A 65326-nucleotide genomic window follows, 5' to 3' on the forward strand; every position below is an offset into this window, starting at 1 on the left:
AGTAAAGGCATGTGGGCAAAGGGGAATAATAGGGGGCACGCTGTGGCACCCCGCAGCTTCCATGATGAGATCGTTGTTGTTGTTTTTGTAGGGGCGGTTTTGTTTTTATGTATATGAATATTTGCCTGCTTGTCTGTATGTGCACCACGTGTGTAGTGTCCATGGAGGCCAGAAGGGGGCGCTGCATCCCCTGGATCTGGAGTGACAGTAGACAGCTATGAGCTGTCATGTGGGTGATCCTCTGCAGGAGCAATGAGCAGTCTTATCTGCTGGGCCATCCCTCCAGCACTTCCTCAAAGATTTCTTTTGTAGATGGAATTGCCAGGTGTGTTATTTAGAGTTAGGGGTACCGAAGGGAGGGTGAAAACAGCTAAACTCAAGGCATGGACCTTCTGGCCCTAAGTAAGGAGAATTCTTGGTTGTTTTGAGCATCCTGTTTGAGATGACTAAAAGAAAACCAGCACCTCCTCTGTAGGCAGTCTGGGCTTTATTATTTGTCTCGATGTTTCTTGACTCTCGGCCAGCCAGGCGTGCCGACTAGATCCCATGGGGAGTGGCTTCTGTCCTCTGCTCTGCTCCTTAATGTCCTCTCTCTTTCTAGCCTGCCTCATTGAGAGTCCCAGAGGAAGGAGGCAGGCCCAATAGAGGAATGGAAGGCTTGTGTGGGGCTGTGGTGGCCTGCAGCCAGCTAGCAGGAGGGCAGGATTGCCACTTGGAGGTCAGACTCACCATGGTGCAAATGATGCCGGGCACTGAGGCCAGGGTGGGTGGGGACTGGATGCACTTTGTGGCTCTGGATTTGTGTGCTCGTACGCTTCTCAGATAGGGAAACTGTGGGAGACTGAGCTGCCAGAGGGGTCAGCTGTGGAGGGCCCAGGGCTGGGGTCATGAGGGATACAGCAAGCACCCCTAAATCAGATGAGGCAGGAATACTGGAAGCTGCAGCTGTTGTCGGAGGGGTTGGAGAGGAACCCCAGCTTGGGGTTGCTCTGGGTGGTCAGGGCTCTGTGACCAGGCAGATCTGGGCTCTTGTGCTTTGGACCTAACTCCTGTCTCTGCTGTCAACTCTCAGAGGACTAGGCCTTGCCTAACCCCTGTGGACTTTATCCCAGCTCCATTCAGATTTGGGAAGGACTTAATACTACCACAAGTGTCTCTACATTTTTTAAAAGATTGATTTATTTTACACATAGGCGTGCACCGTAGCTGCCTTCAGACATACCAGAAGAGGGTATTAGATCCCATTACAGATGGGTGTGAGCTACCATGTGGTTGCTGGGAATTGAACTCAGGACCTCTGAAAGAGCAATCAGTGTTCTTGACGGTGGGCAGTGTGGGGCAAGGGGAGGTTCATGCTTGGCTGGTGTGTGGGGCTATGAGGCAGGAAAGTGTGAGAGAAGGCTGGAAGCTAGGCAGGCGGGCGGGCAGGCAGGCACTTCCAAGGCCCCCAGAAGCATCTCCTTCATCCCGCCAGCAGGGAGGAGCTACTTACAGATGTCACTCAGGAGAGCGATGCAATCTTAAGTAGTTCTTAAAATGGCCCTCCTGATGCCCCACCAGGGAGAGACTGAAGCCGGCAATTCCAGTGACTATTAACTATTTATTTTCAGATTGAGTCTTACTATCACAGGCTGACTTCAAATTGACCATCCTCCTGCCTCCGTTTCACAAATGCTGGTATTGTAGGTGTGAGCAGCTGCACTACCCAAAGAATCACTTGTCTTGAGGTCAGCCCAGAGGCTACTGTGGAGGCCCAGGGACAGGTGCTGGGCAGCAGCCTGGACCAGGACAGGGCAGGAGCAGAAAGTGACTTGTGAGTGATTCAGTGTCAGGATTAGTGGGATTTGGTACTGTGTCTCTGGAGTGTAGGTCTCCACAGCTCCATGTTCTGTCCCACAGTGGTATTGGCATAGGCTGACCCACACAACAAGGCAAGACCCCTACCCATGCAGAGCCCTGCCCTCCCTCACCTACAGGCCCATCTGCTACCCCAAGCTTTCCTGGCCGCTTCCTTCACCTCCTTGTTCCTCAGGCTGTAGATAATGGGGTTCAGCATGGGAGTCACCACAGCGTAGAGGACTGTAAAGACCTGGTCTGAGATCCGGGCCTCCTTGCTCTTGGGTTTCATGTACATGAAGATGATAGTGCTATAGAAAAGCAGGACAACAGCCAGGTGTGCCGAGCAGGTGGAGAAGGCTTTGCTGCGCCCGGTGGCTGAGGGCACCCTCAGGATGGTGGCCAGGATCAGCATGTAGGACAGGCAGATGAGGGTCAGGGGTATAGGCAACAGGAGGATGGCCCCCACCAGCAGGAAGGCATCGCTGACTGCTGTGTCGCCACAGGTCAGCTTCAGCACAGCCAGGATCTCACAGGTGAAGTGTCTGATCACGTGGTGGCCGCAGAAGGGCAGCCTCATGGCGATGACCGTCTCTGCCACTGACTTGAAGAGACAGAGCATCCAGGAGGCTCCTGCCAGCATCAGACAGAGCCTGTGGCTCATGAGCACAGGGTACCTGAGTGGCTGGCAAATGGCCAAGTAGCGGTCATAGGCCATAACGGCTAACAGCAGGCACTCGGTGGAGCCCGTGGAGAGGCTCAGACACATCTGGACGGCACAGCCCGTAAAGGAGATGGTCTTCCGGGACGACAGGAGGTGGACCAGCATCAGGGGTACAAAAGTAGATGTGTAGCAGATGTCCAAAATGGAAAGGTTACCCAGGAAAAAGTACATGGGCGTGTGCAGACGGGCATCCAATATGCTCACCACCACGATGGCTGTGTTCCCCAGCAGAGTCACCAGGTACATGACTGAGCACAGAGGAAAGAGTAGCCGCTCAAGGGCCGGGTAGCCAGAAAATCCCTTCAAGATGAACTCAGAGACTGTGGTTCTGTTGCTGGGCTCCATACTGCGGGGTTCTGGCTGGATACGCAGATGGGGCAGAAGGACGGAGGATGCAGGTCGTGAGTGGGACCACAGAGATGGTTAAGGTCTTTTCCAGCTTGGCCACACTTTCTGTGGCCTTGGGACAGACTCCTCACCCTCTGTAGGCTTCAGTTCATCCGTGTGAGGAAGGTGGATGGTTCAGGGCAGTGTTTTCCTAAACGACTGTACTTGGAAGTCTGAGCAGACAGTCTGAAGGATCACTGTGAGCCAACACTGAGTGAGAGATAGAGGACTTGTCACGGCCTTTAAAAGACTAATGTTTATTGGTAGCTCTCCAAAAGCAATGTAGATCATGCGCTCCCAAACTCATTTGACCCCAGGTCCCCTTCCCTCACTTAACCATCACAGACAAGACATTGGGAGCTGAGGAGTTGGATCAGAGATCCACACACAGGACTCACTTGGAAGGCTGTCAAAACACACCTTGTTCTCCCCGAGGCGTTTCTGGCTCAGTGGGTCTGTGTGCGACTGCAGCTCTCATGGCCCAGGCACCACACTGAAAGCTAGAATGTCTCTGAAGGTCCTCCTGTCTTTTGGGCCATCTCTGAGCTATTACTTATGCTGTCCTCACTGTCTGACATGCCCTGCTCATTTCTCCCTCAGTGGTAGGGGTCTCTTTAGGCCAGCTCTGGTCTCCACACGCCCTGTGCTTTGTGTCTCAGGGAGCTGCTGATGGTCTCTAAGCTCATGAGTGGGACCCCCCTCTCCCCACAACGGAGATGCTCAGTCAGGCGCTTTGTGCGGGCTGGAGCTTTAGAAGTTGCTCCCTCTGTGAGCGCTCCTAGTGACAGGCAAGTCAAACGGACCCTGAGACACAGTCTCCGGTCCTGTTTTCTCCCAGTCAGAACAAAGGATGCTTTGGCTTCCAAACCTCCAAGGTTATGAACACAGGAGCTTCCCTGACAGACACGTTCACTGGCGAGCTCTCTTGTGGCAGATGGGGGCGGGGTTAAGTCTCCAGCAGGGGTCTTCCCAGCATTGTAGCATCTAACCACATGGAGCTGACCTTTGCCTCTAACAAGTCTCATACCTGCTGCCCTGGATGGACACCCTCCTGCTCCCTTCTCACAATCCTCTCACCAGCAAAAAACAAACACGCAAACCAATAAAATAAAATAAAATAAACCCAACAAAACAAACAAACAAAAATGTCAGGTTTAAACCCGTCTTCAGTGTCAGAGAGTACCTGAGACGATGCTGCCGTAGCATGAAGCATAGTGCCCAAACCCAGCTCCCCACTGTCTCACCAGCTGGACACAGTCTCCGCCTTTTACTTGCTCCTTGTTTAATCTTTCCAAAGACCAAGAAGTGACTTAGGGCCACCAAACCCTGTGCTAGGCATCAGGGGAACAACTGAGCAGATGGCTGCTTCCAGGCACTGACTCCAAAGCCTTCCCAGGGAGACTTAGCCACTCTTCCATGCCTGACCTCCCCCCCTCTGTCTGTATGCCCTACGAGGCACACAAACTTCTTCTTGGTGAGGGAGCACTTGAAGGGTCTCTCAAATACCTCAAGTGTCAAGGCTAGGTGGTCCTGCCGGATGTTCCTTTTTCTTACACAGTAGTAACATAATCTATAATGTCCTGAGCTTAGTCCTACACTGAGCCTCACCTCAGGAAATCAATGGTCCCGACTGCAGCAAGGAGGGCTCTGATCCAGTCCCAGGGCCTCAGGCAGAAGCTCAGGCCTCAACATGACTGTCTACGTCACCATGGGGTCAGGAGGAGTATAAGCTTCGAGTTCCCCACCAAGGCTCACTAGGGATTCTCTGAGGTTAGGCGTTTGGTGGGGTTGTCTCCTCTAGCAGAGCTTCACCAGAGACAAGCACTGTGTCAGGATTGGGACAAGGCACAGAGATGGCCCTGTCTTCTCTTGAAGCTCCAATGGCTGGAGTCAGTCTTGACCTCCCCTTTGAATGGTTGCACACACTGCAGTTCATCCCGTCAGTCTCTAGGCAACATTGGCAGCTGGGGCCCTGGGCTATGTGCTGGAACACGCACACACACAAACATGGGGTCACCTGCAGTGCATACATGCAACTGAGTGCACAACACCTGTCTAACACACCAGTCCATATGCACCTGTGAGTGTCTATCCTATGCATAGGCTCATGTGTGCATGTGTGGCCATTCACAAACTCACATGAGTGTATGTAAATAGAATTCTCTCTCTCTTTCTCTCTCTCTCACACACAATTACTACTCTCTCCATCTCAAAATTACACTCTCTTTTCTCTCTCTGTCTCTCTCTGTCTCTCTCTCTGTCTCTCTGTCTCTGTCTCTGTCTCTCTCTGTCTCTCTCTGTCTCTGTCTCTGTCTCTGTCTCTCTCTTTCTCTCTCTCTCTCTCTCTCTCTCTCTCTCTCTCTCACACACACACACACACACACACACACACACACATACAAACACCACCACCACCACCACCACCACCAGGACTGGCAGACTTTTGGACCTATGGCCAAAGTGCTTTACTGAGCCAGGCAGAATGACCTAATTTCTAGAGGAGGTAGGTACATAAAGACCACAGCCTGTCAAGGGGTGCAGGGGAGTCATTAGGAAGGAACATACCTGAGGGTGGGGGTTACAGAGAAGCCAAGGACAAGCTGATAAAACCACCGCATGTTCTGTCTGCTTCCCAGCCTTCGAGCCAAAGAAGTCTCTGTAGTGCTCTGCCTTTTCTCCTACAACTGGGGAAAAAGGGAGGGAGACACAGGCCAGGGAGCTCTGTCTGTAGGCCCACAGTGTCCTTCCTGTCTTCTCTCTCCTGACCCACTGCTCCCTAAAACCCAGTTCACAGAGTAAACCTTTCCTCCCCTCTTAAGCCAGTCTGCTTCCTCCCTTGGAGTTCCACAGCCTTATGTTGTAGCTTTGGGGTGACACCCATCTCTCATTTCTTCCCTGCTGCCAGCCCTACCAGGCCACAGGGATGTCACCTCCTTTCCTCTCCTCCCTTGGGCTCTGAAGGCCAAGTCGTGGCCCTAGGTAGCATCTTGCTGTCTTCCTGCAGCAAATAGGACTAACATAAATGGAAGGGCCAACTTGGCCAATCCTAGACGGCTTGCAGCCTAGGGAGGTGCTCTTGCAGAGCTTGCATATCAGCTGGATCCTTACATTTGGGGAAACTGAGGCCCAGTGAATGAGAGTGGGAAGCCAAGGCCCCGGTGGTTCCTCAGGGCTCTCCACCCTTCACTTCCTCTGTGCAAACCCGTGTCTTACCTCCGGGCTCCTCAGGATCTGTGCACTGCATCCCTGGAAGAATTTTCACTCCAGCCTGATTTTCCAAACCGTGGAAACATGCCTAGGTTTTTTAATTGAGGAATTCATGAAGAGTTTGCAAGTTGATAAAATTAAGTGTACCATTTAGAATTTGGCAGACTTATTTTAAGGGCTGAGCACCCCGCAGGAGTCTCTGAAGTAGGTGGAATTCTGGTGAGATCAAGGCTGGATGGCTCTCAGTGGCTGACTGCAGGCAGGAGGGGCTCTCCATTCTGGGCAGATCTCAGTGCTCTGCTGGCCAGCACCCTCCTAGGGAGCAAGTGGGCCAAATGAAGGTGGCACCGTTCGAAGTGCCCTGTGTGCCGAGGGATTGCATAATCCCCAAGGCGACTTAAAGAGAGGAGAGGAACTGTGCCCAGCTAACAAACTTTGGGGTGCTTCAGGGAGGATGTCCCAAAGACCCAATTACACTAGCAAGTCTCCAGTCTAGTTAGGGAGCTTAATTAGTGTAAAAAAAATTGGAGAAAGTGACTCGGGGATCAGGAATCCATGCTTGCAGGTCAGTCCCCAGCCAGAATTGACCTAGGAATGCTCACAAGTAAATCCATGAGTGGATAGGAGCTTAATGAATGACTTCATAATTAATGACTACATAAGCAGTTTGAATAAGTTCACAAATTAAACTGAAGGACAACGAGCAAAAAAAAAAAATGAACACTACGACCCACCCAGGTGGCGTGAGGGGTCTTGGGTCAGCACTCATCAAGTGTTTAAAAAATTATAAAATCTGGGGGTGGGGTAACAAGGGAGGTACTGGATAGAGAGACAAGCAAAACTGTCTTGTTTTGGCTATCTGAACGAGCCAGTGCTTGAAGACTGTCTTGACTGAGACCCACTGTATGGACAAGAGATTGCTGTAGAGAGGTCCAGCAGCAGCCCAGTGTCATTTAGTGAGGCAGAGGATGGCCATGATTCACCGTGTCACTTGCCCTTGGTCAGTGCAGAGCAGGTGGCCAGTGACCACTATCCTCTGCTTCCACCTGGTCCCTTTTCCCTGTACTCACGGCATCAGTGTGACCCCTCTTTACTGAAGCTCCTAGCTTCCAGGATCCATGCCTCTGATGGCTTAGGGGGTCTCTTTAAACAGCGTTCTAAGGTGTGTGGGGTGCGGCTTAAAGCACACCCTTCTCTCCTAGACACAGGGCTTGATTCCCTGCCTCAGACAAACCCCACGGCATCGTTTCATTTTAGAACTGGGCTTTGTGTTGTTGTTGTTGTTGTTGTATTTTAAAAAAGATTTGTTTCCTTTTTATTTTATGTGTGTTGGTGTTTTGCTTGCATGCACATGTCTGTGTTCTTAATCTCTTCACCCCATTTAAAAAAAAAACTTTTACTGCTATATTTTGTTCCATCGATATTCAATTATTTGGAGCACACAGCTTTCTCTAGTTTTTTTTTTTGTGTGTGTGTGTTCATGTTCCCAAGTTATAAATACATTTTAAAAGTATTTTTTTCCTGATAAATTTTCTATTGTGGCTCTCTTGAGACAGGCTCTCACTCTGTAGCTGGCACAGGCTAGCCTGGAACTCATGGTGATCTTTGTTCCACAAACTTTTCAACTTGTTTTCTACTTTGGCTCTTTTTCAGACCGTATCTTCTCCGCACTGGGTAAAGTCTGCACTCTTATATACTTATGGAAGAATTTAGTATAGACTGTCTTATCACAGACCTTTAAAGTTGTCTTTGTCATAACTAATTTCACAGGTCCATGTGTGCCTATTTTTGGACTCACTGGCCCATTCTAAAGGAATGCCTCTTCTTGCCCTCACACTGCAATGTTTTAACTGCCGTGGTGGTCACCTCACAGGAAACGAACAGCTTTAAAAGCTGCTGTAAGCCAGCCCTCGGCCCTGTCAGCCCCTTTCAACAATTCTTTGGCTATTCTTGCACATTTCTTTCCCACACGAATTTTGCAATCAGCTTGTCATATTTCATGAAAGGTCTTCTGGTGATTGACCGCCTGGTTTGGGATGGGATTGATATCTTTACAAAAATCAGGTTTACTCATGCATGAACATTGTCCCTTCGTTAATATATGTCTTTGGCTTTGCTCTGATCACATGACTCTTCTTATATGTCAACAGCGTGATTTACAGCAGTATCTGTGTGTGTGAATGAATTCTGTGTTTTCTCCTGCTGTTTACTCTTATTCTGCAGCTCATTCCGAGAGCAGGGAGGTGAGTTGACCAGCTCCCAGGCTCCCCCTGGTGGCCATCGAGCCAACGCTGATTTCTTTGAAAATGGAGTTGGAATCCCAGTAAAATCCTGGACTGGGGCGCTCAGGCCCTGACAGATTAATTGCTATGGCAGAAAGAATTTTGAATCTAGGAACAAAATAGACATAAAAGCTGGGTATCCTTGGGTGACTGTCCATATAGCCTCTGGGGCTCTACTAGTCTCTCAATACTAGGAAACCTCGAAGAAAGATATATCTGCGATCTGCATCCAAAGAACCCAGCCTTCCAGGAAGAGCTAAAAGGATGTAAAATAGTGTCTTCTAGAAATGTCATGGCTGCTGTACTCATGAACTTGCTGTGGTCGTTACCTGCTCAAGACCTGTGCAAGATCAAGCCAACTAGATCAGTCAGCATTCCAGTGGAGAGAGGGGGAGGGAGGGAGAGGGGTGGGAGGAGGGGAGAGAGAGAGAGCTTCCACAGATGGGTGTGAAGGCGATGTGATCAAGACGAATTGTATGCATAAATATAAGATAAAAATATCTAGGTTTCTCAAACCCTCACCGACAGATCCTGTTCTCTAAACTTTATGATGATTTCACACCATTTTCTCTTTTCCCATTCCTTTGCAGTGCTGATGCTTGAGCCAGGCAAGTGCCCTACCTCTGAGCTAAACAGCCAGCTGCTCCAGATGTCATTTTCAATAAAGCAAACCCTCAAATGTCATTTCACTTTATGAACCAGGATGACTTTTCCTATTAATCAACTCACCAATTAGAAAACTACGTCCCGACTTCTGGTTCAGAGAATAGGCTCTTGTGTCTGCTCCCCCCAGACTGTTTGGAAACCTTTCTGAAGCGCTGCTGTAGAAGGTAGAATTTGTCCATAGTTAAACAAAGAGATTCCCCAAGAGTCTGAAAAACAAGAGACAATGCTACCAGCTGGCCAGAGACACTGAGGAATACCTGGGAAATGGTAACCAGAGGAGTTGGGAGAAACCACAGCCAAAGAAGGAGGGAGCTGCGATGTGGGTCATGGCAGAGACAGGGAGGGCCTCAGGAGGCCATTGTCATCTGAGACCAAAGGGTCTCTGGAGGAAGGGAGAGCTCAGGTGGTGGCCCCGCACCCAGGACAGGGAGACAATTTGTGTGTGAGAATCACAGTTCCAAAGAGGCACTAGATGAGAAAACACCCGACCAATAAGAAGCAGAGCGCACTCAAGAACATCAGCACTGGAGGAGGAAAACTGGACCCGACAAAGAATTAACACGGAAGAAGACAACACAAGCAGAAGACTCGAAGCCGCGTGATTGACACGTCACAGGGACAAGAATAGATACTTTTTTTTTCCATCCACAGAACAGTAATAAATCAACATGAAAGAAACACCGGCTAAAGAATGTGAGTTGGGCCATGGTGGCACACTCCTTTAGTCTCAGCGCTCGGGAGGCAGAGGCAGGTGGATCTCTCGAGGCCAGCCTGGTCTACACAGTGAGTTCCAGGGCTTATGTTAAAAGCAGGTTATGGCCGGGCGTGGTGGCGCACGCCTTTAATCCCAGCACTTGGGAGGCAGAGGCAGGAGGATTTCTGAGTTCAAGGCCAGCCTGGTCTACAGAGCGAGTTCCAGGACAGCCAGGACTACACAGAGAAACCCTGTCTCAAAAAACCAAAAAAAAAAAACCAAAAAAAAAAAAAAATGCAGGTTACCAAGAAGGCGCAATTAAGGAATATTCCGTTAACAGCCAGGTCTGTAATCTCTTCATGTGGCAGGAGGATTGCCAGGTGTTCTAGGCCAACCCTAGCAATATAAAATAAAGAGGAAGGGTCGGTGAGAGGGAAAGAGGGAGGGTTGAGGGAGGGAGGCGGGAAGACCGGAAGTGGGGCGATTGCCCCTCAGCTAAGGTGCTGGCTGCAGGCGGACTTCCATTGCTGGGACACCGCAGTTGTCCTTTGACCTCACACACGTGCTTCCAGGGGCTTGCTTGGCTAAACTACAGATGTGCCATTTGACTGGTTATTCATTAGTTTGGACTGTGCCCATCTTCTGACCGTTATAAACAATACTGCTATGAACATTGTGGGGAGGCAGTGCTTCTTTTCCTTCTAGGAGCAGAGTGGCAGTCATATGGAAATTCTCTCTTTCGCGTGTTGAGGAACGACTGGGCTCTTTTCCAAGGCAGCTGCCTCATTTTGTACCCCTGCAGCTGTGCACGACGCTTCTGGCTCCTTGGAATTCTTACTAATATCTGACTCACTCTTTCTTTCTCTCTTTCCTTCCTTCCTTCCTCCCTTCCTTCCTCCCTTCCTCCCTTCCTTCCTTCCTTCCTTCCTTCCTTCCTTCCTTCCTTCCTTCCTTCCTTCCTCCCTCCCTCCCTCCCTCCCTCCCTCCCTCCCTCTCTCTCTCTCTCTCTCTCTCTCTTTCTTTCTTTCTTTCTCTCTCTCTCTCCCTTCCTTCCTCCCTCCTTTCTTTCTTTCTTTCTTTCTTTCTTTCTTTCTTTCTTTCTTTCTTTCTTTCTTTCTTTCTTTCTTTCTCTCTCTCTCTCTCTCTCTCCCTTCCTCCCTCCCTCCCTCCTTTCTTTCTTTCTTTCTTTCTTTCTTTCTTTCTTTCTTTCTTTCTTTCTTTCTTTCTTCTTCTTCCTCCTCTTTCTTCTAGCTGTGTGATAGAGGATGAAGTGGTCTCTCCTGGATTTTATTTTCCTTCCCATATGTAATGACATGGGCATCTTTTCTGTGCTTATTGATGATTTTTCTCTTTGAGAAAATAGTTCTTCAAACTTCATCTTAAAGCCGTGGTGTTGCTCTTTCTGTGAGTTCTTCTCGTGTCCCAAGGGTGAGTCCCTTGTCGGATAGCTTCTATGCAGCCCTTCATGCATCCTGTGAGTTGGCTGTAAATGTCCCTGCCCCTCATATTTTGAGTAGGTTATGAGGAGTTGCTATTGTTTCTTTAAATGTTTGGTAACTTGGCCAGAAAAGCTACTGGCCTTGCACTTTTTCTTTTTACCAATTCAGCCTCTCGGTTGAGTACACGCTGTTCCAGTCTGCTTTCTACTGCAGTGGTAAGACGTCATGACCAAACACCACCCGGGGAAGAGGGCTTCTTTCGCCTTACAGCTTATGATGAGAAGTCAGGGCAGGAGCCTGAGGCAGGAGCTGGTGCAGAGGCAGTGCAGGGTGCTGCTGACTGGCTCGCTCCCCATGACTTCCTCAGTCTGCTTTCCTATAGAACCAGGGACCCCCAGCCCAGAGTTGGTCCCACCCACAATGGGCTGGGCCCTCCCATGTGAATCGTTAATCAAGCAAATGCCATGCAGACATTGTCTACAATCAATTGATGGAGGTATTTTCTCAATTGATGCTTCTCTTCCAGCTCGTGTCAAATTGACAATAAGGATAAAAGTCTACTCTGATTTTCTATTTTGGGGGTGAGGGTGAGATTGGGTATGTGCAACACGCACGCACATACATCCATGAGCTTTCTCATTTGTGTGTGTGTGAATGCTGATGCGTGTGCACCACGAGTGTGCACCATGACATGAGTGTGGAGGTCAAAGGATAACCTCAGATGTCTTCACCTTCCACCTTGTTTGAGACAGGGCTTCTAGGTTGTTCTTCTGCTCCGAGTGCCAGGCCAGCTGGCTGACAAGCCTTCGGAGAATCCTCCTGTGTCCATCCCTATGTCCCCCTAGCAATGCTGGGATTGGCACACCTTCTCCCTGGTGTTCTGGGAAGAGACTCAGGACCCTTCTTCCACAGGCTGGCGTCCACCCTGTGCTCCACAGGGCTCACACCCTGCCCCGTGCTTCAGCCAAGGCTTTCTAAGATCTGATGAGTTTGGGGACCTCCAAGTATATCATACTCCCCAGCTCCCACAGCACCAGCCCCTGAGGTTCAGCCAAAAGGATGTGTCATTTCCCCTGGGTGCTGTCCCTGAAAGTGCTCAGCTGTGGCATCCCATGCTGGACTCCAGGGACAACCTCCCAGAAGGTCAATTAGACTGAAGGTCAATTAGACTGGGCTAATTGAACATTTGATGATCTTCATGATCACATGGACAGACAGCCTGCCTGATGGTATTCTGACTGTCCTGAGTGTTCCTCCTCCCCCAAGGGAGACTTAACGTGCGTCGGATCCCTGGGAGGTCTCTCTTCTTACTATAAACAAACAAAGGCTGGTTGCTCAGTAGAATTGACTTCAGGGCCCCCAAGTAGGAGGTGGAAACAAATACATACGTAGGCCTTCCCCTCCTTCAGGATTCTCAACAGGTGCACCAGTGGTACTTTGGAGAGGGACCAGACCTGCTCCCTTCTGCTGCCCCATCACACCATTGGAGGATACTGAACCATCTCAGGCTCTTGGGCACTAAGTGTGGACTCCATCCTCCTGACATGCCTAGGAAAGTGGCTATGCCCAGGCCAGATCCAAAGGCGTCAAATGATGTCCTGAGAGTGGCAGTCACTGAGAGTCCCCGTGATAAAGATCACCGGCTGTTATAAGGTCCACTTGGCTTGGTCCTGAATTGTCAGCTCTCTGACGTCAGTGACTGCTCTGGACTTATCTTTGTTTCCCTCTGAATAGGACACGGCTTGGAGCACCAGGTACGAGTTGTGGTTCCCTTCAGTGGTGTGCCATTTCACTTTTTGTCTGTGTGACACAAGTTAGAGTCATCTGGGAAGGAAGAGTGACCCTCAACTGGGAAAATGCCTCCACCAGATTTGGCCTACAGGGGATATTTTATTGATTAATATTTTATGTGGGGACATCTAGGCCTTGGTGGAGTGTGACAGCCCTGGGCAGGCTGAGCAAGCCGTGAGGAGCAAGTCAGTAAACAGCATTAATTCCTCCATGGTCTCTGCTTCAGTCCCTGTCCTGACTTCTTCAGTGATGGGCTGTGGCAGGGAAGAGTATGTCAAATGAACCCTCTGCTCCCAGGTTGCTTTTGAGTGTGATCTTTTATCACAGCAATAGAAGGCAAACTGGGACAAATGGAAATGCAATGAAAGCCACACTGCAAACTTTTTGGCAGCTGTACCAGAGAGGCAGAGGGAAGGAATATATATATATATATATATATATATATATATATATATATATATATTTATGCCAATGTGTGGACATGGTCAGAAGAGTTAGTAGAGATGTATTTGCATTCTTTTCTGCACTAAGTTTTTGGAATAAAGAGTGCATACAACACACACAGCATCTCAGCTCAGGCTATCTGTGTCTCCTCACTAACCAAGTAGGTAGCGGCTGCCATATTGGACAACATCAGTAGGTTCTACTTACCTACCAACCTCACAACAGTTACCTAGTTTCCTTCCAATTTTTGCCCTTTGTTTCTTTGTTTCTTCCTTCTTTCCTTCCTTGAAAAATTTCAAATGTATAAAGAACATGAGATAAAGCTTCAATAAGTAGCTGTGCTGGTTGGGTTTCAGTAGCTGTGACCAAGATAGCCACAAAAACAACTCAAGGACAGAAAGAGATGAGCATTGCAGAGGGTCCAGCCAATGGTCGTTCCAATGCAAAACACAGCTCTCACCCCAGCCTGTATCCCCACCAAGTTCTGCGCAATGATGATGTTCTAATCCATTAATCAGTCTTAGAGAAGGCCCAGCACATGTGTGGCTTCCTTCCAGGAACTTCTGCTCACAGTTGCTTATCCCTGTGTCCTTGGGCAGAAGATCATGATGGCTGGAGTGAGTGTCAGGGAGTTTCCATATGACATGGTGGCCAGAAAGCAGAGGAAAGGGATACGGGAAAGGCCAGGGAAAGATATAACATCTAAGGACACATCTCCAGTGACCTACTTCCTCCAACAAGGCCCTACACTGCAAAGATTCCACAACGTCCCCAAACAGTGCCACCTTCTGGGAACCAAGCATTAAGCACATGAGCCTATGGGGACACTTCATATTCCAGCCAGAACGATGGTCAGACACTCGACCCCGAGTCTGTACAGTCACTAACCCTTTAGTAAGTCTGTCTTATCATATATCAATCTGTTTATCCAACATTGACCCATCTATTCATATTATTTTATTATTGTCTTTTAAGATATTTATTATTTATTTTATTTATATGAGTACACTGTATCTGTCTTCAAACACACCAGAAGAGGGCATCAGATCCCATTACAGATGGTTGTGAGCCACCATGTGGTTGCTGGGAATTGAACTCAGGACCCCTGGGAGAGCAGTCAGTGTGAGCCATCTATTGTCTGTTTTATTTAGAAGATGTCTTTGGTGCCTGGGGAGATGGAAAACATGGAGACCTGATTTTGGATTTCAAGTACCCACATAAAAGCCAGGTTGTGGTGGTCTGTGTCTGTCATCCCAGCTCAGGGGAGATGCAGACAAGATGGCCCCTGAGGTTTGTTGACTAGCCAGATTAGGAGAATCGGAGTTCCAGTGTGAGACCCTGTCTCAAACAAACAAACAAACAAACAAACAAACAAACCAACCAACCAACCAACCAACCGGAGGAGAGTAATTGGGAAAGACCTTCATATCAATCTGTAGCCTCTACACACATGTGGCTACACACACACACACACACACACACACACACACACACACACACACACAAACACACACACACACACTTGACCAGCTCCGACTCTCAGCCTAATGCCTGAACTCAGTGTGCGTGTGTGTCTCGGGATGATTCCAGACTTGGTCTGAGGCTGGACTGAGGGAAGATTCCGAAGCCTATTTAGAGAGTTTAAGTCGCTGGGGCTGGGAGAGCGCTTTATTGCTTACAGATGATTTCTCTTGTGCTTTGCTTGGGATCACTTTGATCCTGACATGTGGTGTGTTGTAATATCTGATATTTCTGTCTTCTGACTCCAGGAAAGGGATCCCAGGGCAGCAAGGACAACGCCTTCTTGCTGGCACCACACATAGGGCCTAGATCAAGAGATGTTGGTAGAATAAATGAGTATAGTCCTAAGTTACAAGGTCATCTTTTTAAAAAGCCTTCAGAAAATTAGAGCCACTTGGAAAGAGAGGGAACAAAGAAGCTTAGAGTGTATAAACTCTGGCTGTCTCCAATCCCCGTTATGTATCAGGGAAACTGAGGGTCAGGAAAGCTTGCTATTTGCCCATGTTCATGGTCTATAAGCCCATGGGAGGTAAACAACGAAAACTTCTAGGATTAAACCATTCCTACCTAGTCCTGCTGGCAGCTAGTCTATTAAATATATATATTTACACATAAATATTTCATAAATATTTACATATATATTTTCATAAATATTTTCATATATGATATATATGTAGCTCAGGCTGGCTTCAAACTTGAAATCTTCCTACCTCAGCCTCTTGAGTTCTGGGTACACAGCCCCAGGCACACAGTACTATTCTAGACAGCTTTAAGAAGGTAGTTTGAGCTGGGCGTGGTGTCGCACGCCTTTGATCCCAGCACTCGGGAGGCAGAGGCAGGTGGATTTCTGAGTTCGAGGCCAGCCTGGTCTACAGAGTGAGTTCCAGGAAAGCCAGGGCTACACAGAGAAACCCTGTCTCTAAAAACCAAAAAGAAGAAGAAGAAGAAGAAGAAGAAGAAGAAGAAGAAGAAGAAGAAGAAGAAGAAGAAGAAGAAGAAGAAGAAGAAGAAGAAGAAGGTGGTAGTTTGGGCTATGGAGGCCGAGAGGAGAACAGAGCTCACCTTGTGAGGGTAAGGACTTCAGTTTGAGTCCCAGAATCCATGATAAAAAGGAGGGGAAAAAAAGGTGTGGTGCATGAATTTGTAATCCCAGCCACATGACTGGAACATGGAGACAGGTGGGTCCCTAGGGCTGGCCAGCCAGCCTACTCAGCAAGCTCCAGGGCAAGCAGAGACCCTATCTCAAAAAATAAAAATAAAAGGTGACACCAGAGGAATGTCCTCTGTCCTCCATGTGTACACATACACACACACTCACATGCATGCACACATACTCACACCCACACACTCATACACACACTCACACACTCACACTCACATACACTTGCATACTCATACTCATACACACATATTCACACACTCACACATGCACACACTCATTTACACACTCACATGCACACACGCTCACACAAAGTCACACACACATTTATACACTAATCCCCCGCAGGCACACACACACACACACACACACACACACAACCCTATGCACATACAAATTCCTGTTAACGTTGTTTATGTAGCTTTCTAAGTGTGTATCTATGCCTGTTTATATTTGTAACAAGAACATTCCCAGCTAATGAGCAGCGTTTATGTAAAAATGAGGTCGCAGTTTCAAGAGGACCCAGGTTTTGTGTATTTGTAGACCAAATCCCCTTTCCCAGTTCCATCTGTGCTCTGGCTGGTCTCTCCCGCCATCTGCCTGCAGCCCCCTGTTTATCTTTAGAACTCAGAGCAGCTGCGGCACACATTTGCACTTCGCTCTCCCTTGGAGCCAGAAATAGATCATGGCTTCCGTCTACCTTGGGATGGCTTTCTACATCGTGGGGGAATGTCCTGAGGCCTCAGCTTGGTTCTTTATTCTGTAGGCTGAAATGGAAAGAAACAGGAATTTAGAAGCGGGGGAGGAGAGAGGCTTGAGTTAGGCCAAGTCGGGTTTTGAAGGTGAAGGAGAAGTCTTCTATTCTGCACAATTCCGCTCCTGATGGACGCCCTGGGCTATTTGGGAAACAATGATGTATTTGGAGAGACAAAGCAGAAAAGCACCCCCAGCTTCCAAACTGTTACCTCTGTTACCTGGAACAATTCCAACAATACTTGGGGCAAGCCGTTCCTAGTTTCACGTGACCAGTGCCCTTTACGGAAGTGAAGCCTGTTTAAGGTCCTGAGCTTTTCCCATTGGTCACATCAGCTGCTTGGGTTTTAATTTCATGTCTCTTGACAAAGTATTGGATCCTACACACAATGTTTCATAGTTTTTTGTTTTTTGAGACAGGGTTTCTCTGTATAGCCCTGGCTGTCCTGGAACTTACTTTGTAGACCAGGCTGGCCTAGAACTCAGAAATCACCTGCCTCTGCCTCCCAAGTGCTGGGATTAAAGGCGTGTCCCACCACTGCCTGGCTATTTCGTAATTTTAAAGTTCATAGTTACTTATTTATTTTCTTGACACCAGGTTTTGCCCAGCCTGGGCTGGTCTCAAATCCACTCTACATTTGAGGCTGACCTTGAATTCCTGGCTGACCTAACTCTTCATCCCGACTGCTGGATCTGTAGCTGTCTGCCTCCACACCTGCATCATTTCACATCTCTCCTTAAGTTTATTTTGTTTTTTAAAAATGTTGCAGTTTTTGTCACCAACGTCAGTGTTGTCTTCATGTTAGCACATATATACATTAATGATTACTGCTGTGCAAGAAAGTGACTAGTTTACCTAGTTAATTGTAAGTGATCTAGTTCTGAGCTTGGGCTGTAGTAACCTGATTGGTAAGGTACCTACCTGATGCAGGAGGCCCTGGGCTTGATCTCTAGCAGGGCATAGCTGTGTCTGATGACACGTGCCTGAAATCCTGGTACTCAGGAGGTAGAGGAAAGGGATCCAGACCATCTTCAGTTACATAGTTCAAGGCCAGTGTGTGATAAAGAAATGAACAAAACCTTAGTTCTTATTAGGATTAAAGGCTTTTCAGAAACGTCTATGTTTCTTAGATATGCAATTACGTATCTTCCTGCCTTTTCTAATATCCTCTGACTTAGCAGTTCTAAGATGAGGAAAAACGATGGCTGTAAACAATGTTATTGCTTTTAACGGAATGCTTATTTAAAAAATAATGATGTTATGTATTTGAATTAAGATATCTTTCCTTTTAATCACATTAAGAGTGTAGTCTCCTGGGGGCTGGAGAGGTCGCTCAGTGGTTAAGAGCGCTGGGTCCTCTGACCCAGGTTCAATTCCCCAACACCCACATGGTAGTTCACAACTGCCTGTAACTACATGAAATAAAAATAAGTAGATCATTAAAAAAGCACGTAATCTTCCTTTCCTTGTTCATTTGTGATACTTATCAGGAATGCATAGCTAATTTTATCAGATGCTTTTTTGGGGGGCCATCTGTCAGGATAATGTGTGGTCTCACTTTTCTATCCTACTTACAGAATTAATTACATCAGTAGATTTTTCAAAAAAAAAATATCAAACCGCCCTCGCCTTCCTAGAATACTCGTTACTTGTTCATGGATCTTTGTCTCTCAATATTCCAGGGATCGGAAGGAGCACATTTGATAGTCAGGACTCTGTGGTTGGTCTGTGCTGCTCTGTGCGGGCATTGTTAGCCCCGGTGTGAGGGTTTGGTTGATTCATAAAGTAAACAATGAATATTAAAAACTAAGCTGGGGGTGGCAGCGGATGGGGGAGGGGACATGGCAGCTGGTGGCGTATGTGTATGTGTGTGTGTGTCTCACACTTGTAATCCCAACACCTGGAAGACTGAAGAAGAAGGATCGCCACAAATTCAAGGCCAGCCAAGGATATAGAACGAAATGGCTGTCAAAACCCAAGAGACCAAGAGACCCGTAAACAAGGAATCCTTCTTCCTCTATATTTAGACTGCTAAAGGCTTCCTACTGTTTGTGGGCATTCTTCACCCCTCTCCTGTTAAAAGCAGTCTTTACTTAGAATAGTGGTGTGAAGATTGCAAAGGAAGCAGATATTCTCCAAACCATCCTGAGCCTTTTATGCTCAGCCTTTTCTGCCATCAGCCTGCCCCACGACAGCAGAACATTTGTTAAATCAATGAGCCTATGCTGATGCACTGCTACCTGTCAAAGTCATGGCTGTGTTAGGGATCACTCTTGGTGGCACATGCTACACATTTGAACAAATATATTATGCCACATGTACACCTTCATAGAGTCTTAAATGCAGATGCCCCACCTTAAGGGTTTCTATGACCCACTTTTCTTCCTTCTGTCCCCTAGGGCCCGGGCAACACTCATCTTTTGTTCTGTCTTCTCTGGGGTTTCACATTTTCCACAGTATCATAGACTTGGGTCCACATGATGTGGGGTCTTCATATATTGGCTTCTTTTAAATAGCACAAGATGTCTCCTTTGTATGTATCAGCTCATGAGTTGACAGCTCATTTCTTTTTAACCCTGAATAGCAATGCACTCTCTCCTGACCCCGCTTCCCTTGTGTGCTCACTGATGGGAGGCTGACAGCGTGTAAGATGCAGGGCTTGGGGCAGGCACATTCCAGCTCATTTAGGTAAATTGTCGGATTGTTTGCCAGACTGTGTTTAGTTTTTAAATGAAATGGTCATTTTCCCCCCTATGTCACTTTAAAAAACATTATTATCGTTGTGGTGCTATTAAGACCTCATTGGCCCTGCCTTTGTGTCCTGGAATGGTATTTTCCCATTTTTAATTCTTTGGCCATGTTATTGATAATTTGGAATGATGTGTTAGTTAAGTGCGTGGCTGTTAAATATGGTCTACAAACCAAAGTCAGGATAATAGAAATTTTTGATGGGTCAGGATACAAAAATGATTTTTTGACTGCCACCACTAGGTGGTGCCACCAATTAGTGAAAACAATGTGGTTGTTTTTGCTGGTCAACCAAGAAACCACTCACATAGCCTTGTGTGGACAATGTATGAACATGTGGATGTGTGTGTGTGTGTGTGTACATGCATGTGCATTCATGCACATACTCGCGGACACAAACATGAGGCGCATGAGTCCCCACAGGGGGACATTACTTTAAATGTGTCTGTGTGCATACAAAGACACTTGCTGAGGTGAGGCATCCAGGAAAGCACAGGATTGAAGTGAGTTAGGAAGACTTTTCAAGGACTTGCCCATCAGCTGGTGATCTGACAGTCCTGACTAAGAAGGCTGCAGAATAAAGACTCAACGGAAGGGGGCTATTCAATGACAGGGCCACAGGACAGCTTTCCTGAGGGTGGCCCTACTTCATCAGAGCCAGTCCCTCTCAGGTCATCAATCTAACAGAACCTGTGTCAAGTCAGGCCATTCAAAATAATCAGGGAAGCAGTCACAGGATTAAAAGTAGAAAGACAGTTTCCCACAGGGGACTTAAATGGTTACTTCTGAAGCTCTGGAGATGGCAGCCTGTCACCTCTAAGTTTCCAAAGCTGCTGATACGATGGCCACTTCAAGGTCCTATATTTTATCCAAATGGGGAGAAAATTGGCACCTCATAAAATAAGCGTGCACTGAGTGCAGATGGGCATCTCTTCATCTCTGGCCCTCAAGCTCGCCCCCCACCCCCTTTGTGCATCATCTTCCACTGTCTCTGGAAGGCCCCACAAGCAGGCAGCCTCCTCAGCCCTGGGCAGCTCTTCTCACCCCAACCAAATGTCTGAAGGTTGCTTGTGGTGCACACTAACCCACACAGGTGAGAGACTCAGGCAAGTTGCTTCCCTTCTTTGGCCTCAGTTTCCCTAATGTGGGGTGAGTCCAGGGACCCTTAGGAATGACTGAAAGTCTTCAGAGCTGCACATTGCACGGTAGTCTCCAGCTTGTGTGGGGTGGGCATCTCCCTGTAGTAAAAGTCCTGTAAAGTTATCCGTTTAACGCTCTCTTCTTCATGCCCCTTTCCTCTCCCTCCTCCCTTCTCTCTCCTCTGCTCTCCGCCAGCTCCCATAGGACTTTTTCTTCAATGTGCCTCTAGGGAAGGCAGCTGGCTCCAGAGCCCCAGGAGTCTGCAGGAGGAGTTCTCTATACAAGCCTCATTAAAAGTTCAAGTGACTTTTCCGGAGGGCCAGGAAGCCTCTGGAGACTAGCCTCCCTCGAAACCAGCTTGGCCAAAGGTGATGTGCAACCCTTTGAGCCGCTGCTGCGGCTTTTCAGTAAAGATGTCAGAGAAAGCAGCTGTGACTGGGATTAGAGCAGGGGAATGTCCCTGGAGTTTGCTTCTGCTGTGGGATCTTCAGAGAGGACACGGTGGGCTCGAGGAAGGGCCTTGACCAACTTTACAGAGTGGAGCTACTGCAGAGCTGGGAGCCAGTCTGAGGTTAGGGGGCTGAGCACTCTCCAGAAGGAGCTTTGAGGAATGGGTTGAAGGACCCCTGAGGACCCTGGCCACAGAGCTTGGGCTTTGGGGAGCCCAGTCCGCTTGCATACAACAGAGATGCTAGGGACACCCTGAATCCTTGGTGACTAGGGAGGGGGACAGAGGATTTAGAACCAGTAACGAGAGAATGGAAGACTGTGCACATTCTGGTCACCAAACAAGTTCCCAGGCAGGCAGGAATGACCCGAGCTTTGCGACAGGGCAGATGATAGGGCAAAGGGACTGCCATCCACCGACATTGTTGACCGGGGAGATAAGGGGCTGACCCGTATGACCTCAAGTGGCTTCCTTTCTGCTTCCTGTTGACCCAAAGTTGACACTCAGCCTTCTGGCTTCCTATACCCAGCAGGAGAAGCATCCCTGGATGATGAATGGCTTGTGGACCTCATCAGGCTCCACACATCCCTCACTAACATTCACAGGACTTGGGCTAACTCACTGATCCTCAGCAGCAGAGGATGTTGCAGGCTACAGATAGTCGCAGAGCTAGAGAATTGTGTGCATCCAAAGCCTACACTTTTAATCTCCATACAGTGGTTCCTAGGAGAAAAGCTGAAGCCCAGAGAAGGGCCCTCCTTCTGCCAGGAGGCAGGAATAAATGGGATATTGACCTCTTATCCCTGATTCAGGCCCTCCCTTTAAGCAAGCCAGTCCCACAGCTCCTTGGTCTCCACCCACTCTTCCTTCGTGGCCTCCCCCTTCCTACTCCGAACAGCCTCTGGCTGTTGAGAAGCCTGTCCAAACAGACCTCTCCCACATTCCCTGGCCGTTCTCCAGTCTGCAGGAGACACCCTTGAGTTCAGCGACTGTGAGGGCTGAGCAGAGGCTGCTGAAGGGAGCCACTGAGTGAAGTGCAGAGATCCTCTGGCTTCCAGATGTTAGGCCTTCTGGGGAACACGACCCTTGTGTGCTGGATCACAGGCACAGCGCTGGCGTTTTTGATGTTGCTGTGGCTGATGGCCCTCTGCCTTTTCCACAGATCACAGGAGCATGACGTGGAGAGAAACCGAGTCCAACAAGCCCGGCCTCGACTCTTCCATGGCCGGCGCCTGCGTCTCCCAAGACTCGTTCACCATCACCACCATCACCATGTGACCGGAGTGACCAGTGTGGGCGTTCACCACCACCATCACCATTCTCCCCATCGTCTCCACCACCACAAGCACCACCACCGCCACCACCATGCTCATGGAGCCCGCCGCTGAGGCCAATAGATAGCATCTACCTGGCTCTGCCCTCCATCTAGCAGCAACATGAGTGGATCCTGATGCTGCCACAGAAAAGAATGTGCCTCTGGGATGAAGGGGGGTACTGGGACCCTGGTCCTGCTTGGGTTTCATTTGCATATAAGCCCTTCTCCCTATGTGCAACAGAGACCTGAGAACCACCTGGGTGGCCCTCTACACAATGTGGGGCTTGAGCTTTGAGCAGGGCTGGCTGAGTTTCCTACCTTGTGACTGCAACTCCTGGTGACCCTGGAAGTAACAAGGGTATCTGGCAGAACCAGAGCCCAGGTGGAGATGGAGAGTTCTTCTGATTGGGGAGGCCTTGTGATGAGCTTCCAGGGGCAGACTGTGGTACGGGCATTCACTGCTGCTTGGCTGTAAGAAATAAAAGCCACCAGGAAGCTTTTTGTGTGAACTGGTTCTTGACTGTGGCACAGTGGGAGGGAGGGAGTCATGAGGGCTCTGGGAACTCTTCTGGAAGGAGCTGAGCCTGGGGTCTGGAACAGAGAGAAGAAGGTGGTCCCCGCCTAAGCTCTGAGGAAGAATTCAGTGTAGACGGCCCAAAGCTTTGGAGAAGGGACAGTTGAGACCCCTAGACTGGGTTCTAGCTCTCGGAGCACCCTGCCTGAGTGCTCCTCCTAGCCTGGTCCAGAGCAGGAACCAACCCTGGGTTCAGTGTCTGTTTGGGAACTGAATAGGGATTCTTATGCAGACTGAGTCTCCAGCCAGCCTGTCTGCAGATGCACAGTAGCAGCTGATAAGACCAGAGGGAAGGAACAGTTAACTGCTTGGCATGCCGGGTGGCCTCAAGAGAATGTGCCTGGCCTGGGCCTCAGTTTTTCCTTCCTTAAAATGGAATGGATAGTAGAGACTCCTACCACAGTCAACAGGCATGCAAAGGACCCACACACACTATGAATAAAAGCTTGGGACCATGAAGGGGAAGGAAATATCGTCCCAGCCTGAGCCTGAGAACAAGGAAGAAGCAGGGCAGAGAGCAGCAGAGGGAAACGCCAGAAAGTCAGTGACTCACTGGAATAGAATGTCCTCTTTCCTTCTGTTTCCCAGGGGACTGTGCGAGGACTGGGCGAGGGGTGACCAGTGAGAAAGGGAAGAGGCAGATTCACACTGACAGCTGCACTGGGTTTCAAGTGGACCAGAGGTCTGATGGACAGATCTCTCTCTGGAGTCCTTCACACCCATCCCTCTTTCCTCACTGCCAGGCTTAGCCCAGTCCAGCCCTCCACCCTTGCCCCTCTCTAACTACAGCCACCTGCATTGCTGCAGACCTGCCCACTGCAGCTTCACAGGAATTTTACAGATACACCAAAGATGGGAAAGAGGGAAGAGGTTAGGCAGAAAAGGAAACGGGCCGGACAAGCTTCCTGCATTCCTGTTGAAAATGCTGGCCTGTTCTCCCCAGCACACTGGAAGAACAGGCAAAGGAGAAGCAAGATAAAAGGTTGCAACAGTCTCTAGGGCCCAGCTCCCAACCCCACCAGGCGATGTTGGGGATTCAAAGAGCTACCCTACGGTACCCGTGTGGAAGATGAGCCCTGATTGTCAGAGCATCTTAGAAGACGGGCTGTGGTAGAACAGGGCAGTATATTGTTTGCTCTCCTGTCCTGTGAGTGGGCTGTTTGCCCATACTGCTATTGAAGTTCTCTTGGGCTTTGGAGAAACTGGGAAAGTTTCTGGCTGCATGACCTTGGGCACAGCTCTCTCTCTCTCTCTCTCTCTCTCTCTCTCTCTCTCTCTCTCTCTTTTCTTGGGGCCATGGGGTCCTGGTCAGGCAAATGGCAGAATCAGGGAAATCACTCGACTGTACGGTCCCAGGAAGAGCGAGCTGGGGTGGAGACAGGGAACAGCTGTTTTGCCATTGGGTGCCGTCCCTGTGACTCACTAGAAGCAGATCTGGTCAGGCATATCCGCTCTGAGACCAACACGTATGTCCCTGTCCCTGTAAAATTGAGGTCCTATTACTGCACAGGGCTGTGGGACCAATGTTTATGAGAGCGACAGTGCCTGGCTATGTTCAGTACCCAGAAGTACTATTTCTTCAGGCTGATAATACACTCCTCTCTGAATGTGGGATAGTCTCAAGAGGAACTGGGTGTGAGTGGGCTCGGCCGGGCTCCCTTCCCTGATACTCTCAAGGGTCAGTTAATGAGCCCGCAAGTGTGTGGGGCGGGTTAAGTGCTGTAGCCGGGAAGGTGGTGGCTGTGGGTCATAGGCCCCCAATCACAATTGGAGGAAGAGATTCAGGAAGTACTCACAGCTGCTCTAGCATCTCCGAGCCAAATTCCAGGCAGCACCAACAAAAACACTGCAGGCTTGGGAGGGAGAATCATGGCCACCTGGGGTGGTCACCAGACAGGGGGTCTACAGCTCCAGATACAGTCAGGATACATGGCACTATTGGAGTCCAAGGTAAGTCTTCACAGCACCCCATGTGAGTAGTGGGTCCCGGTAGGCAGCAAACGGGAGTGGGGCATATGATGCAAAAGGACCCTGTGATGCAATGAAGGGGTTGGAGGAGGTCCTTCCGAATATACACCACACTTCCCAACCCTGCACAGAAAATGAGGTCAAGTACAGCGGACTCTTACTCTCCTATCTCCCTTCCTGCAGGCCCCTGTGTGCGCTGCCCCGCCCCCACTTCACCTCCACTTGCCCCGCGCTGGTATCTTTCTCCACCCGTGTCTCCCAGCCTAGGTGCACAGCCTGGGAAGGCAGCAGAGAGGCCAATTGCTGGCCCTGGGTCCTGCTAGGCGAGAGGAATTTTGTATAGTCACTAGATTTTTTTTTTTTTTAAATCAGTAACTCTTGAAGTCCTGAGGCGTTGCTCGTGGGCCTGGCTTCTGTCTTCATCTCTGCGCCTCCTTCCCTTGCCCCTTCCATGTCGAGGGACTCATTTGCTTACAGCTTTCCTGATAGTGCTTCTTAGCAGCTGCCAGTAGAGCCGACCACAGCTCTTGGAGGTCTGACCTGAGGTTAAAACTAGACCGAAGATCATCTGACTCCAACAGAAGGATTTGGTGGCCTACGGTGGCACAGTTCAAGGCCTCAGACCGGAGTCTTAGAAGGAGGCATAGGAGAAGCCGCTTGCTCATCCTGGCCAACAGCCCCAGCTTCTGATGGGACACTAAGACTCAGAGACCACCCACCGTGTTCGGTGTGACAAGTGCCACTCAGAAATCATGGAGACAGCGGTGATTGGGATGGTGGCAGTGCTGTTTGTCATCACCATGGCCATTACCTGCATTCTCTGCTACTTCAGCTATGACTCACACACCCAAGACCCAGAGCGCAGCTCCAGACGTAGCTTCACCGTGGCCACGTTTCACCAGGAGGCGTCGCTCTTCACGGGGCCCGCTCTCCAATCCCGGCCACTGCCGAGGGCCCAGAACTTCTGGACTGTTGTGTGAGGTTGGCAATTCCCTTGACATTTATTCTGCTAGTGGGTCAGACCCATCTGCCCCTTCAATAAGCAGTGTCTGGTGTCTCACTCCTCCCAGCTCTCCATCCTTATCCTTCTACGTTCCACAAACTTCTTGCCTTCCTCCATTCTGGCTCGCTCTTCCCTCTATCCTGGGGGAGCTGAGGTGTCAGGACCAGGCGTGAGTTACCTCTGAGCCGAACGATCAGCTTGGCCCTACTCACAATGGGGCTGAGGAGTCTGAGGAGATGTGGAAGGATGCTGTGTGGTATCCTATAGTGGGGTAGCTCCAGACAGCTATGGAACCTCACCGGAAGTTAGCACCCTGTCAGCGGGGTGCTGTGACGGAAGTCTATTTGCCACCCAGGGAACCAGAGCCCTCGAAGAACTAAGTGTTTGTTAGTATTTTTGGATGCTGCACCGTGCCCAACCCTCAGGCTTGCTCCTGTTGCCTGAAATCAGCCCTGAAATTCTGAAAACAAAGAGCTGTTTTCTGGGAACAAGTGACTTATTTTATAATTGAGGACGTATATCCTTTTATGGATCTTTCCAAATCTGCTCTGGAAAACCACAAAAGGAAGCAGGAGAGAAAAAGAGAGCCACAGAGAGCACAAGGTGTTTCATTAACAGGAAGGCCACCGAGAAGACGTTTAAACACGCTTTGAACAAGACTTGCTTTATTGCTATAGTCCGACAGACTGTGGCTATTCTTAGCAAATGTGAGTGATTTGCGTCACTTAGGAATGATAGGAAAATCGTGAACTGAAAGATAATTCCAAAAAAGTCAAAATGTTGTTACATTTCAGCGCATGTGGAGCTGTTGATTTTAACACAAATAAAGGGACATTTGTTTTTATTAATAGAAAATCTGCTCACGGAATAGATGCTATCTTGTATTTAGAGACTATGATGTGAAGGATGAAAAGTTATCTTCGTGGCTTGTGTGTCTGAATCTGGCCTTGAATGGGTAACTCTCTCAGGGCCTGCCTGTTGAGGGAATGAGACTGAACCAGGGTCCTCTGGGATGTAAGAGAGTCCCCAGACATGTGGCTGCCACAGGAAGGATCCAGAGAGACAGGCTTGGGTCTGGAGAGATTTGGGGGTGGGGCTGGCAGGGAAGAAGTGCAGGAAGGGAGTCAGGGTGCTAGATGGGGGTGGAGTGGATCTGGGGAGGTCGAGGCTCAGGAGCTTCTGGAAACATATCCTTATCAGCCTGGACACTGAGTCCCCGACTAAGGCTTTTACAGACAGGCCAGAGGGAGGGCAGGGAGGCCTGGGGACTCAGTGAAGGACTCACAGCAGGTTCCAGGAAGAGCCAGTGTGGGGCTGAGGCTGGTAGGGATGGGCACCTGAGAGGGGAGAAAGAAGCATTGTCTGGGGGTAGCAGCCAGACTGAGGTAGAGCCCAGCGACCCTCACTGCAGCTCCCCCCGAGGGCTGGATCGCCAGGCTTTGTCTCCCCCTCAGGCAGAGCTCTGCTCTGGGGCAGGCTCTGAAGATCTTTCTTGAAAGGAATCTTGCCATCTCCACAGGAACTGAGCGGAACCTTCTTCCTGGCAACTGCTAGACTGCTTGAAGGTGGGTGAGTCCCCAGAGCACAAGGGTGTGTGTATGTGTGTGTGTGTGCACGGAATCCCTCCCAAGTTGCTTTTGGTCATGTGTTTTTGTCACACCAATAGATACCCTAAGTATGCCATGATCTATCCATTCACTCACCCAACCAACCACGTGCATACTCACCCACATAACCATGCCTTCCCTTACCCTGTATTCATTCATTCCATTATTCAGTCACCTGTCCTCCATTTGGTGAGCATAGACAGAGCTCTGCTGTGTACCTGCTCCTGCTCAGAGAAGGTGAGAGTCAGTCAGACCTGGTCCCAGCACTCAGGGACCACTGGACAGAACAGAAGCAACATGCTTTGGGTGTTGGAGTGGGGTGGGGATAGGGAGAGAGGTGGGAGTCCAGGGAGATTTGAGAGGAGGAGGAGGAGGCCCCTGAACTGGAATGGAAGCAGAGAAGAGTCTCGGATGAGCAGATCCAAAAAGGTGTTGGTGTAGAGAGCCTGTGGAGCAGGGAGAACAGCAGCTTGGCCTGGCCCAGAGGAGATGAGGCTGGACACCAGTCATCTCCCAAGGGAAGCATGTTCCAAGGCAGTGGATGCTAAATACAGTACTAAGGTGGCCTTGGTCCAGGGAGAGAAGAGCACATGGCTACTTGCTACTGATGCAGTGGGAAGGTGGGTCTGACTGAGGGCAGGGTATGGGCCCCAGGCCCTCAGGACTGTGGAGGTGGGTCTGAGGGCAGGGAGATGCAGCTAAAAGAGTAGGAGTTCTAAAAAGGAAGGTGGTCCTCCCTGGGGCAATCTAGCAAAGGGCTGAGAGGTGTAGTTAGAACAGGAGCAGATCTGGGAGAACACAGACTAGAGACTCTGGGGAGTGGAGTCTCTAAGAACATGAGAATGCCAGATAAGCTGGGATTTCAAGTAAGTGATGAGTAATTTCTAGTTTGAATGTATTTCATGAAATAGTTGGAACACACACTAAAACGTTCGTTATCTATGTAAGATCAAGTGTTATGGGGCATCTTGTATTTTATCTGGTAGCCCTATGGGGACAGGGGAGTCTGAGAGGCTGGGTAACTGGTTAAAGACAGCAGAGGGTTGTCAGAGGAGCGTAGAGAGAATTTTGTGACATAAGGGTTGACAGTGACATTGGTGACAACAGTGGACAAGCCACTTTGCAGGCCATGATGTGTGTGCATGTGTGTGTATGGTGTGTTGGATGTGTCTGATGTGCAGTATGTATATGGTTCATGATATGTGGTATGTGTAGTGTGTACAATGCCTGTGGAGTATATGTGGTGTCTTGGGGTTCCTGTTGTTGTGATAAAACACCATGACCAAAGCAACTTGGGAAGGAAAGGGTTTGTTTGGCTTATGCTTCCCACATCATCAAAGGAAGTCAAGACAGGAACTCAGACAGGGCAGGGACTGGGGACAGCAGCTGATGCAAAGGTCACAGAGGAGTGCTGCTTACTGACTTATTCTTCCTGGCTTACTCGGACTGCTTCCTTATAGAACCAGGGCCACCAGCCCAGAAACGGCTCCACTCACAACAGGCTGGGCCCTCCCACATCCATCACTAATTTAAAAAATGTTCTACAGGCTTGCCCGAAGCCCAACTCTTTTTTTGTTTTTTTAACTTTTTATTGATTCTTTGTAAACTTTACACAGTGGGCTCCAGTCCCACTCATACCCCTGTCTCTCTGTATCTGCCCCCACCGAAAAAATGAAAGTAAAGGGAAAAAAAACCCCATCTAACTGTGGAAGCTTCATTGTGTCACACAGTATATACCCTTTTGCCCAAACTGCTTTATTTATTGCAATAAGCCACTGATCTGCCTCGAGGCTACACTGTCAGTACTGGATCCTCACTGGGACCCCTCTCAGATATCTTGTTGTACTGGCTGGTTGTGTGTGTCAACTTAACACAAGCTGTAGTTATCACAGAGAAAGGAGCTTCAGGTGAGGAAATGCCTCCAGGAGATCCAGCTGTAAGGCATTTTCTCAATTAGTGATCAAGGGGGGAGGTCCCCTTGTGGGTGGTGCCATCTCTGGGCTGGTAGTCTTGGGTTCTATAAGAGAGCAGGCTGAGCAAGCCAGGGGCAGCAAGCCAGTAACATCCCTCCATGGCCTCTGCATCATCTTCTGCTTCCTGACCTGCTTGAGTTCCAGTCCTGACTTCCTTGGGGATGAACAGCAGTATGGAAGTGTAAGCTGAATAAACCCTTTCCTCCCCAACTTGCTTATTGGTCATGATGTTTGTGCAGGAATAGAAACCCTGACTAAGATGCTTGTTGTTGTACAGTGTCATAGAGAGCCTTTGGCTTTGGATCTGCAGGACCCGCCCCTTCATGTGTTCCAGCAGATCATAGGTGGGGTTGACACTGGCTTAGGCCAACTCAAAGCCTTGGGTCTGGGCCTGGGTGCTCCCTGAGTTACTCAGCTTGCCAGCTCTCTTCCAGACTGTCCCAGGCATGGGTGAGGGGTGGGGCTGTGTGGAGGGCATTTCTCCTATGTCCACACCACCACAAGGCCAGTGAGGAACAGGGCCTGCTCTCCTGCACTCAGGACCTTAGAGCAGCTCGCCAGAACTCAGGCCATCAGGGCCAGCTCTACTGTGATGCTCAGATGAGGTGGGGGCTGCTTCCCTCAGTGCTGCAGCTGGCCAGGGGTGTGGCAAGCTCTGTGCAGCCCTTGGGCATCAGCATGGCCCCAGGCAGCAGCCCACACCAGGGATGTACAAATGGCTTTTGTTGGTAACATGGGCTGTGGCCATGGATCCAGACATAGCCTCAAGTGGAAGTGAAGGCCTCTCACATCAGGCTATGCCTCACCACAATGGAGTCTCCAGTTCCTCCTCTCTTCATGGTGCACAAACTGCTTCTCTTTCTCTTCCACCCCATACGCACTCATTGTCACGGTGTCTCTCACAGCCCAATCTTATGGAGGGAATTTCTCAGTTGCGGCTCCCTCCTCTCAGATGATTCTAGCTTGGCTCAAGTTGACACAGACTTTGCCAGCACATGTGGTATGTGTATAGTGTATGATACGTGTACTGAGGGGTGGGATATGCAGGGTGCACAGGGTGTGTGAATGTGGAATATATTTTGTATAGGTGGTATGAGTGTGTGTGTGTGTCTGAGTCTGTGTGGTATGAGTGTGTGTATGTGTGTTATGAGTATGTGTGTGTGTGTGTCTGCTGTGTTTGGTATGTATATGTGGTTTCACTGTGTTGTGTTGTGTGTCTTATATGTGTGGTATTTGCATGGTGTATGAGGGATGTGGTGTGCCATTCTCCCTGGTGTTGCATGTTGTATAAGAAGAGAAACAGGCCCAGCCCCAGCCGGCAGGCCCACCCCACCCCCACCCCCTTACTGCCAATGGCCGTCCTCTGTCCACCAGCCCCAAGAGAGGAGGTAGCAGTACAAGAAGAGAATGGCACCAAAATACCAGCAAATCAGGGAGTGTTTAGCTGGTGGCAGAGCATGAAGCAGCTGCTTCAGGCCAGTCTGGCAATATGGGGCCAAGCCACTGTGGCACCCACCCTCCCGGTTCCAAATCTAGCGCTTTTCTACTTGCTTGGTAGCTACTGCGGGTTTTCATGGATTCGCACATTGCAGGGGGCACCCTGCTCTCACCACATTACCATCTTGTCAGTGCCCACAGCAACCCGATGATCTTCATCGAGCCGACTGGGGTGCTAAGCTGCCACTTTGTGAGTGCTTTGGGCCAATAGCAATTGTGCAGGAGCTAGGTTGGATAATGCCCGTGCTGCCTCAGTAGGATCCGGTCCATGTCTTTAGGAGAAAAGGAAACTGGAGATCTGGCTCCTTGGGCTCAGTAAAACTTACTGACATCCGCCCCTAGCTCCACAACTGATTCTGAAGATGGGGGATTTGCCAGCGGCAACCTCTTTCTGTGGCTCAGCTTCTGAGCTGAGCATCCTTTGGGGAGGCCGCCCTACAGTGAGGGCTGGGACCATGGAAAAACAGAGGTCCAATAGGGTGTAGAAACCTCTGCATAGACTAACTGTATCTTGCTTCCACAGGTCTAACTTCCCCTCCAGCTCTCATCACGGGGCAGCATGAATGAGCTGTGCAGGCAGAGTCCGGGCACCCTGGAAACTTCAGTTTGTGCTAGTCCTCGCTGGGCCTCTACCACAACATGCTAGGGTGCAGAGATGAGAATCCCATCTTGCTTGTCTGCAGGATGATAAATGGAAATCGTTGAGCTCTGAGCTGTGGGAGACATGGGGTAGGGCACCCCCACTGCGCCCTCTCTCCACAGTCCCTGGCTCTGAAAACTGGCAGAGGTGTCTCTGTGGGACTCACTACATTCTGGAATCAAGAGGCCCTGAAATAACATGTTTTCCGGAAAAGTACCTTCCTTAGAGGAAACCACTGTTCCAAGGAATAGAAAAGGGTCATTGTGTCTTGCCAGATCCCCATTCCTGAGGTCATGACACTTGAAAAGGCAGGCACAGTTGGAGACGTGGAGGTCTGCAGGCTTTCCCACCCTGATGCCCCACACAGCGCAGCTGCAGTTAGAAGTGCTCTAAATGCCAACAGGAATAGCTGACTGGCACGTCCCAGCAGGGCCGTAACAATCCATGGTAACCAGTCTTTTAACAACTAGGTGAATTTAGACTCCATACTAGCCTCCCTTCTCGCCACACACATAACTCATTATATCTTAGCAAGAAAGTAGAGTGGTTGCACAGATGTGTGGTTAAACTTGACTTTTGATAGAACACAGTCCTCTGCATAACAGATGATAGGAGAACTCTAGGTCCTGGTGAACTATTGTCTGGGCAAGTGAGACTGTGTGCTTCATCTTAAGCAGCCCCCAGAGGTCCAGATGGGCAGAGCTTGCTCCTCAGGGCGGCACTACTGGAAGATGGTGGAACCTTTAAGAGGCTCTTTGGTAGCTGTAGGTCAGTTTTTGAAGGACACAGTGGGACCCTGGCTTGTCTTCATCTCCTCTTTTACCTCATGACAGTAAGGTGAGTGGTTCTGTTTCACCATGATGTAAATCTTAGAGACACCACAGGCCTCAGAACAACAGTGTTGTCCGTTCTCAGAGGACTGGACTCTTCAAACCTGTGAGCCTTCTTCTTGAGACTGGGTCTTGTTCTGTATCCCAGGCTGGACCTCAAACTCCTGATCCTTTGCTTCAGTCTCCTGAGTCCTGGGACAGCTGACACCACACCCAGCTCCAAGAAGGTATGGTTGGGAAGGAATAAGGCAGAGAGTATAAGGAATGTTCTGGAACCCATTGGCCTAGGGAGATGCTTAACTGTGCCTGTCTGGCCCCAGGCCTTCTGAGACAGGGCATTAACCCAATTCCAGGTCTCCAGTTGTGTATTTAAGGCAAACAAACCTGCCAAGGCAGCTTTCTGTGTATACCCTGGTTGTGAGGAAGTATCAGAGCCTACAGCTAGGACATTCCTTGTGGCCACTTATTCTATCTTCTCATGCCTTTCCAGATGTCCATTGTGGTGGTTTGAATATGTTTGGCCCAGGGTGTGGCCTTGTTGGAGGGAGTGTGTCACTGTGAAGATGGGCTTTGTGACCCTCTTCCTAGCTGCCTGGAAGACAGCAGTGTTCTCCTGTTGGCCTTTCGAACAAGATGTAGAACTCTCGGCTTCTCCAGTGCCATGCCTGCCTGGATGCTGCCATGTTCCTCCCTTGATGATAATAGACGGAACCTCTGAAAGCCAGCCCCAATCAAATGTTGTGCTTATAAGAGTTGCCTTGGTCATGGTGTCTGTTCACAGCAGTAAAACCCTAACTAAGACAACCATAAGCCCTGCCTATGAAACGGGGGCTGTGGTGTTTCAGAGGTCCTCTGTCCTTCTGAGATCTAGGCACATTGGCATTGTAGCCATAGATAAACACTGACTGCTTCCTAGTCAGTGTCCGTCAGCTTGTTAGTCACCTCCTTGCAAAGAGCTGTTCTCTGTGCGTGTGTGTGTGTGTGTGTGTGTGTGTGTGTGTGTGTGTGTGTATCTGAACTCAGAAGCTGCTGGGAGGCTTCTGACCCCACCTCCCAACTCCTGGCATCTGTAGTTGGTAAGTAATGCTTTCCTAAGACGTTCATGGCTTTAACTCCTAGAACTCGTGTGTATGGTTTATTCAAAAGGAGGAGTCAGAGCACTGATGACAGAGGCTAATCATTCGACCTTGCGATAACATGATTATCTTGGATGACAAGGGAGGATCCAGTACAATACAAATATATTCTTTAGTATGGAAGGGGGAGGCGGAAGAGTTGGGTGCCAGCAATGAGACGTGAGGAGAAGGCAAGGGGATGCCAGCTCCTGTGTGGTGGTTTCTAGAAGCTGAAGGAAGCTAAGTATTCACACTATCCCTCGGGCGTACAGCCAGGAATGCAGCCTGCTCGCACCTCTTTTTGTTGCTGTTGAAGTTTTTGTTTGTTTTTAAATCTTAAAGTTACTTTTTTTTTTTTTTTTTTTAGTGCTTATTATTTTCCAGGAACTATTTAAGCAGTCCTAGATAAAATAGAGGATGCTCTTTACAAATGTTTTACTCTCATCTGGTATAGACTCAAGTGGCAGGAACTCTGTGGTGGTTTGAGGGGGAATGACCCCTACAGTGTTTGAATGCTTGGTCCATAGGGAGTGGCACTACTAGGAGGTGTGGCCTTGCTGGAGGAATTACGTCACTGTTGGGGGAAGCTTTGTGGTTCCTATGCTGCAGCCAGTGTGGAACCTAGTCTCCTTGCTGCCTGTCAATCAAGATGTAGACCTCTCAGCTCTGTCTCCAGCACCAGGCCTGCCTGGATGCTGCCATGCTTCCCACCATGATGATAATGGACTTAACCTCTGATCCTGTAACCAGCCTCAATTAAATGTTTCCTTTATAAGAGTTTATAAGAGTTGGCCATGGTGTCTCTCCGCAGCAATAAAACTCCAACTGAGACAAACTCTAACAAAAATATTTGTTAATTTGTATGGCTTCAAATATAGACCTTTATTCTCATGAAAGATGTTTTAATAAAAATGATGTCCATTTTTAAAACTAATTTTATGTTATTTGTTTAGTCAGTTGAGATGGAGTCTCGAGATGTAGCTCAGGCTGGCCTTGACATCCCAGGGCTGAGATTATATGCATGTACCATCTGAGCAAAGTTCCAGATATTGAAAAGTACCGCCTAGTGTCCCACCTTGGGTATGCACCATGATATATTCATACATTTCTCTATTGTTAAATACTCTATTATACTCAGCAACACAAGCCAACAGGTTCTTGAATCAGCTCCTTTAGCTAGCCCCACTCTTGGCAGGTGACAGGTGATGTGGTTTTTGATGGACATAGGTCTGAGAGCTAAGGGGGCTGTGAGCTTGGGGGGTGAGGGGTGGGGACAGGAGAGGGTAGTTGCATTTACACTGAGCAGGGCAGGAGCTGTACTGGCAGGGTGGTAGCCCTGGGCACCAAGCACCCGACCTTATCTCATGGAAACAGGGCACATGAGTAAAAATATATAAAGCCCCGATGCTGTTTTAATTGTGAACTATTGTAAAGATCCTAGCGTCCATAAGTAGGAAAATACACGAGCAAAGTATGGTACATCCACAAAGTGAGTTAGTGAAGACTTGTGTTGGCTTGGCTACTGGCCACTGGACGCCATAAATAGGTAGAAATACAGCAAGTTACAGAATGGCTTCAGAAAAGGAGCAGCAGCCAGGGGTGGGAGCACATGCCTGCCAGGGGTGGGAGCACGTGACTGTCAACTCAACTCTTGAGGCAGAAGATTAGAATTTCAATCTCCTCCACTGCACCAGTGAATTTGGGGCCAATCTCAAAAACAAATCAAGAGGCCAAGAAACTGCAACAAAAGATATTCAAAAATCAAAATAAAAAAACCCTCCTCCATATGAAATAATAATAATAATTAATAAAAAACTCCAAACCTCCTAATTTAGGAACTGGAGTGACAGCTTAGCAGTTAGGAGTGCTTACTGCTCTTAACCTCTGGCAGAGGACACCAGTGCAGTCCCCAGCACCCACATGCAGCTCACAACCATGGAACTACAGTTCCGGGGCAGCCATGTTCTCCTGCACACACATGGTACACACATACACTCAGGAGAACACACACATACACTCACACACACTAAATATTTTTAAAACTAATTTACATATTATGTTTGCATTTGTATGACTGGAATAAAAGTGTGGGAGGACGAGACAGCCTCACGGGGACCGGTTTGGATGCAGGAGACTTATTTTTACCTTTTTGTACCTTTTGTTCTGGAACTCACTATGTAGACCAGGCTGGCCTTGAACTTATAGAAATAAGCTAGCTTTTGCCTCCTAAGTGCTAGGATAAAAGGCCTGTGTCACTGTGACTGGCTGAGTCTTTTTTTTTTCTTTTTCTGAGACGGTTTCTCTGTGTAGTCTTGGCTGTCCTGGAACTCACTCTGTAGACCAGGCTGGCCTCGAACTCAGAAATCCGCCTGCCTCTGCCTCCCGAGTGCTGGGATTAAAGGCATGCGCCACCACGCCGGCTTTTTTTTTTTTTAAACGTAGTACGAAGGCTGTGAAAAGCAAACCTGACTAATATCATTGCAGATGAACGTTGCTGTTTCTACAAAGGGACTCCCAGCCCAAGGGACACTCAGAGCTACACTCAGCAAGGATACTCAGGGCACAGATGGACAAAGTCCTTTTCTAGGATATGAGTTGAGGTGGATCTTCCTAGTAAAAAATGGAGTCCCCCACATCCTCCCTGCACTTCAAGAGAGGGCTCGAGTTTTGAGAGGGAAATGGGCGTTTCGGCACCATCTTATGGCACTTCCAGACTAAATGGTGACTGTCCCGGCTCTGTGGCCATGACCTTTGACCTTTCTCATACTCCCTATTCCCCTTCTGACACTGTATCGCTCACAATGAGAGATAGTCTTTATTTACAGCCCAGTGCTGGCTCCTTACAGAACAGCTACAATGTAACCCGTGGGTAAGACATCTGCTTCTTAGTCTCGTCGGTACATAGGAGAGGTAGACACAGGCAGCGGGCTGATCCCAGGGCAGCAACCAGGATGGGCTGCTGGAGGCCCCGCTCCAGTCTCAGCTTTGACCATTCTGGCTATTCCTACAAAGTGCTTTAGTTAGCTTTCCTCAGCTGTGACAAAATCCACAAGACCAGTGACTTAAAGTAGGAAGTGTTTATTTAGTCCATGGTCACTTGGTCCTTTTGCTTTGGTCGTATGATGGCAGCAGAATGTGGCAGAGGAAACAGCTTTCTCCGTGGAAGCCAGGGAACAAAGATGAGAAAAAGGGCAAACGTTCTGATATACTCTTCAAAGACATTGCCCCAATGACCGAACTTTCCTCCAGAGAAGCCCCGAGGGGTTCATTGCTTTCCTGTGGCACCCTGAGCCTTCTACTGCACAATGGTTGCTTCGGGTGTGGTTGGTCTCCCAGAAGGACTGTAAAGTCTCTGAGGGGAATAGGGACGTTGGTGTCTTGCAAGAGACAGCTTTCCAGGGCTTCCACTTGTGCAAAGCCCCTTGCCGTTTTTCTTCGTCCTGCCCTGCCCCTCCCCCCAAGCCTAGATTCAGCATTTGTATTAGCAACAGTTTGTAGTGTTTGTAGAGGAGGAAGCTGATCCAGCCACTCCCAAACGCTGCCCCACCCCACCCAAGATATTTGCACCAATTTGCAAATTGGTGGAAAGTTGAGGTCAGAATTATGGCTTATTTTCTATTTTCTGTCTCTTTCAGATGGAGACTCATTTCTGTCTTTCTTCTTAAAGAAAGGCCTCAAGAAAAAAAAATTACAGGTTTCAAAGCTAAACAACCAAAGAAAAGCAAAATCCCCACCCCACCCCCACCCCCATATTTCCGAGACAGTGGCTTTTTGTTTTGGGCGAGGGTCTGCTGCTTTAAAAAGTTTCAAAGCCTGTGGTTTCAGAGAAAGTTTCCAGATTGTGAGCTGGGGGTGGGGGGTGGGGGGGGGACTGGGTGTGGCGGGTGCTTGGGTGGAGGCTGGCAATCCCAAGCCCTGGGAAGGAGGCAGGAGGAGCAGAAATTCATGATCAGAGTTATGTGAGAAAAAAACAAAACAGGCCAAGTGTGGTGGTAGCCTGTATGCACACTTTTAATCTCAGCACTCGAAAGAAAGAGGCAGGAGGATCTCTGTGGGTTCCAGGCCAGCCTTGGCTACATAGTGAGACTGTCTCAAAAGTAACACAACAATAACAACAACAATGGAAAAAAAAAAAAACCAAAAAAGTCCAAGGATAGCCTGGGGTCCATTAGCCTAAAGAGAACAAGCCTCAAAACAACAGCCTCAAAAACAGTGGAGGGGATTTACATAAAATAAAGGCCAGGTTTAAACATTTACTTAAAAATGGAGAAAGATCTCACAAACAATATTTAAAAGAAAACATTTTAAAAATAAAATTAAGCCTTACAACACAAATGCTCCAACTGCTCCATCTGGTGGTCTTGGTCTGGGTGCTGTGTACTGAGGGAGAGAGCGCAGCTTTCTCGGAGGTTGACTAGAGTGTTAAGAGTGTGCCTGGAACTTTACACTAGCCATCAATCAATCCTATCAGGGGCAGCCTGCTTCCCAGAGGTTGTCCTTGCTGTTGTTATTCTTGGTTTATCTGTCTGTTTTGAATCTAGGAGCTCACCCTGAAGCTGGTGCTGGCCTGGAATTCACTAGGTAGCACAGGCTGGCCTGGAATTCATGATTGTCCTGGCTTGACTTCTTGAGTGCTAAGATTATATGCTGACAACATCATGCCTGGCTTTTGTTTCCTTTAAAAAGAATTACAGTGTGTATGTGTGTGCGTGATTGATTCGTGTGTGGACATGTGCTCACGTGTGCATGTGCTGTGTGTATGCACTGTGTGCATGTGTGGAGTTTGGAGAACAACATTAAGGAGTTACTTCTCCTTTCTACTATGGGCACAGGGGTGTGAACTCAGGCTGCCAGGGTCGACAGCAGATGATAGATTTGTGGATCTATATCACTGCTCTTGCTTTCTTTTTAAGTGATCAAACATTTTTGTCCACTCACCCTCGTCTAGATTTTGCCTCTGAAATCAGTGTTACTCTTACGCACTCAGAGTTTAGAGTAATTTCTGACTCGTGGCAAAGTGTGCTAAAAGCAGGCCCAGCCTCTCTTTCTGCTTCACCTATAACTTTACCAAGTAGCCCCATAGTGACTATTGAGACTCTTGGGAATGAACAGCAGCAATCATTATTGGAAAGTTCACACATGGTTTTTTTTGTTTGTTTGTTGTTTGTTTGTTTTTTGAGACAGGGTTTCTCTGTATATATTCCTGGCTGTCCTGGAACTCACTTTGTAGACCAGGCTGGTCTCAAACTCAGAAATCCGCCTGCCTCTACCTCCCAAGTGTGCCACCACGCCCGGCTAAGTTCACACATGTTAAAACTCAGATCCACTGACAAGCTCAACAGAGCCACCTGTCAAAATGACTGATTGAAGGGCTGTTTTATGGCTTTCAAAAGTTTGCTCATTTTTCCTGATAGCTTTCAAAGGATTTGTGTGTGTTATGTGTATAAACTTACGAAGTTAACTTTATTCTTAGGGCTGAAGCAGTTAGAAGCCACGGGGCCACAAGGCCAGGGTTATAAGCCTGTTCTTCCCAAATCTGCTTTCTCCAACCCCATCTACAAAGCCCAAATCCTCTGCTCAGCCCCGGAACACTTACTCCAGTTTGTTGAGTGAATTATTTCTGGATAAGGTCAGCTAGAAGCTCGCCTTTATGATGCAGCCTGTAATCCCAGCTGTTCAGGAGACAGAGGCACGAGGATTGCAGGAGTTCCAGAGTGAGCTAGATAGAGTCAGCACGAGCAACTTCATGAATATCCCCCCCCCCATAAAAAGCCAAGATGGTTGGGGTTAAAAGCTTAATTCTAGAGCACTGGGCTGGTGTGGGAAGGTCCCAGGTCAGTTCTAGCTATTTAAAGAAGCATGTTGTAGCACAGTCTTTCGCTAGTTCTTATTTTTAAATGGCCATTAGCAGGGTCTCAGGTATATTTGTGAGCTTAGTAATGACCTGTGACCAGTAAAAGACTTTAGCAATATCCAGATGCAGGAATGTGGGAGTGGTGGGGGGCTGCAAAGGATGTTTTGCCGGCATGTATGTCTGTGTAGCATGTGTGTGTGCCTGATGCCCTCAGAGGTCAGAGGAGGGGCATGGAATCTGCTGGAACTAGGGTTACACACAGTTGTGAGCCGCCATGCAGGTGATGGAGATTGAACATGGATCCTTTGGAAGATCAGTCAGTGCTCTTCACCACCAAGCCCTCTACATAGAGTCTTTCGACACAGGTTTCTGACCCTCACTTTTTGGCAAGCACTGCATGCACTTTATTCTGTTATGTAGTAGGTGGTATCGTTGTTGCTTTACATATTGGAAAAATCATACAAATTGTCATTAAAAATTAATCGTGGCTGTGGATTATGGAAATCTAGTAACCACTGATAATGGAGAAATAAATGACATGGCTGGCTCTGAATCAACCTTCTAAGGATCTGTAGTTTATTCAAGTGGCCACTAGAGGCCACTATTGTGTACAGTTTAGAAAGCTACACACGTGCTGTTTGGAGAAACCAGGAAAAATTTTTCCCTCTAAACTTTTTTTTTTTTTTGAGGCTTATTTTATTTGTATTTTTAAACCATGGAACCAACTCTGTAATCCCTGTGTCTTTTACAAACTGTGATAAGTCGTGTGCAACACAACAACTAGTCATTTTAACTGCTTCTCCCTGTTAGCAGGGATTGAACATGGGCCTTTGTAGCTGCTGGGCCACCTCCCACTGAGCGGCATCTTTCTCTCACATCTCCTTCCACTTGAGTGGAGAGTTCAGTGGTACCCAGAACATTTTCAATGCCGCGTAACCCTCACCACCATCTCCATAACCGTGCCCATTCTACTCAAACTCTGAACCGATTCAGAGATAATTCTCCCACAGCTTCTGGCAACCATGCCCCTTTCTGTCTCTGAGTTAAACACTTAGGTTTCTCTCCTGTAAGCAGGGTCGCTCTCTCTCCTTTTGTGACTTGCTTATTTCGTCCAATGTAACATCTTCAAGGTTGATCCATGATGTAGCAAATGCCAAATCTTTCTCTTTTAACGGTCATGCTCCAGGGTGCTTGTACGTATAAAATAACTTTTGTTTGTTTTCAAGACAGGATTTCTTTGTGTGGCCCTGGCTGTCCTGCAACTCGCTCTGTAGAGTGTCCTTGGACTCACAGAGATCTGCCTGCCTCTGCCTCTGCCTCTGCCTCTGCCTCTGCCTCTGCCTCTGCCTCTGCCTCTGCCTCTGCCTCTGCCTCTGCCTCTGCCTCTGCCTCTGCCTCTGCCTCTGCCTCTGCCTCTGCCTCTGCTTCCACCACCAGGCATTAAATAACTCCTAATATTTAAATTTATTTTATTTTATTTTATTTTTCTTCTGCTTTTTGGAACAGGGTCTCACTAAATTGTCCAAGCTGGCCTGGAATTCACTATGTAACTCAGGCTGACTGCAGACTTGGGATCTTTCTGCCTCAGCCTCCTGAGGGCTGAGATTGTAAGTCTTGTTTTGTTACAGGGAAAAACAAAAAGCAAAAAACAAACAAAAAACCCCCCAAAACGCTAAAAGCACTAAACCCTCCCAGAGTATGATATACTCACATGAACCTGTTGTTTGGCCATTTGGCAGCACAGTTATCTCGTGTATTCTCCCATGCACCTCACTCATAGTTACAAAGTTAATTCCTGAAATTCTACCAACCTACAAACATTTTGAATAGCTCTAAGAATGATGTTATTAAGTATAACTAAAATAGTGTTGTCACGCCTTAAAACATTTAATTATGAGTTCTTAGTACAATCAACTCTCAAGCGAGTGCCCAATTTTCTACATAATTTTTCATTCTTATTTTCCTATATTCATAACTGACCACTATAAGCTTTGCAAAGATCTGGTTGTGCCAGAGTGACCTAGTTCTAAACCAAGAGAGGTGGGATTTGAACTGAATAGGAGAATGTCCAGGATATGAATGAATCTTCGCCACGCTGTCTGCTCGTGCAGTTTGCTTATCTGTGGAAGCAAGAGCTGGTGCTGCAGAGGAGGGATTCGCAGCCCGGGACCTTGCCGAGGGTGGGGGTGGGGGTGGGGGTGGGGGATTCATTTGTGCTCTCAGTTCAGAGCTCTGTGAGCTCCTCTACCAGGAACAGAAAGTAGCTTATTTTTTTGAGAAGGGTCAGAGGATCGAATCTTAAATGCATTTGGATCTTGTAAAGGAAAGGCTTATGAATAGAGCATAAAGAAAATTTAAAGGAATGAGAAATAATGGAGGGCCCTTAGACAGGTGCAAGGACGCGGGCAAAGTAAGGGGCGGGGCTGGAGAGATGGCTCAGCCTGGCGGTTTTTCCAGTTGCCCACACTCTGGTCCTGCAGCTCACAATCACCTGCAACCCCTTAACTCTAGCGGATAAGACACTCTCTTGTGCCTGCCCCATCCAATGTGCTTGAGCTCAGGGGAATAAAAACATCTCTCAAATAAAGGGAGAAATGTTGGAAAAAATCAACGTTAAGCAGGGATTTGAGGCACTCTAAGGTAAAGCTTTGGTCTCTTGTTACTATTGTTGTCATTGATATTTTCTATTCAATTAGAGCAGCAGAAAAACACAGGATCCCCAGTGTTTTAAGGATTTATTATTTATCAGAAAATCAAGTTAACTTAAGGCACCTGGTCTTCTTTGATGCAGCAGGCCCTGCTACATTAAATGCTTGGGATTCCACAGGCCAAACGGAGAATTTCTGGCCCCAGAGTTTCTTTCAGATAAGATAGCCAGCCTTTTTATTTATTCAGGTCACTTGATTGGTGTGCCTAACAAAACCCATTACGTTGTAAGATAACTTTAAATTTTTAGTTTAAAAAAAGATTTCATTTAATTCAAATTTTCAAGTTTATTCTATATAATGGTAAAATTATCCACTAAAAGGGAGTGATTCATAATACATTTGCTTAAAGGTCCACAGTAGGCTTTGTGTCGCTCTCTAACCAGACTGGTCTTTTCAGTACCCGCTGCGATGCTCAGGCAATTCAGCTTAGCTTCAGCAAAAGCAAATATTTAGAATTCAAAAGTAAACATTTGAATCCAGAGCCCATTAGATTAAAAAGTTAGCAAACTAAAGCTGCCTTGTTAGTTAATGCCCCTAAAGGTAAAATCTAAGTCACATGACTATTGACCTGGAACTCTTTTTTTTTTTTTTTTTTGGCTTCACACAACCATGTTTATAATTCTTGCAATAAGGGAATTTTTAAAAACTAGTCTCTTTCATCTCCATTCCCACAAAAAGCTTTTGAAAGTAACAATTTCTGCTCAGTTGTTTTTTCCTTTACTTAAGAAAAAAAAAAAAGGTGCCAGGAATCCCACCCCACCCTGTGCTGGGTCATAGTCAATCGCTTGTGATTCCTGGCTCAAACACAGGCATTCATGCCTAGGAAAAGGCTTTGCGATGAATGAGATCTTGGTCTCCACTAAAAACAAAATATGGCTAAAAAGAGACTTCAATTTATTTTCAAGTCCTATGACTAAATTCCTTTAATTCCTAATGGGTGAAAATATTGGCAAACTACCGTGTTTTACTTGGGGTCAGAGTGACTTCTTCAGTGTATGCCCAGAGGTGCTGGTGGCACGCTGTCTGAGACTCACTTCTCAGAAGGTCACCAGGTGGAACTCAAAAAGGAGTAAACATTGACAATGAAGTGCAACCAATGTCTAAGGAGATGCAGGTGAGAGAACCGAGTTCTTCAGCTAATGATACAACTAATGGGATGGGGGATGGCTCAGAAACCAGGACCATGGCTGACTTTCCAGGATAGGCTTTGATTCTCAGAACCCACATGGAGGCTTGCAGCTGTCTAAAACTCAAGCTCAACCCACCTCTTCAGACTCCGAGAGTAAGCATTGGGCACTTAAGTGGTACACAGACATACAGGAGACAAAAAGCTCACAGATGTAAACTAAGAATAACTAAGTAGACTCATTTTAACATTTGGTGTATCGAAAAGTTACTTCCCAAAGTAACCAACCTTACGGGTCCTAGGGAGGACTCCAATAACCCTTAGCCACTCAGCCTTGGAATTGATTTCTCTAAGAAAAAAGCCAAGTCACAATGTTCCAGATATATAAAGAGGAAGTTACTTTATTTTCTGATAAATTTTCAGACAAGTTAAAGAAAAAAAATAATTTTATGGGCATACCTTCAGTATTTGAGGGTATAACCTTAAATGGGTAGGTGGGGGACTTCACACGTGGTGTTGAAGAAGTGGCTCAGCCATCAGAACATCTACTGCTCTTGTACAGGATCTGGGAAGGTTCTAGAATCCACATCAGGTGTCTCACAGCATCTGTAACTCCAGCTTTTGAGAATGTGATGTGTTGGCACCCGGCGTGGATATGATACACAGTTATCATCATGTATGCATAAAATAAAGCCCCCAGAAGCATAAAATAATAATATTCTGAAATGTATTTACAATTAAAATAAAAAATGAAGACAGCTTAAAGCAGGTTGCCACTTGGGGTTGAAGTGAAACAGGTTTGAACTCCGTAGCAACAGGATACTAGCCAAAAGCCACCACTGTGATGAGGGGCAGCACGGCTCAGGTGTTCCTTAAGGGGTTGGGAGTGGTGGCCGCAAGCCATCCCATGAAGAATCAAGTCTGCAGGTTACTGATGTTCCTGGAATGCTGGTCTTTGGAAGCAGCTGTGAGAATATTTGTCTGCAACAGAAGTGCTTAGTCTTGGACGAAGAGGCAGGAAGGACAAGGCTCCTCTCCTTCCCCAAGAGCTTCGTAGAATCCTAAAGGTTGGCTCACTCTGTTCAGGGCAGAAGCCTCAAACACAGGTAGCCTCTGGTGAGTCTATCTCCAGCAACTCTTGAAGACAGTCTTCCTTCTCCAATGAGTGAGCTTGTGGGAAGCTCTTAGACCTGAACTAAAACTCAAAGATAAATGTCTGTGGTGATTAATAATAAGATTACCCTGCCTCCATAGGCGCATATATTTGAATACTTAGTCATCAGGGAGTGGAACTATGTGAGAGGGATTAGGAGGCGTGGCCTTGTTGGAGTAAGCGTGTCACTGAGGGTGGGCTTCAAGGTTTCAAAAGTCCAAGCCAGGCCCAGTTTCTCTTTCTGTCTCTGTCTCTCTGTCTTTGTCTTTGTCTCTGTCTCTCTCTCTCTCTCTCTGTCTCTCTCTCTCTCTCTCTCTGTGTCTCTCTCTTTTCTTCTCTTCCTGCAGATCAGGATGTAGCTCTCAACTACTTCTCCAGCACATATCTGCCTGCAGGCTTCCATGCTGTCTTTCATGATGATAATGGACTAAATCCATGAAACTGTAAGCGAGCTCCAATCAAATGCTTTCTTTCATAACACTGCCTTGGTCATGGTGTCTCTTCACAGAGATAACAGTGACTAAGACCCTGTCTACTAGAGCTATTGACTCTAGCCTTGAAGAAGGGATGAAGCCAGCATACTGTCTTTGGTGTGGTAGGAGGTGCAATGTTTTCTCGGGAAGCCCATTTGCTAACAGAAAGAGAGAGTTGTTGTTACGTCACTCCTGCCTAAGCATGCCTCATCTCTGAGATACCCAAGTGAATGTTTTACTCCCGAACATTTGGAAGCATGTCACCGAAGATGAAAGACATCCCTGTTATCTGGAAATTAGTCAATAAAGCCAACCTCACACGCAAATCTATTGCACACAGTCAACTTATAATTCCTGTGCCCACTTCATCAGACTCTGAGTGAGGATTAAGAACAAAGACCATGTAAGACACTTTATCAAGGAATTCATAATCCAGAGGGTCTGAGCTGGATAGGCACAGCCACTAATTCAGTGCTGTGAGGACCATTTCATCATGAGTTAGTAGTTGTGTAGTATTGTCCTGGTCACTATGAGAAAATCAATGCATATAAAGATAAAAGCATTTGTATTGATTTCTTTTCCTAATTAGCTGCATAAGTTTCCATAGGTACAGGGCTCTGCTTTGCTTTGTTTGTGGTACTGAGGCCACAAACCTAGAGCTTTCTGAATTCTAGCAACCCTTTTCCATTGAGCTACAGCTCCCAGAGCCCCCTTTTTTCTCTTTTGAAAAAAAAAAAAAAGTCTTATTGTGTAGCTCAGGCTAGCCTCATACTTCAGAGCCTCCTGCTTCAAGCTCCCCAGTGCTGAGATTCAGGCGTGTGCCATGCACCATGCCTGGCCCAGTGGCATCTCTTACATCAAGAACAAAATAGTGTAGGTGTGACAGGGCTGTGGTAATGGACTCATAGCACCTGTCCCTTTAGGAACAGGAACACATAAGTTAGGTCTCCCACCAGCCAGTTCCAAGATGGAAGGCACCCACTAGTTCCACTATTGACTGCTATTCTAACTAACAAGTTCTGGGAGAGGGGAAGGCATAGCTGTCTACCCACTGGTGAGCCACCATGTTCTGATGTCAGTTCAAGCCAAGATCATGTGGACAGATCCTGTTAAATGCTGCAGGACACCAGACAAGACAGGACCTAGTAAATACGAGGGAGAGATTTGAGAGGGAGGAGAGAGGTTGTCAGAGGTGTGGGGAAGGTAGAGGGAGGGTGTGTGGGGAGAAGGTAAGGAGAATATGTTATATACAGGTATGAAATTGTCAAAGAACAAAGTTTAATAAGAACAAACCACAGTTAGGTATAGAACCCTGGGGATCTTGTGACAGTGATTGCTAATCGTCTCTCCAAGTTTGGTCTCCTGTTCTTCAATGATCAAAGAATCCTCCACTCTAAACCGGATCACACAATGCCGTGGAAGCAGAATGTTTATACCCTCCTGTGTTCATTTCTAGGTCTCTCCGCTAATAGGATGCTCTGTGGAGGAGCCCTTGGGAGGTGAGTAGGTTATCATTATGCCCTGATATGAGACCCTAATGTTGTCTCTCCACACACATGTTCATTCTCTCCCCACCCCATACACATAGAATACACAGAGAGACATCTCTTTCTTTGTTTTCTCTTTCTACACTCACATTCTATCTCTCCACATATACACGTACATTCTCTCTCCACTCTTTCTATATACATATGCTCTCTCAGTCAGTCTGTCTGTCTGTCTGCCGGTCATCTGCCTATCTGTCTCTCTGTGTCTCTGTCTGTCTGTCTGTCACACACACACGAACACACAGAGAAGCAGGAAGACTGTGAGCCAGGATGACCAGAAGGAGCCCCTCCCGGGAATAACAACAGGTGCCAGCATGGCCCTGACCTTTTTAGCCTGGGAAGAACTGAATATTGTTTAAGTCTATGGTGCTCTGTTATACCCCTAGAAGCTAAGAGACTCAGTCACCCAGAATCAACACTAGCCTTAGCTGAGAGATTTGATTAACAGTAAAAGGTGCTGAGAAGCAGTCTTGATATTTGGAGTAAGTGGAACTGAAGAATAGAGGATCCTCATGGACACCTCTCCCAAGCATGCTTGGCATGCAGCCTTTACATCTTTTCCTTTCCTTTCCTTTCCTTTCCTTTCCTTTCCTTTCCTTTCCTTTCCTTTCCTTTCCTTTTCTTTTCTTTTCTTTTCTTTTCTTTTCTTTTGAGACGGGGTCTCACTGTGCAATCCTGGCTGACCTGGAAATTGCTGTGCAGTCTAGATGGGGCTTGGACTCACAGAGATCCACCTGCCTCAGATATGCTCCATCGCTCTCCATCTTTTCCATCCTACGGTAGGAGTGTGCTTTGAGGAGTGACATCACAGGCTCTGGCTGACTCGCACTGTGAGGTAAGGTCTATACCACAGGGATAATGAAGGTAGAAGCAGTGCGAATTGGGAGCTGAGGTATTCAAGGGCTGAGCCCTGGTTCGCCCACCCTGCAGGCCTCTCTACTAGGCAGAGAGCTATGCTGCTGTCTTGTTTAAGCAGTATAACTGAGAGACTCCACTTTCCTCGGTTAAACCCAATCCTTGCTGGCGAACACTCATTCCTTTACATCACATGGCTCTTCACTGGCCTTCACCAGCGAGTCTCTAGGTCATTTCCTCTTAACTGTCAGAGTCCGAGTTCTTGTTCCTCAGATCACAAACACAGCTTGTTGAGAAGCTATCTTCGTGCCTGCAGCAACGGATGAAGAATGTCCCAGCTACAGCTACTTCAACCAGTTCCCAAAATAGTTGCCTGAAGCCCAGTAGGGACAGTATGACTCAGTTCCACTCTGCAGGACAGTGCTCATGCCAAACCTGCCTGTTTATGTAGAGGCACTTCGTTGCTGGGAGAAGGGCATCAGGTGAAGAAAATAATCTCCCCTCTTAAAAATTGAAAAACAAAAGTGTATATATGGTTGTTCTGTATGTATATGTGCCTGCCTGGTACCCAGAGAGGCCAGAAGAGAGCACCAGATATCCTGGGACTGGAGCATCGATGGTTGTGAGCCACCATGTGTGTGCTGGAAATCAAATTCCAGTCCTCTGGAAGAGCCTCCAGTGCTCTTAACCACTGAGCCATCTCTTCAGTCCTCTCTGCCTCTTTGTTTTAGAAAGTGTCTCACTGTGTAGCCCTGGCTGGCCCTCAGACTTGTCATATTCGGGCTTTTGTCTGTTAAGTGCCAAGATGGCAGGTATATACTACCATGTATGACTGGTTTTAAAAATCCAGGACCTTCACACACACACAGACACACACACAGACACACACAGACACACACACACACAGACACACACACACAGACACACACATACACACACACACCCGCCCCTGAGACAGGGCCTCCTGTTGTTACAAGCTGGATAAAAGCTTGCTCTGTAGCTAAGTGTGACCTTGAACTCCTGATTCTCCTGCCTCTACCCTCTTAGTTTGGAGACTATAGGCATTTGCCATCGTAGTTGGTTATTGTACAGTGTTCAGAGACTGAACCCCCCAGTTTTCTGCATGTTAGGCAAGCACTCTTATCAATTGAGCTATATCACCAGCATCAAACACATTTATTTTAATGGGAAAAGTTACACATGTTATTCTGACCCATGAGGTCTCAGTGACACGAGTAGGAAAGCACAGCCTCCGAATGGCCCGGACACAATGCATAAGAAACGTTAGAAAGTTGATCACATTTGTACATAGAGAGCAAGGCATCGTGTCCATTACTTACTGTGGAGAGCTCTGAAGAGGGGGTCTGAGGAACCCACTCTTTTGAAAGAGCACCCTTCTTTAAAAAACTGTCTATTTACTGTGTAGGGGTTGGGCAGCCATGTGCGTGTCCTGATGTCCGTGTGTCTTGATGTCCATGAGTCCTGATGTCTGTGTGGGAATCAGAGGACAGCCTGCAGGGTTTGGTTCTATCTTTCTACCTACCGACTGAGTTCCCAGGGACCACACTCATGTCACCAGAGGTATTGGCAGTCACCTTCTCCCAGTGAGCCAGTTCTCTGGCCCCTAAGAAGCAGACTCCTTTACAGGGTTTTCTTCAACAGTTTTCCCACACGTCAGGCCAGTAAAGGTGATCGTTCACTAAAAGAATGCAACCACAGGAAGTGCTTTTAGGGACAAATATATACAAGACACATGAGCGTCTCAAACATGTTATTTTTGGTTTGTTTGTTTGTTTGTTTTTTAAAGGGACACAAGTGCAGAACCCATGGTAGTTTTCAGAAGACACAGCTAGTCTGTGTGTCTATCAGTCCAGCTTGGCAATATGTTCCAGACTCATTCCTCTGTGACAAGCAACCCCATTTGTTCCTTAGGACAGCCTCCTTCTAGACTATGGTGTGCCCCAAAGTCAGCTCATAAATATATCTTTGTCTGGAATAAAAAGTTGAACTGTTACTTCTTGTAGGATCTTTCCTTGAGTTAAAACATCGTTACGATAGCTAGGGGTGGGGGTGTCGTTGTGTGCAAAGTGGGAGAAGCTGCCGAGGCTGGAGTGATGGGGGTTCTTGACGGGCTTGCTGACCTGCAGGTAAGTATGTAACTGGAGAGAGCTGAGCAAGAGGCAGCTCCAACTCTTTCTCCAGGTTCTCCAGTGCGCTCAACTGTGGTCAAGCCAGGAGGCTGCGGACCAACCTCTGGCTCACACAGCCTCTGCCAGGGCCCTCACACTTCCAAGCGCTCTGTTTTCCTTCAACCAGACCTGGCCTGTGTGAGGCCTGTGAGTTTTAGTGTTTCTGGGAAGCAGGGTGGGAGTTTCCAAACACTTGGCGACTTTTAAAGAGACAGGACTTGGCATGCTTCAGCCAGCCTGGGCACACATAGTTTTGTTTGGTTGAAGAACTAAGTCTTGCTGGTGGTCAAAGGCTCGCTGCCGCTGCCACCGCCGCCACTGCCGGGAGGAAGAATGGGGGAATTCACCAGTCCCTGCTCACACCACCTCTCCCATTTTGTTCTAAAATCTCTTGAGAGACGGTTTGGTTTTGTTCTTTGTCACAGAGGCTGTAGCAGAGCAAATACTACTGGAGCTGAGAGCTGTGAGGCGAGACGGAGCTGGTTCAAATCCCCGCACTTCCTTTTCTAAACACGTTGGGTCTTTTTTATTATCCACCCTCCATGGGAAGGAAACCACAGAACCTTCTGACCTTGTATTCCCCGGGGAAGGCGTCGGTCGAAGCAGGCTTTCTCTGTTTAGCTAACTGTGTGCAGATGTTCAACCCACGATTTTATCCCAAAGGCATTTTTGTGCTGGACTTCAGTCTCCTTGGGTGTTCTTCAGGAGGCTTCTTTCTTGGGGTTCTGTTTGCTGTTCTGTCTTACCACTGGGTCTTTGCTGCAGGGTTTCTTTGGTCAGCTGTCATCCTGGGACAGGGACAGGTCCTGAACTCTGCCCAGTGGGAACTGGGATGTGAGCCACTACCCAGTTTGGGTCCTTTAATACCAGCAAAGGCTGGTAAAGCAAGCCTAGGCATTCCTTTCATGGGGACACAGAGTTCCCAGCTCCGTCTAGAAGACAGGAGAGCCGTGCGCCTAAAGCTCTTCCAACAATTATGACACTAGGGGGCGCCACAAACCTGTCCCCCAGTGGCAAGATAGTCCCATCTGGCTCCCAGATTCCACGTATTAATTCATTTCTTCATTTTCTTGACCTCATTCTTTTTTTTTTTTCTGTAAGATTTATTTTTAAGTGTGTGCGTGTGTGTGTACACGCGTGCGCGCGCGTGAGAGCATGCGTGTGCATGCAACGTCCACAAATGCAAGTAAGAGAACAACTTTCAAGAGTTGGTTCTCTCCTTCCACCGTGCAGTGCCTGGGACTGAACTCGGATGCTGAGGTTGGTGGGTGGCAGCCTCTACCTGCTGAGCCATCTTGTCAGTTCCCTGCGGCTTTTTAAAATCCCTTTTTGAGTCGGGGTTGTGGTAGCATTCACCTTTAACCCCAACACTTGGCAGGCAGAGGCAGGTGAATCTCTGAGTTTGAGGCCAGCCTGGTCTACCGAGTGAGTTCTGGGATACTTGGGGCTATACAGAGAAACCCCATCTTGAAAAAGAGGCAGGCGGATTTCTGAGTTCGAGGCCAGCCTGATCTACAGAGTGAGTTCCAGGACAGCCAGGGCTACACAGAGAAACCCTGTCTTGAAAAAACAAAAACAAAAACAAAAACAAAAACAAAAACAAAAACAAAAACAAAACAATCCCCAATCCAACAAAACAAAACAAAACTCTTTTTGAAAGCTTGGGGTACAGGTGGGAGTGCACACTTGTAGTTCTAGTGCTTTGTGGGTAAAGGCAGGACAATGACTTCAAAGACAGCGTTGTCTACATAGCAAGTTTAAGGCTAGCCTGAGCTATATAAGACTGTCTTTAAAAACAACACAGAGCAATGACTGGAGAAAGAGCCTAGCAGCAAAGAGCACACATCACCTTCCGAAGGAGAGAAGTTCAGTTTCCAGCCCACACTTTAGGCTCACACCACTCTGCTCCAGCTCCAAGGGATCTGATGCCCTCTCTTGGCCTCATCAGGCACTGTACTCATGGACAAACCCACACTCAGACAGACAAGTAGACACATAATTAAAAATAAAATAAAAATTTTCTTTTTTGGCTTATTTCCAGTTTTAACTGAGTATAAACACATTAATATGTAAGCTATCAATATTAAAATTATTCTTTAGTTTGGGTTTCAGTCTGTAATGTGTTGGTTGTCCTGGGCGAGCCCTCAAATGAGAGATTAGGAGTTAGAAGGACTCCAAGGTAGGCAGCTGGATAAGGAGGGGGCGTGGCTAGGTAATAAAGATGGGGAATTTCAGAGATGGCCAACTTCTTCCTCAGCCTCCAGACTTGAGACAAAAATCCCAGCAGCATGCTGCCAAGCTGGCTCAACAAGTTCAAAGCTGGGCCAGGGCAAGTCACACAGCATCTCTGGGTCTATCAACCATCCTATCTGCTTTCAAACTAACCAAGGCTAGAATAGGGAGGAAAACTGCAGAGACGTTAAGGCTCCAGACTTGGAGAAGAAACTGGGTTTTTCCACTTTTGGGGTCTGCTGTCTTCTTCTCGGAGGGTCTTTTTGTCTTTTTGTGTGTCTGTGCGCGTGCACGTGTGTGGGTGCTTGCGTGCATGCTTGGTTTCTCCACAGTCACCTGTTCTGACTCAGATTTTTCCTGCCTTTTAATTCTTTAACTTCAGAGAATATGAACCCAGTCAAGATGGGATCATTTCAAGACCCCCAGGTTGTACCAGCAGATGTGGCCACATTATTGTTAAGTTCTAATGAATCTAATTTACTTTCTGAGCAAGCACTGGCTATAATTCCTAACCTAGCATATTAGAAACATCCAGTTATTTCTATTAAAATTATCAATATTTTATGAAAACTATTTAAAATTCAAAAGTTTATTTTAATCTTTTCAAGTAACATTGGGCGTCTATTGAGGTGATTTCCTTCCCTTTGCCTGGGAGTGTAGAGAATTATGCCACGGATGACCTTAATGGCTCCACTTTACACTGAAAATAAATGGAGGGTAGGGAGAAGCTCGCTGAGTAGGAGAACCTGCCCCCACAGACATGAAGCCGGAAGTTTGAATCTCCAGCATCCATGGAAAAGGTTGGGCCGTGCTGCCGGAGCCTGTGACTCCAGTGTTGTGGGACAGAGACAGGCAGAGCTTGGAAGATTTCTGGCCAGCCAACCGAGGCAAAAAGGTGAACTCCAGCGTCCGTGAGAGCCGCAGTCCCAAGGGGAAACTGTAGACACCCAATGTCCTGATCCTCTTCTGGATTCTGCATACACCTGCCCTGCATGTGCTTTCAACACACACACACACACACACACACACACACACACACACACACACACGCATGCACGCACACTCACACAAACATGGATAAGTGTTTTTATTCTTTTAATGAGCTGCTGAATTCTACCCTGTCTGTGTCCTCATTGACATGCCACACACATTAGGGCACACACTCCTGAAGGTCCCCAGGCTTTCCTTTCTTGTTCGTTCTTTATCATGTTTGGTATCTGTGCTCTGCTGACTTGGTTAAAGGAGTTTGGAAGACATCTTTTTGTGTGTTCTAAACTAATTTGGACAATCTTAAAGCTTTTTGCTCCCTGAATGCCCCCCTCCCCCATTGACGTTAATCTGTAGAAACATCTGAAGTTAGAATATCTTGAGATGGGGAACTCAGAAAAACTTTCAATTTCTTTTCAGTTAATTTGAGTTTTTAGGGCATATGTCTTTACTGGCTAACTAGACGTGTTCTTATTGCTAGACTATGCTCTCCCAAAGTTTCTATTTTATGTCTCAACTATTTTTACAAAACTTCTCAATTTTTCCTTTGCAGTGGTGACTTGTACCTAACTAGAGGTTGGTAGTGAAACAGAGACCTGGGGTGAGCATGAAGGCTCAGCTGAGCAGAGAACCTCCCCAAACCCCCAAATTCTGTCCCCAGCCCCTGCACTGCATGTTTCAACCAAAGGAGAGAAACTTTAAATTTGGAATTGTTCATAAAACATTTCTCTAGAGACTGGCTTCTAGGAAAAAACAAAAGAAAACAAAACAAGGAAACACCCTGAGAAAACAACACAAACAAACCCACTGACCCTGATTGGAGGTATTTGTTGGTTTTGGTGTGTCCTGTTTATCATCTGGCATTAAGCAGATACCGGGAGATTTTAGCAAGAATGGAGGTGCTGGGGCTCTAGAGGGAGAGACTTGCAATCAGCGGGACTGCCTTCATATGCAGAAGGAAAGAGATCCGGAGTTTACTGTGTAGAGGCACAAAGCTGACCCCTAAGGACTGGAAGCTGGAGCTACCGGAGAGCACGTCTTTACAACTCCAGGAAGATTTGCTGGGTGGCGTGAATGAAGCAGCTATAATTTAGAAACACTGAGTTGCCCTTTGCTGGAGGTGTGAAGCGATGCAGGGTGAGCAGGTCAGGGCCGTTGGAAAGAGTTCTAATGAGTTAGTTACATACATGAACCTCTGCTGAATTTCACGCCAGGACTCTGTAAATGCCTGAATTTGGCTAGAATGGCCACTAGATGTCAGGCTTGTGCATCTGCTGTGGTGCATTGTTTAATAGGCTGACTCTACAACTCAGAGCTTAATAAACTAATGTTAAGAAAATGAAGTTCTACTTTAAAAGCATGTATCCTAGCCCAGGCAATTCCAGAACTTTGGAGGCAGAGGCAGGCAAATCTCTGTAAGTTCAAAGCTAGACTGGTTTACATTCTAGACTATCCAGGGCTACATAAGGCGGAAGGAAGGGAGGAAGGGAGGGAGGGAGGGAGAGAAGGAGGGAGGGAGGGAAGGAGGGAGGGAGGGAGGGAGGGAGGGAGGGAGGGAGGGAGAGAGAGAGAGAGAGAGAGAGAGAGAGAGAGAGAGAGAGAGAGAGAGAGAGAGAGAGAACATTCTAAAACTGACCCAGGTGTTACATGTCCATAATAATAACACTCTGGGGGTGTCAGTAGAAGGATCAGGGCTTTGAAGTATCCTTAACTAGTTTGGGGTTACAATGAGTCCTGTCTCTAAACTCTGTGTGTGTGTGTGTGTCTATGTGTGTGAGTGTGTGTGTGTGTGTGTGTGTCTGTGTGTGTGTGTCTGTGTGTCTGCGTGTGTGTGTGTGTACATATGCTTATTGTAGGCAATTCATTCTTACAACACTTCAGAGGATTTAAATATAATTTTAATAAAAATTTTAATATATATTCTTACAACTGGATTTACTTTCTAAATTTTTGTGTGTGTGTGTTTTCTTCTGATATTCTCAGAATTTAATATATCCCCCATCAGCATCTCAGACCCTCTTATCCATCTTTTGTCTACTGTTATAGGCAGGGACTATTCTCACTCCCTTTTGCAGATCATGAGGCACTTAGCAGCAACACAATTACATCATTAGTAACATCCCTGGTTCTGCTGTGCTATCTGCCACGCACTTGTTTACAGTAGCTGATCGACTTATGTAGCTACTTATAGTAGCCTAGGTGTGGGTGATTCCAATGACTGTGGCCTCCATAGGATCATAGGTTTGGTCCCCAGTTAGTGGAACTGTTTGGGAAGGATTAGGAGGTGTGGCCTTGTTGGAGGAGCTGTGTCACCGATATCGGAGTTTTGAGCTTTGAGGTTTCAGAAAGCCTGCCCACCCTTGCTCTGTCTCTTCCTGCTGCCTGTGGATCAGGACGTAAGCTCTCAGCTACTCCAGCACCATGTCTGCCTGCTGCCACACTCCCTGCCATGACATTCAAGGACTCTCTCTCTGAAACTGTAAGCAAACCTCCAATTAAAGGCTTCCTTTTATAAGTTGCCTTGGTTGTGGTGTTTCATCACGGCAACAGAACAGCAACTATGACACTGGGTAATGGTATATGTGGAGAAATGAACCGAGAGGGATCAAGCTATCTGCTCATGCCCCTCAGTGAGAAGTTGCTTTCCAGAGTCGGTAGTGCTGAATGGCGGCACCCACGGCGGTTACTGGCTCTTACCTTCTTGGACATTCACAGTGGACTCTTATCAAAAGATCCTGAGAATTTCTGAAAAAGAACTTGTAGAAGTGTCACTGAAAAGCACTCAGACATACTCACTCAGTCACAACCCATTCTGCTCTCCTCCCTCCTTCTCCCGTCCTCTCTCTAGCCTTCTCTCCATCCCTCTTCCCTTTTCCTTTCTCTCTCTCTCTGCCCCTTTCCTCTTCCTCATTCATCAATCTTTTTTCAGAACATATGTATTTATTGGAATACAGGCAATGTCAAATCCAAATTCTATATTCTCTTTTTATTTTTCTTGCATGTATATGTGTGTGTGGTGTGCATGCATGTGCATGTGTGTACATCTGTGCATCCATGTGTGTGAGTCCAGATGTTGACACCGGGAGTCTTCTTCAACTGCCCCCTCCCTCTGCATCTTCCTCACCATCTTCCACTTGAGTCAGGATCTCTCACTCAAACTTAGAGCACATCGATTTACTAGGGACCCTCTGTCTCCTAGACCACCACAGCCACCTGACATCCTGGGGTCCTGGGGATCCAAATTGCAGTCTTCATGTTTGTATGTTGGTTGGTTTTCCTTCTGATCTACCCACCTCAGCCTCTTGTTGTTTTAAGATAGAGTCCCACTATGAGCCCAGGCTGGCTCCAGATTGCAATCCTCCTGCCTCAGCCTCCAGAGTACAGGGATTCCAGGTGTGCACTACCACACTTGGCTTAACTTTAATTTATTAGTATAATTAATATAATTTATTAGTATAATTAATTAATTTATTAGTATAATTAATTCCATAAGCTGCCATAAATTGTCAAAGAGTAGCTTAGTTTAGCCACGTTAAAATGACATTAAGTTGTTAGACTATCTTTACCCAGAAGACCTCTGGGTAGAGACTTCTCTCTTTCTCTTCTTAGCTCTTCAGGAAAATAAGACCTGGCAGGTGAGAGTCCTAGGGGAATTTCTGTGTCCTCTGGTTCTTCTCGTTCCTTGTGTGAGTAGGGATGAGCTTGTGGCTAGGAGAGCCATCTCACTCCCCCTAATAGGTTTATAGCTTAAGAACAATTGGGGGGGCTGGTGAGATGGCTCAGTGGGTAAGAGCACCCGACTGCTCTTCCGAAGGTCCAGAGTTCAAATCCCAGCAACCACATGGTGGCTCACAACCATCCGTAACGAGATCTGGCGCCCTCTTCTGGAGTGTCTGAAGACAGCTACAGTGTACTTACATATAATAAATAAATCTTTAAAAAAAAAAAAAAAAGAACAATTGGGGCCACTCAGATCTCTCTAATGGCTGCTGTCTAAATGGCTTTAGTGTAGATTTAGAATACCTTTAGTGAATTAAATTAGGGTATTTTTTTTAAGTCTGACACCCGATTAAGTTGTTAAACATCTAAGACTCAGAAGATTACTCTTGAAAAGTTAAACATTGACGTAAGGGTGAGAAATAATTCTGACTGGCCAGTCTTGGCATTTGAATGGCAGATGGTGTGATCTTTTCTGTTCTGTGGGTGACAGTCATAGCATACCTTGCCACCATCACTGGGAGAAATATTTCCTAAATATGAAGGCTCTCACTGTTGTCCTGAGGTTCAGCATGGGGGTCACCACCCCATAGAAGAGGGAGAGGAGCTTGTCTGCAAGGTCCTGCTTGTCTGCCCCAAGTGGGTCCTTGGACTTGGGCTTCCAGTACATGAAGAGGATGGTCCCATAAAAAATGATCACCACGGTAAGGTGGGCAGAGCAGGTGGAGAAGGCCTTCTTCCTCCCCTCAGCAGAGGGGATCCTCAGGATGGTGGAGAGTATGAAGATGTAGGAGACAAAGATGAAAAGGACAGGGACCCCCAAAAACATTGCATTAGCCACTGCCATGCTGATGACATTGATGGAGATGTCAGCACAGGCCAGTTTCAGGACAGCCAGGATCTCACAGGTGAAGTGATTGATGGCATTGTCCCCACAGAAGGGCAGCCACATTGCCAAAGATGTCTGCACTGTGGCAGTGATGCTTCCAGCCGCCCAGGAGCCGGCGGCCATGGGCACATAGGCAGCCTTGCTCATGACCACGGGGTATCTAAGGGGGTTGCAGATGGCTACATAACGATCAAACGCCATCATGCCCAGGAGCACACACTCCGTGGCTCCCATGGCGAAGGAGAGAAACATCTGCACGGCACAGCCCGAGAAGGAGATGGTCTTCCTGGGGGTCAGGAAGCTGTCCAGAAGGAGGGGGACAGAAGAGGTGGTATAGCAGATGTCCAGGAAGGAGAGGTTCCCCAGGAAGAAGTACATGGGCGTGTGTAGGTGGGAGTCGAGGATGCTCACCAGGATGAGGATGCCGTTGCCCAGCAGGATCACCAGGTACATCAGCAGGACGAGCACGAAGAAGGTTTTTTCCAGCTTTGGGTGGGTGGAGAGGCCCAGGAGAATGAAGCTGGACACAGGGGCGGTCTTGTTGGATCTCTCCATGTTTCCTCCTATGTTGCAGAAACACAGAAGGTCACTTTCAGGCTTCTCTGATGCCTATAATGCCAAGGGAACCTGTGAGAAAGAACTCCTTGAGGAGCAATTGGCTCAGAGCTCTGATGATCTGTGGGAATTGGTCGTCCGTGTTGTTCTGAGTCAAAGGCAGGGACCCTGAACGAACAACACCTGCTTGGTGGTATCTAACCCTTGCAGAGATGTTTGAAATGTCATCTGAGTAAATTTAATTTTGTTCATCACATTTAAAACAGGTATCACACATTTAGCCGAGGTTGGACCACTTGTGGGCAGTTCATTTGACTCAGCTGTGGCAAGAAATATTATATTTTACTTGAAAAATTTCACCCAGGAAGCCTCTGTTTGGTTGAAAGCCCTGCTACTGTTTGTCCTCAATTCCTGTGCATCCCCCATGTGAGTACTTCTGTGGGCTGCCTTCTTCTTCTTCTTTCCTTATGCGACTTCATGATGTACATGGTCCTGGGCCACTTGCTTGTCCATTAGTATATTCACACAAATACCAAGTTCTTCTGGAACGTGCATTAAAAGAACTGTCACTGACAATCCCTGTCATTGGCCAGGGTATGGGAATTGCTAAGCCCTTCCTCCTCTGTGGAGACGCTCACCTTGGACCTCAGTTACTGAGACACTCGTCCACGTGAGGAATCCTCCTCTGTGGAGACACTCACCTTGGACCTCAGTTACTGAGACACTCGTCCACGTGAGGAATCCTCCTCTGTGGAGACGCTCACCTTGGACCTCACAGTTACTGAGACACTCGTCCACGTGAGGGATTCTGGATGCTGTGAATTGCTCTCTGTGGCTTCTGTACACATCCCTGCTCTGCTCTTTCCTCTCACTGTTGGATTCACCATGGCACTTAACATGAGGAAGGAAGCCAGGAAGGTGGCTGGCCCACAAGAGTTTCTTTATTCTTTTAAAAGTGTTCGCTTGGCAACGTCAGTCTGACTCCCCAGGATCTACATGGTAGCAAGAGAAAACTGACTCCCACAATCATCCTCTGACCTCCCTGAGCGTGCCTTGGTGTGCACACGCCCCCACACAAATACAAATGTAACTTTAAAAAGTGTTTCTTAAGGTCTAGGGAGCTAACTCAGTGGTAGAGTGATTGCCTTTGGACTTGGGCTACACACAGACAGACACACACACACACACACACACACACACACACACACACACACACACTGTGCTATCTTACCTTTTTGATAAGTATGCTGATAAAAATCGCTTATTTAAGGTCTGGAAATAACCCTTCAGTCAGAAATAGCTCATCTGGCTTAGGCATCAGCCAAGGAGTGGGACCCTTAGCTCACGTTTTGTTTTCTTGTTTTGCTCTCTGTTTGGATAAAACCACAAAGGACCTTTGGAGACATACACAAAGTCATTTAAACCCACTTTGCTTTTGGGATTAATCCAGTCCCTGACGTGATTTGAAGTTACAAAACTGAAGTGACAAAGTTAAGAAAGTTTCTGTCCTCCTGGGACCACATCCCCATGATCCAATTATTCTGAAATCCCTCCAGAAATACTTTGTTTCTGCCCGAGTTGTTGACAAGCACTGGAGCAGAAGGGTCATCCTGGCCCTGTTGCAATAGAGGCTGATAAGAACTCTCAGCACAGACACACAGTGTCTATACTATACTAATACTATACTAATCTGGGGAGATTGTGAGACCCACACATTGCAAAAGGGAAATCCTTGTGGCTTCAGATGCTCGGCTATTTGCAAATTCAAGAGCTCAGTACTTTACAGAAGCAAGACACCTCAAGGGTTCCTGGACCCAACCCCAGAAATTGCAAGCTCCTGCCACAGTCCAGGCATAAAGGGTGTTAGAAGGGCCATAAGTAAATCTGACCATGATTCTTGACACTTGCCACCAAGCCTGCCAAACCTGATGACCTGAGTTTGAGCCCCAGGGCTCACATGGTAGGAGAGAACTGAAGTCCTGCAAGCCATTCCCTGACCTTACATGTGGTATACATGTGCAGTGACACAAACCTGGACCTATATACACATTAAGTAAACACATGCAATTATAACTTAAGAAGAATAGCAAATATATACTGTTTGAGAAAAAATAAAAATCACATTATGTGTGCCTTACTCAGGATGAAAACTATAAACTAGAATTTTCCAGTACATGATGAGGCCTTGCTCTGCCTCCTCACTCCAGGACTTTGGGAACGCCTCCTCTCCCTCCTGAAATAGACTTCCTTCTATTTCTTTGAGAGTGATGACTACTGACTTCTGTAGAAGTTACTTCTGGGCAGAGTCCCATGATTCCCTGCCTGCCTGGGAGCCAACAGCGCCCAGGTATTATGAAGTGCTCTTTCCCAGGTCCATTAAAGCCCTGTGGTGCTTGACCTTAAGATTATCCAGTTGAATCTGGTGTGATTAGGTGAGGAACCATATTTACTGAATGGAAAGGATTCTACATGCCAAAGTGCAACCATGAGGAGCAGAGACTGGCCCTTGGAACAGTCATCAAAGACCACAGACTACCAACAAGAGAACCCGAGTTGCGCCAAAAGTCTAAATGAGCTTGGAAGAGGCGTCTTGTCTTGTCTTGCCTGCCTCCCTCCCTCCCCCTCTTTCTTTCCTCCTCCTCCTCTTCCTCCTCCTCCTCCTCTTCCTCCTCCTACTTCTTCTTCTTCTTCTTCTTCTTCTTCTTCTTCTTCTTCTTCTTCTTCTTCTTCTTCTTCTTCTTCTTCTTCTTCTTCTTCTTCTTCTTCTTCTTCTTCTTCTTCTTCTTCTTCTTCTTCTCCTTCTCCTTCTCCTTCTCCTTCTCCCTCTCCCTCTTCCTCCCTCCCTCCCTCCCTCCCTCTCTCTCTCTCTCTCTCTCTCTCTCTCTCTCTCTCTCTCTTGTCCCTCCTTTATTTCCTAGCCCTCAACCACTCTTACTTAGACATCTCACGTATAGAACTGTGAGATAATAGTTGGGGATTGTTTTAAGCTGTTAACTTAGTGTCACTCGTATTGCAGCCAAGGGAGAATAATAACCTGTTCTTGATTCCTTTCATGGCTCTACCACCTGCAAAAAGATCAACGTAAATGAATTGTTCCATTGAGAAATGAAGTAAGGATTGCAAACTCAGCCTTCTACAAAAAGGGGCATGCTTGCTTCTGTGTGAGGGAAAACTCACACAGTAAATTCAGGGTTTTGCTAGCCCTTTCTGGGTAAACCAGGCAAGGTTGCAGTGTAACAAGGGACCAGACATGTGGTTGGGAAGAGCAGTAGAGGAGAGGCTCGTTTCATGTTTGCTGCTTCCCAGTGCTCTCTTTGATTCCCTCCTAGAGGTGATGAGGGCAGAGCGCTGTGTGGGTAGAGTGGGACCCTCAGCAAGTCCATCAGTGGGGCAGAGCGAGGGGAAGAGTTGAGTGAGCACATGCTTACAGTGAGAAGGTTGGGGGCTGGGCTGTCTGGGGCACTGGACTTCAAGTTTATCACCCCAGACAACAGGCTCTGTAGAAGGCAGCAGGGTCTGGAGAACAGAGCCCCACAGAGACCTGTTTCTGGAGTGCCAAGGCTGGTTTGCCTTCCCTGTGTGTCTGCTTTCAGAGTCCTACAGGCCCCTCATCCTGGGTCATAGACTAGATTCCTGTCTTTTAACTATCTTCCCATTTAGTGCTTTACTCTTTCTTTTCTGGTGGAACACATTCTTGAATAGCTTCTTGAGAAAAGTATATTGAAGACCTTATATGTCTGAACGTATTTTACCCAATTTTTATAAATGGCTGAGATTTTGGTGTTGTGTATTAGTCAGGGTTCTCCAGATAAACAGAACCAATGTGTGTGTGTGTGTGTGTGTGTGTGTGTGTGTGTGTGTGTGTGTGTGTGTGTTTGAAATACGGAACTAGCTCAGGTGATCATCTGGTTATGAAGGCTGACGAGTCCCTGCTTGTGCCATGGAGCAGGCTGGACACTCAAGAACAACCTCTGATGCAGTTCACAAAGCCAGAACAACCTTGTTTCTAAGAAACGTAGAGCCTCTGAAAGTACAGAATCAGGATTAATAAATGCTTGGTGCTATAATAGGAATCACCAGAGAGTACAGAACACACAATTACACATAGTGCACACTATCTATACTGATATAGACGAGTATGCTACTGGTTAATGTACTTATGCTGTAATGCTTACTGTTATTTTAGAAGAGTAGTTTTAATTATAAAAAATGTTTGCTGTGGATAGTTTGTCAAATTCCAATAGCAGCAGCAGCATCCATCTCATGAAATCATGTCTTCTGGGTACATCATGTTCTCTTGCACATAAAAGTGGACTCTAAGTTGCTTGTTAGGGCTCAAGGCTGAAATGATGCACAGCCCAAGAAAAAGGAGAATCTGGGCATGTGGACATGAAAGGCTACTGTTTTCTAATTTTGGAGCTAACTAGCAGAGTGAAACTGAAGTAATTAAAATTTACTTTATATATTTATTTGTTTTTATTAATTTATTTACTATTTATACATTATTATTATTTTATATTTATTTACTTTATTCATAGTAACATATTACTATATTATTATTATCATTTGTTTATTTACTTTACATCCCGAGCGCAGTTTCACCTCCCTCTTTCTTTCCAGTCCTTCCTCCCCACCTCTCCTCTCCCCATTCACTCCTCCTCTTTTTCTCATTTTGAAAAGGGGTGGCCCCCCGTGGATGTCAACCAGCCCTGGCATATCAAGATGCAGTAAGACTAGATGTATGCTCTCCTATTAAGGTGAGATGAGGCAGCTCAGTAAGAGGAAAGGGTCCCAAAGACAGGAAATAGAGTTAGAGACAGTCCCTGCTCAAGAGGAGATGTCTTTGCTGATAGAAACACTTTCCCCAGTGCCACTTTAGGCCAAAGCTTTTTGTGTTTGAATTTTTAGTATTTCTTGTGCTTGAAGAAAGGATAAAGGACACACACATTCTTATATTTTTGGTTGTGAGCTCAGCTCTAAATGGCTGAGCTACAATGGAAACAAAGAAAACATCTTCAATAAATGGTGCTGGTCAAACTGGACGTCTGCATGTAGAAAAATGCAAATAGATTCACATCTATCACCCTGCACAAAACTCAAGTCCAAGTGGATCAAAGACCTCAACCAAATACAATAAATCTTATAGAATTGAAAGTGGGGGATTGTCTTGAAGTCATTGGTCTAGGAGACAACTTCCTGAACAGAACACCCATAGCTCAGGCACAATTGATAAATGGGACCTCAAGAAACTGAAAAGCTTCTGTAAGGCAAAGAACACTGTCACTAGGACAAAAATGGCAGTCTAGAGAATGGTAAAGATCTTCACCAACCCTGCATTTGACAGAGGGCTAATATCCAAAATATATAAAGAACTTACTTAAGAAGTTAGACACCAACAACTCAAATAACCCAATTTAAAAATGGGGTACAAAGCTAAATAAAATTCTCAACAGGGAAATGCAAATCAAAATTACTCTGAGATTCTCTCCCTCTCTCTCTCTTCCTCTCCCTCTCCCTCTCCTTCTCCCTCTCTCTCTCTTTCCAAGACAGGGTTTCTCTGTATAGGCCTGGCTGTCCTGGAACTCACTCTGTAGACCAGGCTGGCCTCAAACTCAGAAATCCACCTGCCTCTGCCTCCCAAGTGCTGGGATTAAAGGCATGTGCCACCACTGCCTGGCTGAGATTCTCTCTTACACCAGTCAGAATAGCTACGATCAAAAACTCAAGTGACAGCAGATGCTGGTGAGGATGTGGAGCAAGGGGAGCGCTTCTTCATTGCTGGTGGGGTGCAAACTGGTACAACCACTCTGGAAAACATTTTTGGCTGTTTCTCAGAATGTTGGGAATAGTTTTACCTCAAGACTATACCACTCTGGAGCATATACCCAAAAGATACTCCACCATACCACAAGGATACTTGCTCAATTATGTTCATAGCAGCTTTATTCATAATAGCCAGAAACTATAAACAACTCAGATATTCCTCAACTGAAAAATGGATAAAGAAAATTTTGTTTATTAACACAACAGAATACTACTCAGCTATTAAAAACAAGGACATCATGAAATTTGCAGACGAATGGATGGAACTAGAAAATAACATCCTGAGTGAGGTAACCCAGACCCAAAAGGACATGCATGATATGTACTCACTGATAAGTTGATACTAGCCATAAAGTGTAGGATACCCATTCTACAATCCACAGATCAAAAGAAGCCAAATAACAAGGGGGTCCTAAGGGAGAATGTTTGAGTCTTATTCAGAGGGGAAATAAAATAGACATTGGAGATGGATGGAGGGAGGTGACTGGGTGGGGAAGGGATGGAGGGGTGAATGAGACAGAGGGTTCAAGAGAAGGGATGGGGGTTGGGAGGGTGACAGAAACCGGCAGTGGGCAGAGGAAGCATCTCAAGGATGTTCCAGAGACCTGGGATGGGGGAGGCTCCTGAGTGTCTATGCGGGTGATTCTAACTGAGACTCCTATCAGTGAGGAATATGGAGCCTGAAGTGGCCACCTCCTGTAGACAGGCAGGACTCCTAGTGGAGGGATAAGGACAACAACTCACCCAGAAAATCTTCCACCCAAAATGTGTCCTGCCTACAAGATATGCAGAGACAAAGATGGAGCAAAAATGGAGGGAATGGCCAACCAATGACTGTCCCAACTTGAGAGACCTGTCTCATGAGCAAGAACCAATCTCTAACACTATTAATGACACTCTGTTATACTTGCAGACAAGAGCCTAGCATAACTGTCATCTGAGAGACTCCACCCAGGAGCTGATGGAAACAGATGCAGAGATGCATGGCCAAACATTAGTTAGAGCTCAGGGTATCTTATAGAAGAGTTGGAGAAAGGATTGAGGGACCCAAAGGGAATAGGAACGCCACAGGATAACAAATAGAGTCAATTAACCTGGACCCTTGAGGGCAACTAGAGACTAAACTACCAACCAAAGAACAAGCATAGGCTGGACCTAAGCCCTTGGCACATACATAGCAGATGTGCAGCTCGGTCTTCATGTGAGTCCCTCAACAGCTAGAGTGGGGGGAATATCCATGAATCTGTTGCCTGCCTGTGGATTCCTTTTCACTAACTGGGCCACCTTGTCTGGCCTCAGTGGGAGAGGATGCACCTAGTCCTGCAGGACTTGATGTCACTTGATGAGAGGGTGGGTGATACTCAGGGGGCACTTCCTTCCTCTCAGAGGAGAAGGAGAGAGTAGAGGGGTAGGTGCTATGTGGGGGGACAGAGAGGATGGTGGCTGCGATTGGGAT

General features: G+C 47.3%; 4 protein-coding genes across 4 annotated transcripts; 2 read left to right on the plus strand and 2 right to left on the minus strand.

Annotated features, from left to right (window-relative positions):
* Positions 1–1592: 1592 nt before the first annotated feature.
* LOC110293518 (olfactory receptor 13J1-like) lies at positions 1593–6713 on the minus strand. The gene is made up of 3 exons (XM_021161365.2): positions 6161–6713; positions 5513–5631; positions 1593–3157 (listed from the first exon to the last, which is right to left on the minus strand). Exon 3 carries the CDS (start codon positions 2903–2905, stop codon positions 1967–1969), a length of 939 nt encoding a protein of 312 aa, XP_021017024.1. The 5' UTR covers positions 2906–3157; positions 5513–5631; positions 6161–6713; the 3' UTR covers positions 1593–1966.
* A 15482-nt stretch (positions 6714–22195) lies between these two features.
* Positions 22196–23054, plus strand: Hrct1 (histidine rich carboxyl terminus 1). The gene has a single exon (XM_021161578.2). It carries the CDS (start codon positions 22299–22301, stop codon positions 22626–22628), a length of 330 nt encoding a protein of 109 aa, XP_021017237.1. The 5' UTR covers positions 22196–22298; the 3' UTR covers positions 22629–23054.
* A 1927-nt stretch (positions 23055–24981) lies between these two features.
* Spaar (small regulatory polypeptide of amino acid response) lies at positions 24982–26923 on the plus strand. Its single transcript, XM_021161641.3, has 2 exons — positions 24982–25079; positions 25470–26923. Exon 2 carries the CDS (start codon positions 25850–25852, stop codon positions 26075–26077), a length of 228 nt encoding a protein of 75 aa, XP_021017300.1. The 5' UTR covers positions 24982–25079; positions 25470–25849; the 3' UTR covers positions 26078–26923.
* A 30194-nt stretch (positions 26924–57117) lies between these two features.
* LOC147004358 (olfactory receptor 13C7-like) lies at positions 57118–58047 on the minus strand. The gene has a single exon (XM_085839536.1). The coding sequence runs from the start codon at positions 58045–58047 to the stop codon at positions 57118–57120; it is 930 nt and encodes a 309-aa protein (XP_085695662.1).
* Between the last annotated feature and the right edge of the window lie 7279 nt (positions 58048–65326).

The sequence above is a fragment of the Mus caroli genome, unplaced genomic scaffold (assembly GCF_978045245.1).
Source record: "Mus caroli unplaced genomic scaffold, Mus_caroli_1 scaffold_6, whole genome shotgun sequence".
In the NCBI taxonomy this organism is placed as follows: domain Eukaryota; kingdom Metazoa; phylum Chordata; class Mammalia; order Rodentia; family Muridae; genus Mus; species Mus caroli.

Bases quoted from the DNA above. Each gene is read 5' to 3' on its own strand.
- LOC110293518 (XM_021161365.2), bottom strand. From the start codon at position 2,905: ATGGAGCCCAGCAACAGAACCACAGTCTCTGAGTTCATCTTGAAGGGA.
- Hrct1 (XM_021161578.2), top strand. From the start codon at position 22,299: ATGTTAGGCCTTCTGGGGAACACGACCCTTGTGTGCTGGATCACAGGC.
- Spaar (XM_021161641.3), top strand. From the start codon at position 25,850: ATGGAGACAGCGGTGATTGGGATGGTGGCAGTGCTGTTTGTCATCACC.
- LOC147004358 (XM_085839536.1), bottom strand. From the start codon at position 58,047: ATGGAGAGATCCAACAAGACCGCCCCTGTGTCCAGCTTCATTCTCCTG.